The sequence below is a fragment of the Grammomys surdaster genome, unplaced genomic scaffold (assembly GCF_004785775.1).
Source record: "Grammomys surdaster isolate TR1022 unplaced genomic scaffold, NIH_TR_1.0 958, whole genome shotgun sequence".
Lineage (NCBI taxonomy): Eukaryota > Metazoa > Chordata > Mammalia > Rodentia > Muridae > Grammomys > Grammomys surdaster.
In genome coordinates, this window is record NW_021605377.1 from 947,927 (window position 1) to 1,020,015 (window position 72,089).

The following is a 72,089-nucleotide window of genomic DNA, read 5'->3' on the forward strand; positions in this document are numbered from 1 at the left end:
AATTCTGAGCAGTCAGCTCTAAACAGGTCATCTGTGTCACGCACAGCTAAGGGAAAACTATGGAAGAGAGGAGACAAGGAATCCAAGAGGCAAAGGATGAAGAGGGATACTGCCTCTTGAACTCTCAAAAGCTGTGATTACTTACTCAAGAGATGCATACATATGTATGCATATGTATGCATATCTGTGTATATGTGTGTAGGTGCATATACAGCACATATATACATGCATATATATATATATACATATATACATATATATTTATATGGCTCCATTCTATCAGCACCGTTTCTTTGGAGAACCCTTAACTGAGACACTACCACAGGGACCAAATTCAATGAGCCACAAAGATTGCCCTAAAAGTGATGGATAAGTGAAAGAACCCAAAAGCAGGAAGTGGAATGGAACACCAAGGAGACAAGGCAGGAGCACTGTCTCAGTCAGAAAGTTTCTGAATGACAGCTTGTGGCACCAGCAGAGATTACAGCTGCCCTGGGGTGGGAGTGAAAAGAGTACGTCAACGGTCAGATTACAGACGACACAGGTCATCTCAGTCACTGCATGCCTGCCCTATGTTCAAATGTAGTGAAGCAGAGGGCTTCCCCGGCCCCCCACCCACAGGACAACAAGGGGGTGTAATGCTCTAAACAGTATAAAGGCAAGACAAAAGCTAAATAGCACATTTTGTGAAATCAGGAACACCTCTCCACACAACACTGTGAAGCAGTTAAGAAACACATGCGATAGGGATCTCACTGGAGAAGCACGGTGATAAAGTTCCTGGAGGTGATGTTCATGGGAGACATGCAAGCCACCTATACATTCTGAATAAGAGCATTAAAGTCATTTCCACTAATATTTTGATTAGTGGAAAGGCATACAGTAGTGTGTGTGTGTGTGTGTACATGTGTGTGTGTTTGCGCGTATATGTGTGTATTTATGTGTATGTATGTATATATGTATGTGTATGTGTGTAGATGTGTGTTATGTTGTATATGTATGTATGTGTACGCATGTGTACCTGAGTGTGTATGTATATGTGTATGAGTGTGTGTGTGTGTGTGTATGTGTATGAGAGAGTGTGTGTGTGTACGTGTGTGTATGTTTTGTATCAGGTGTGTGTCTGGAGTATAGTAAATACTAAAACAAAGCCAGATTGGGTAAGGCAGGTCTGGGCCAGCATCCTAAGATGCTTATTAAAGAAGGAAGCTAACGAGGAAGCTCTACTGTAGACCCTGGGTTTCCCCCAGTGGATGAATCACCTGAGCTTCATTTCTGAGAGTATGTCTTCGAATGGCTGCATACATAATATCCATAGATTATATTTTTCTCTTGAAGGCTTCTGCAATTAATCTGTTTTCTATTCTATTGATTTTTTTTCCCTCCTAGAAGAACTGGCTTAGTTTTCAGTATTTCCATCTGTTAACTGTCACTCATCCCTTAAGTAGAACCCCCAAGCTCGATTCGGGTAATGTTCAGTGTATTTTCTGATTCATATTGAATTCTGGGCATTATTGGCGTATCTGTCTGTGATTGCTCATACTTTATCCTTATTTCTAAACTCTTATCAAGAGAGTATGTAGGGGGTCTCTGAGGACACCCTCCCCAATAAATAATAACCTTCCTCTCTCCCATAGTTCTGAGCAAGTGGAGAAACTAATTGACAAAGACAGGAATGAAAGTGGATATGGTGGCCAGGCCCGTGAGCAGCACTCACAGGTAGAGGAAGGAGAATGACGTCATCAAGGTCATCCTCAGCTACACATTGAGTTTGAGCCAGCCTGTGCTACCTGAGACCCTAGTTAGGTTTGTTTGTTTGTTTGTTGTTCTTATTTGTTTTTTGGGGTTTGTTTTGTTTTCTTTTTTTTTTTTTTTTTGGTTTTTCGAGACAGGGTTTCTCTGTATAGCCCGGGCTGTCCTGGAACTCACTCTGTAGACCAGGCTGGCCTCGAACTCAGAAATCCGCCTGCCTCTGCCTCCCGAGTGCTGGGATTAAAGGAGTGCGCCACCACCGCCCGGCTTGTTTTGTTTTCTAATGAAAATGACAACTATTATTCATAATGGAAGGGAGAGGAGGAAACGCAGAGTTTAGGGTACTAAGGGAACTGGCCTGCTGACAGAGTGGGTAGGTTTGAGCATCAGATTCCAGGCAGAAGTGAAACATGAACGTTCTCCCACTACTACCTTCTCTCCTCCACTCTGTCTACCTCAAAGCCTTTGCCTTGTCAGGCAGCCTTCCTTCATAAAGACTAAAAGGTGGAATTTTTCCTCAACTTCACCAACGAGGTAGGCTATTATCCTCATGGGATGGCGTGAGAAAGAGGGCAGAGTACTCTTTCTGAGAAGGAAGTATCAAGAGGTGGGGAGTAGGACCCCCCAGTGAGAGGCAGTAACACCGGAGAGGGCAGAGAAGAGGGCGGAGAGGGCGGAGGAGAGGGCGGAGACAATGAGAATCTTCCCTTGGTCCCGATTTCACAACGGATTCAAGCTGCAGGGCTCTCCACTAATAGCGTCCTGCTGGGCTTCATAGTTTCTCAGGCATGAAAGAGAGATAATGTCTGCTCTTCTTCCCAGGCCCTCTGGCTTCCTAGCTATCCTTTCCCTCACTCAGGCGATCCCGCCATGAGATGACTTGTCACTCACTTCCGTGATCTCACCAGGAGATGGCCATGCTGCTGCTGCCCAATGCAGTAAAGCGACCCTCGTGAGAGCTGAGCCACGCCCTTAGACCTCCAGAACTTCCAGCTAAACAAACTTCTTATCTTTATAACTACTCGGCCTTGGGTATACACACACACACACATGCACACAGACACACACACACACACACACACACACACATCTTGGTAAGCACCTTATAGTCTTCATCTCTACAACTACCTGGCTTGAGATACGTCATGATCCCCATTTTACAGAGGAAAAGACTAGTGTTTCACGATCTGTATAAAACTACACTTCACACAGTTCAATAAAGAAACATTCAATAAGTGATTCTTTAATTTAAAAACTAAAAATATTGTTCTATAAGCCACAATTTAAAAAAACAGTCATTCTACCTACGCATAGCTCTCCGTGGAGAGAGAAGTGCAGATCTTACAGAGGTGAGCTCGAGCCACAATCTTTTGTCACTTCTTTTCACTGTGTCCTATTTAACCAAACACGTTTGATAAAAATTTTCTGCTTTATCTTCTCTCAAATCTCAAAAAATCAAATAAAGTAATTTTTGGTTACCATGGAGGAACAAAAACACATGGAACCTTTGATTTCCAGCCCACCTACATCAAAATGGTAAGTTTTAAGTATACATATTCAAATTTATAGTCACAAAAAAAAAATAAGTCTTTAAGAGTTCTCCATTACAATGAGCAAAGCTGTGGCTACAGTCTTATAAACTCAGGAGGTGACTCAGCCCATGACAGAGACTCATCAAACTCAATAGGCAGGAACGTTTACACATAATGAAGCAGAAATAAGCAGCCCCCAAGAGAAAGAGAAAAAAATCAAAAAAAGCTAAAAAAATGAAACTACAAAAATGGCAATCAGATGTAAAAATCACAACCAGAAAAAAAAAAAATGCACACCGGAACAACATGCAAAGAAAAGGAACACTCAGTATAGAGTCTGCACCAGTCTAAGAATGCCTGGCTTGCTTGAATTTGTATAGGTGAAGGTATTCCCTCTTCACAAAGTTAAGGACAGTTTAAAAGAGGAAAAAGATTCTTTTTAAGAGCCACAAAATCCAACCAAACAAAACAAAGAGAACAAAGGATACGTCTTTGCACCGAAGCTGAGCAAGGTTATTATTGGAGTTTCCCTGACAATTACTAGAGGAAGTGGGAAAATAAATCCACGAGGAATAGAAGGATGCAATTATTGACTATAAAATAGCAATAATTACTAGCTCTAAAAATAGAAATAATAATTGTGATTTCTTATCTAAAGCTGCGGGGGGATAAAAGTGTAGATACTAAAGACTTGAAAGGTGATGGCGGGCGCAGTTATGGGGCAAAGGGGTTAGCCTCCTGTTTTGTCTGAAATTTGTATTTTGCACATGTTGAAATTTTGAATGTAACCAGGAAAACAAGTGAAATAGTAAATGAAAAAGAGATGGAGGAGTGGGGAGGCCATGACCATTCCTAGATATGGAGAAGATTTATTGCAGACAAAATGGAGAGAGCATAGTTAGAGACAGAGACATCTGGGAGACTCCAGGGTGAACATAGCCAGAATGGGTTGGACCATGTGAGGGGGAGGGACAGACAAGAGAGGAGAAAGGAGCTACCAGCCAAGTGGGATGGCCTGGGCCAAGATAATAAAGGGTAGAGTTAAAGGAGAGACCGGGTAACCAAAATGGCTGGATGATATGGGGAATTCCACCTGGGGAAAGGGCAGCCTAGCCCCTGGTCTGGAGAGTTCACGAAAGGGACAGGGTATGTCAGCCGGGAGGGTCTGCCAGTAGAGACTGAGGGGTGCTGGGAGAACCTGGCAGCCAGCATCTGACTTGATATGTTCATGGAGACTTCACTTCAGTCATCCCATTATTCCATGTTTAAGACCTAACAAATAGGATGTTTACAAGCTGGTAAAATGAAGAGAGAGGAAGAGAGAGAGACCATGAGACGGGGAAGATTTGAAGAGGAGCAAATGACAAATGATGAGACTAGAAACTCACTGTGAGACGGTAGCATCAAATGCATCACTCTTTCGAAAGGGTGTGAGAAATTAAGCTCATACATAGAGACTTCTGGACTGAACTGAACGAGTCGCCTGCTCTTCTTGTCATCTTCTGAATACTTGTATTTACACCCATAGATTAGCGGATGCCCACATCCTTTTTGCAGTGGACAGTCGTCACTACAGAGATGCTTAAGTGGTCGAAGTTCAAAGTACTGAGAAGTGACTGGAATATTCAGCTCTAAATACATCTATGTTGCCTTCTCCTGTGACCAGGGAACATCACTGAAGAAAGGGTAAGGAGGACGTAAGAGGCAGAGGAAGGGGAGGAGGCTTGCAGAATGGCTGTCCTTGGCACACGGCACAGCCATTACACTCTTGAGCTCACAGCATTCTGTCACGGTTGGGGAGGGACTCAGAAGACCCCACCCTTCCCTGAGGAGCAGTTAATGGTTGCTGGGGATGATTGCTGTGGTCTTGAGAGGCAGAGCCACTGTTTAGTTTCCCACATGGCTGTAAAATTACTTTCTTGACTGGTCACTCTTCTGCTTCAGGCTCAATATTCTACAGATTAATCAAACTCACAAAAACGAAGAGACAGAAGAGTTAGAAAGAGACTCATTTGGAAGAGGAAAAGACTCAACAAATAGGAAGGGGATGTGAGAGAGTAATAGGAGTGATATTATAAAATAAATAAATGATAGACACGAATGGAATCCCATAATGAAACATTATTATGTATAAAGTAAATGCTAATAAGTGATATTTGCATGTAACATATCAAAGTAGGATGTACTTGTTTCCTCTGGGAGAGTGTCTGTATGTCTGTGTATGTGTACATGTGCGTGTATGTACATGTCTGTATGTATGTGTCTGTGTGTTTGTGAGTCTGCATTTATGTGTCGTTGTGTGTGTGCATGTGTGTGTGTACATGTGTGTGTCTGTGTATGTGTTCATGCATGTACGTCTACGTGTGTATGTGTGCATGTCTGCATATGTGTATATCCTTGTACATGTGTATACATGTATGTGTGAGTGTACATGTGTGTATATAGGTGTATGTGTAACTTTAATTTTTCAAAGTCTCCTTTTAATGATGGTTCTTAAATACTTTATCCTCCCTTGTAGCCCACCACCCACCAGAAGTAGTGGAAAAGAAAGGGTACAGAGGAAGTGCACCTGTTTAGAAATGGTTGTCTGGAGCAAGTCCTATCTGAGTTGTCTGGAAATCAGCAGTTCAGTTCACAGGTCAGCAACAGCAGCTCAGTCCACTCACAGATATTTCATGGATACATCAGCAGTTCTGTTCGGTAGAGTCAAGACAGCAAACAGGAATCAGAAGCAGTGGCATGACCTAGGCCAGACGGGTAGGCCTCAGCCTAGGCACAAGTCAACAGGAGGGACCAGCAGGAAGGCCAGGAGACGTTCTCAGCTGTGACTTTCTCAGTGAAGCAAAAATCATCAAAGACTCAGGACCAACAAGCTTTGCACAGCTAGCTCTACCAGAAAGCCAAGCTCCACCTCTGCCACTGTCAGTCGAGTCCTATTTATATCCTCCAAACATCACATGTCCTCCATGGGTCTTGCCTCAGCACGTGCATCTGTCTCTGCCAATCAGCCTGAGTCCACAGAAGTGACAAGAAATTGCAGCACACCACCAGAAGTTTTTTGGTGCGTTTCTCTATGGAATCCCAACAAATGGATCTCAATAAGACATGTAAGGTGAACCAATACATTCATGTTGTTAGTGAAGAATCCTTCATCACGTGTCCTTTCACGTACTTGTTTCAGCAGAACATCCTTTCACCTGTATCTGCTTCAATGAAACATTCCTTCACGAGTCTGCCTAAGTCTTTCACCTGTGTCCACTTTAACAAAATGTTCCTTCCCGAGTCTGCATTAACAAAACATCCTTTCATTTATGTCTGCTTCAGGAAAACACTCCTTTACATGTTCACCCCAGCAAAACACCATCCAACACAACTGACTTTCCAACGAATTCTTAAGTTTCCACTTCATATGTGTGTGTCTGTGTGTGTACATGTATACATGTGTGTTTGTGTGCATGTATGTATCTGTGTGTATCTGTGTGCATGTCTATATTTGTGCATGTCTGTATATGTATGTGTGTGTCCATGTGTATATGTGTGTGTATCTGTGTGTTTGTGTGCATGTGGGTGTAGGTGTGCATGTCTATATGTATGTGTCTGTGTACATGTACATGTGTATATGTGTGCATGTGTGTTTGTGTGTATATGTGTGTGGGGGTAACTGTAATCCAATCTACATAATCTTGTTCAATGTCTTGGTGATAGAAGAAAGTCTTTTGGATTAGGTACCACAATTTTAACCTTTGCATACATTCTTTTACAGGCTGCCATTCAATTGCTTTCAACCCATTCATTAAAAGCCTTCCTCTAAAGAGCACAGACTAAGGCAGGTGGATTTCTGAGTTTGATGCCAGCCTGGTCTACAGAATGAGTTCCAGGACAGCCAGGACCCAGGACTACACAGAGAAATCTTGTCTCAAAAAACCAAAAAAAAAAAAAAGCAAGCACAGACTACCGACTATAACACAGAGTGACAGCTAGGCACAAAAGTGAAATTTGAGGCTGGAGAGATGGACAGAGGGTTAAAAGCATTGGCTGTTCTTCTAGAGTACCTGGGTTCAATTCCCAGCATGCACATGTGGCTCAAAAGCATCTATAACTCCAGTTGCAAGAGACCCAGTGCCCACTTCTAGCCTCTGTGGGCATATATACATGTGGTGCACAGACATACATGCAGGTAAACACCCATACACATAAAATAAAAATTTAAACTATCTCCAAGTTACCAGCTGTTTGAATACTGTATGTTAAATAGGTCAACATTCTGAGTGTATTCTTGATGTGGCCCTTGACATTCCAAGGAAGGAAAGTTTCACACATCATTGATCATTCACTTGGCAGTTTTAGCCAAGAGACCTTCATTCTTTTCCCAGGGCCTGTATAAATCAATTATAACACACTGTGCAATTATCATCCTGGCAACTGACTGCTTGTGGCAGATCTAAATTCCATTTTGCAAGAAAGCCAAAAGCAAAGAAAAAAAAGAAAGAAAAAAAGAAAGAAAGAGAGGAAGAAAAAAAGAAAATAACAAAGAAAAAAAGCCAACCTCTCCTTAGCCTCATTGGCTCAGAAGCCAGAAAGCAGCTGATTGAGATGGCCACAGTTTTGCTCTTGAATAGAACTAATTACAGAGTTGTCTGAGGTGGGGAGGGGCGCTCTGCAGTCAGTGTGTAAATAGGGACAATTAGAGCCCATTTTAAGCTGACATTACATCCAAAAAAAGGAAACAGAGCTTCAGATTTTAATTACTTTCATAAGAATTGTTATATTAAACAGAACCTGGCCTTTTTTTTTTCAATACAGTTCAATGAACATGACAATTCTCTGTCATTAGAATGTTCTAATTTTAACTCTTCCACAGATGGTTTGGTAAGAATGTGAGGTTGACTCTTCTCATTTTCCCTCACGGGTTTATTTTAATCTTATATCACAGTTTAAAATAATTTGCATAGTATTAAAATATGTATGCAACATGCTTTGCCCTTACTCCTTAGAGTTCTTTGTTTTAGCGTTTAAATTTTAATCAATTGGCCATTTATGAAGCCTTCAGTCTTACCTGCCAAACAAGGCACCTAACGCTTTGGAAGGCCATGGAGGATTGCTGGTTACTGCCTTGCCTGCTTTCTTATAGAACCAAAGACCACCAGCCCTGATGGCCTCACCCACAATGGGATGCCCTACCCCACTAATCACTAATTAAGGGAATGTCCTATAGGCTTACCTACAGCCCAACCTTATGTAAGCATTTTCTCAGTTGAGGCTCCCTCTTCTCAGATGACTTCAGCTTGTGTCAGGTTGACAGAAAACTTGCCAACACAGCAGGTCACCCACTTGGTAGTTCTGAAATTGATGTGTACTAAGTTGCCCAAGGTCAGACAGCCAGTGGTAGCTCTGGGGTTTAAAGCTGTTTTCAGAGCTCTAGTTCTGGGGTTTCCCCTGTGCAGCCAACAGGATTTAGACTTCAGTGGCATGCATGGCCCTTGTCAGGGCCTTGGCTAGAGAGAAACTGTACTTTTCCAAGTAGTTTAGAAGTCTGCTTTAGGGTCTTTGTTATGAGTGTGGGTGTGTACCTGCATTTCAACGCAGCTCTGGGTCAAGGAACCTTGCAGTCTGGACTTCACAATAGCTATCTAGGTGCAAAAAGTTGGGAGACACAGTGGTAGGAGCAGAGGGAGAAGCATTCAAAGAAACACATCAAATGAGGTAGCTGGTACTCCAGTTCATTTTTAGGTTCTGATGGAATCAAGGATTACCTTTTCTCCATGACCTGCTAAGTGTGTGAATAGGCAACTGCTTTGAGAAGAACTTTCTTTTTCCAACATAGTTTTATCTTTGGTTTCCTCACTCTGGATCTGTCCACATTTGCACTCTCTTAGTGATATAATAGTACTTCGACTTATGTAGCATACTGCAAATACATCTGGTTTTCAGTCACTTTCTTTCTTCAGAAAACAGCCACGTTTCTCAGCTGAGTGTTTTCCCTTCTCTAGCTAGATCGCCTACTATCTGGGTTTGTCTGAGACAGAGACTGTCTTAGTGTTCTATTGCTGTGATGAGACACCATGACCATGGCAACTCCTATAAGAGAAAGCATTACACTGGGGCTGGCTTACAGTTTCAGAGGGTTAGTCTGTTATCATGGTGGGGAGCATGGCAGTGTACAGGCAGACATGGTGCTGGAGAAGAAGCTGAGAGGTCTATACCTGGATCTGTAGGCAGCAGGAAGTGAAAGAGAGAGAGAGCCTGGGACAGGCTTGGACTTTTGAAACCTTAAAACTCACCCCTAGTGACACCTCCTCCAATAAGACCACACCTCTGAATCCTTGTCAAGTACTGCCACTCCCTGATGACTAAGCACTCAAATATACCAGCCTATAGGAGCCATTCTTATTCAAACCACCACAGAGACACATGATTTTCAGTGCTAGCCCAAAGAAAGTTCTAAGCAAGCTGAGATGGTTGGTCATATTACCAGACACAGTTTATATTTCCTACATACATGCATATGTGTGTGTATAAATGATGTGTTGTATTATTTTCTTTATATAAATGGTATCATGCTGTATTACCATTCTATTTTGGTATTATTATCATTATTTTGGTTTGTTTTGTTTGGTTTGGTTTGGTTTTGAGGCAGGTTCTCACTACGTATCTCTGACAGTCCTAGAACTTACTATGTAGACCAAACTGGCCTCAAACTCACAGAGATCTGCATGCCTCTGCCTCTGCTGAGACTAAAGGCATGCACCACTATGCCCAGCTTTTGATTTTTTTTTAAAAGCTGGGTATATTTGTGAGACTGAGTCTTGTGACTAATTACAGTTCAGCCAATCATTTTCACGGGTCCATAAAATTCTATTGTTTATTTCCAACCTGTCTTAGTGTTTCCCTTGCTGTGAAGGGACAACATGACCAAGGTAACTCTTATAAAGGACAATATTTAATTGGGGCTGGCTTACAGTTTCTGAGGTTCAGTTCATCATCACCAAGGCAGGAAGCATGGAAGCATCCAGGCAGACATGGCACTAGAGGAGTTGAGAGTTCTACATTTTGATCCAAAGGCAGCCAGATGGAAACTGCCTGGGTGGAGCTTAAGCATAGAACCTCAAAGCCCACCCCCACAGTGATGCATTTCCTCCAACAAAGCCACACCTACTCCAACAAGGCCACACCCACAGGAACAAGTACCACTAATAGTGCCATTTCTCATGGGCCAAGCATATTCAACCCACCGTACAACCAAAACTTATTTACCTTTTCTGCTCCTAATGAAATCTCTTTGTTTTTTGCTGGCAATCTATTTTAAACAGGACTGTAATTAGTATTAAGCACATGTATACATATGAGAGAGTTTGTGAAGACAGTTGCTGTTTTATGTCACCTTTACTGGACAGCTGAGAAACTACTCTCAAATATGCTTTATGAAATTTCCTTCTCGTTAAGCTTCATTTGGGGGTTACATTTGTTCTGTAGCCTTCAAAGTTAGTATCCTGAGAATTTCTTAAGTAATGAAATTAGAGGGATATGAATTTTCTGTTTTATTTCTAACAAGATTACTATTGGTCCTATTCCTTACTGATATTTTAATTACTTTTTAATTTATTCATTTGCTTGCATGCGTATTGCAGTTTGCACATGATCAGAGAACAACTTGTGGGTCCCAGGTTGTCAGGCTTGGTGGCAAACACCTTTATCTTCTAAGCCAACTCACTAGCCTGTCCTACGGATTCTTATGTACATGAATATGAAACTATTCATTCGATTTGATTCTGTCAGATGATGGTTTTACTGGGTGTGAATGTCTTGAGGATACAACCCAGGACTCTTTATGTTTTGAAGGCCCAGGACCTATCACAGATCCTGCCACAAGGTTTTCTTAGTACATTGACTCAGCACATGCTTGTTGGTTCTGATGGCCATCCTGATTGCAGGCATAGAGACTTCTAGAATCCCCCGTGAGGCTGAAACAGCGCTCTATGATGCCTGTTGGGGATTATCTTGATTAGGTTAATTGAAGTGGGAAGTTCTTTTGATGGTGGATGGTACTGGTCCCTGAGAGAAGATCCTGGCCTGTATGAAGAGGAGAAATTGAGGTGAGTAACAGCATTCAGTCACGCTCTGCTTCTTGGTTGTATATGCAGTGTGGCTGGTTGCCTCAGGCTGCTGCTGCACTTCACCGTGAGAGACTGTGACCTTGAACTTTGAACCAAAACAAAATACCTCTTTCCCTTGAGTGGCTTGTCTCAGGGATATTTTATCACAGCAACAGGAAAAGTGACTAAACCAGTAGCTAACTGATCAGATCCATCAAGTGTTCTGTTCTGTTCTTTCTTTCATCCTTCCTTCCTTCCTTCCTTCTTCCCTTCCTCCCTCCCTCCTTCCCTCCCTCTCCCTCTCCCTCACCCCTCACCCCTCTCTTTCCTTCTTCCTTCCTTCCTTCCTTCCTTCCTTCCTTCCTTCCTTCCTTCCTCCCTTTCTTTTTCCCTCAGCCCTCCCTAGTCTTTCTGGCTCTGTTGAGGGATTTTATGTAGAGAGGAGAGAGAAAAGAGGTCTGAGAAAAAAATCTTTTAGTGCAATACAACCAAAAATATGTTTAAAGTCTTACAAGATGACTTACATAAAGCAGACCAAGCAAAAAGAAGTTTGGTGTTTTTGTTTACCAGAACACACACGTGTAATCCAGTGTACAGAACATGCAATAACACAACATTTGGAGAGGAATTTTTCCTGAAGTTGGCTCCAGTGCAAAACAATCCCAGGAATGTCACTGCCCCTAGCAGTGACTGATTTGAGGAGAAGAATTGCAACTTGTCCCAGAGCAAAATAGATGACAAGCTTTGGCTCACGTGTGCCATAGTTACCAAAGTTTTGTCCCACAATGCAATGCCAAGTAGGGTTATATTTCTTGTCAAATTCCTTCTCTATTAGGCAGCAGTGTTCCTTTCTATGTTATGTTCCTTCCCGGCCTGAGTGGCACAGTAAAAGTCATTCTAATGCAGGGCCTCAGAAATGTCTCATTCTTGATCTCCACCTTCTGGTCAATAACGTGACAAGGAGTGTGGTCAACTCCCAAACAACTGCATCACTGAAAAGTCTCCCACCAGCATGGATACTGGCTTCCCAACAGCTGTATAGAAGACCCTCCCCAATAAGTTTTCTATTCGTGATCATTTTTCTTACTCAAATTTTGTAAGCATCCAAGTATAAGTATTCATTCATTCATTCATTCATTCACTCAGCAAATGTTGATCAAGTATGCACCATCTTCTAACTAATGTTATTAATGTATAAATATGACAGTGAACAAAAGAGATTAGGTCCCTTGCCCTTGGGAATCTCACATTTTGGTGTTATATACTAAGGTAGATGAAGATGCAGTAGACCAGGTTTAGGAACATGAAGCTATAGTTATCCCTGGAGGTCAGTGCACTTAAGATATCCACAGGTGAGGCTGGTAGGGTTGCTCAGTGGGTAAAGACAAATGTGATCAGCCTAACGACCTGAGTTCAAACCCTAGACTCCATATGGTTGAAGGAAAGAACTAACAGCTTCAGGTTGTCTGCATTAGCCTCTTGAGGAACCTTCCATGGACACTCAAGAGAGATGGCCATTCATTCCCAGTGAACATTTTTTAATCGCTAACCACACTTAATCTGTTGTCCATGCTACCAAAAGTCCATCGTCACTGTCAAAGAGCAAGCCCTTTGTTAGTACAACCTACATTTGACTCAGTGCTCCATGAGGCATCACCCAGTCTATTTCGTTCACCATAATGCAAGCTGAAGCACATAGTGACAAGAAACCTTCATTTAATTCATGGGTGATACCAAGCCCTTAATTAACATACAGTGAATGAACGAATGAGTGATTGAATATCAATTAAATTTTAAGTGTTGGGCTATAGAGGGGTTGAACTAGTTTTTCCAGCCACTTAACGATTGATATTTGCTAACTGCTGTTAATAATTCTAAAGTTAGCAATCCCCAGATACCTAGCTTGTATGACATAGTTCCCCTATATTGTTCCCATATATTATATATTACATAATATTATTATATAGTATGTATTATATATTAACATCTGATATAATTAATATATAATATGTATATTTCCTTATGTCAGATACTACATGGCTCACAAGAATTTAGCTAGTGTACTATTTTGGGTGGTTTTGTGAGTTTACTTGACACAAGCTAGAGTCATTATGGAGGAAGATGCCTCAGCTGAGAAAATGTGTCTATGAAATGCAGCTATTAAGGCAGTTTCTCAATTAGTCATCGTTGGGGGAGACTCCTGCCCATGGTGGGTGGTACCATCCCCTGGGCTTGTGGTTTCACAGGAAAGCAGGCTGAAAAAGCCTGAGAAGCAAGTCAGCAAGTTGCACCTGCCTCCAGGTTCCTGCCCTGCTTCAGTTCCTGTCCTGAATTCCTTCGATGGTGGACTGTGATCTGGAAGTGTAAGCCAGATAAACCCTTTCTTTCGTTCCCAACTTGGCTTTTGGTCAGGTGTTTTATCCCCAACAATAGAAAACCTAACTAAGACATGTACCTAGTTGGGGAAGATAGTGTGAAATTCCCACTGTTAAATTTTCAAAAGGGTTTTAATCACTAATCAGTCTTACCCCAAGGATGATACAAAGTCTCTTAATCTGCTCAGCACGCCTAGTTGTATATTATTATTATTATTATTATTATTATTATTATTATTTTCACATTTTTGTCCATAGTCTGCCAGTATCATTTGAAAGAGAAGTCAAGGCCACTTCATTTCTTTAGAAAGCCAACCAGAGCATATGACCTATATGACCTTGAGATTTTAACGGCTGACTGAAGTGAAGGATCATTTCATGTACTTCATGGATACCACAGCTTTTTTTTAACCAAAGATCATTACCTAGGGCACTCTCCCGCCACTTCAAAAGGAGAAAAGTATTTGCAAAGCCCAACAGACCACTCACTCGTGCTGAGCGCGGCAGAGTGACCAGCGCACTGCACTGTGGGATCTCACAGGAGATAGGAGGGAATGACCACGCCCCCTTCTGCAGTCCAGCACCAAAGTTAGCAAACACAAAACTCAGGGTGGGGGTGTGGGGGTGGGGGTGGAGTCCTGTTTTGTATTCTTAGTTCTTCTTCTTTAGAACGGTCTCACTTTGTATCTTAGAGCCCAAATATTTCCTTCCTGCTTCTGATATGTTATAGCTAAAGATAAATCACCTTGATATTTTCTCTTCCTTCCGCAACATCCTTGCCCCGCCCCCACCTTCTACACAAAGGCTAACTCTACTGCCAGGCCCTTTGGGTTTCCTCTTTGTGGAAGGCACATATCCACTGACACTCGGAAAAACTTGTGCTGGATGGATGGAAGACTCACACAGCTCCCCTGACGCCCCGCCCCCTCCCTCACCCGCCCCCTCCCCCAACCCTCTCCCTCCCGCCCGCCCCCCACCCACCCCCTCTCCCCGTGGGCTCAGAGCTGTGGAGATTCCAGGGTCAGCCAGTGGAGGTGCCAGTGAGCCATTAAAGGACAAGGAAAAGAACCAGAGTGTTTCTCTTTCACCCACAGCATCTGCAGCTCCTCCTTGGCTCCAGCTCCTGCCAGACTGGCCACAAAGACTGGCTGTGGTTTCAGCGTCCTCCAACAGACAGGCACCAAGCGAGTCCTGCGGATCTCAGTGGAGCCTGGCATCCAGATATGCCTGAGGCACTTGGCTGTGCTCTCATTGGTGTGAGCTAAGACATCCTCTTCTTAAACTCACCCCCTTCGTTTTGTTGTCAAGTAGAAAGGAAACTATTCAAAGTGATAGACAGGTCAGCTATAGTGTCAGGACTGACGATGGGCCACAGTTAAACTTAAGCCATTTTAACTTGCTTTCTTTCTGTATCTTTTGTAACACACGGGTCTTAATTAATTTGTTGTACCGGCTGAGAAGCAACTTCTCAGTTATCAAGCAAATTTTAGTATTCTTAAATCACTGTAATGAAACAGATAAATTACTACCTAGTATACAAAAGATGTGGAAATTCTGGAGGGTGGGGGAGGATGACTTTCACTGTGGCCTAGGGGATGTGGCCAAGGCCAAGGGGATGTGGCCTTCTTTCTTATTGGAATGAGAAAAGCAAGGATGATGATGATGATGATGTGTATGTGTGTGTGTGTGTGCACGTGTGTGTGTGTGTGCACGTGTGTGTGTGCACGTGTGTGTGCACGTATGTGTGTGCACGTGTGTGTGTGCACGTGTGTGCACGTGTGTGTGTGTGTGCACGTGTGCGCACACGTGCATATTATGCTTTGTAGTCTAGGACTCTCTGTGTAGTCTGAAACTCGTAATTCTCCTGATGACAAGATTTTGAGCAGTATAATGTCAGAATTCAAGTTGAAGGCAGATTTCAACAGGCATGGCCTTGTAAGACCATTTGGAAGAGTGCTGCAAGCTTACAGCACTGCGCAGCTGCGAGAGTTGACACTTGTCTAGAGTAGGTTGTGAAGGGTGTCTCCTAGAGTCATGTAATGTGCAGCCCTGAGTCACAGGAAAAAGTTGAGAACTGAAGGTCTCCTAGGAGGCCAGCGTCCTCCAAGAGATTGGGAAAGCCAAAAATGTGGGCATAACAGAAGAAGAGATGAATGTAACATACATTCTAAAATTATCTGAGAGTTTAACTGAGGGGAAAGAAAGAGATGTTAACAGAAATAAGGAAGTCGGGAGGAAATATGATTTTCCTGGGGATGTTAAATTTCTTATTTGATGAGAGATGTTTAGGCTGTGACAAAAAAAGCTCACTGGCTATGAACACATGAATTGAGGCTCAAAGAAATTGTGATGCAAACAAATATCTAGAAAAACATTCACAAAGAAACAGTACCATGGTTTCTAAGAAACTGGCAAGAGCTGCTGTAGTCGTCCCTTCTCCCCAGGGTCTGTTGTCCACAGGCCCACAGTGACAAAGGGGACGGAGTTGAAGCATAGAGTTTGGACAGCCCAGGAGTAGGATGGAAATAAAATACCGGCATCAGCTTCTGAGAAGTAGCTCAACATTATTGAGGCAAATTAAGGGCTATATAGCTTTGGGGAAGGGGTTAGGATTTCTAAGCTGGGTACGTTTTCTTGGCTACAGTTTAGGGTATGAATGCCTATGAATGAATGAAGAACGCCTCATTTGCATGGAAAGGTACTGCAGGAATTCCAGGTGCTTGCTGGACAGGTGCTTCTCTGGAAGGGAAGCTGAACCTGTATTCTCACCAAGGCTACCTGACATCAGCAGGTAGAGGATGCGGTGGTCAGGCTTCCCACATCAGGCAGAAAAGAGGAGGCCCTGCTAAGAAAAGGGAGTCCTTCATCTTTCGTCAAGCTCAAGAGAGCTGTCTGGACATGGAGGATTTTGACCTATAAATAGCAGAATCCAACAAGCTGCCGTTAAATAGAAATCAATCTTCATTTACCCAACACGGTTGGGCTATTTTATCTAGTAGAAAACAATCAAAGACTCAGAACAGGTTTATAAAAAACTTGAATAATTTAAAGGAGTCACTGAAAGTCATACTGGGATGGAATTTCAGAGATAAGAATGATCGAGTTGTATCAGATAAACTCTGGACACATCAAACTACATCTACAAGGTATCAACCCTCCAACACAAACAGTTAAGAAATCCGCTGTTTCACTCACACAGTTCCCAGTCATTGATGTGACCTATGGCAGTTTGTTTACATTATCATCCTGCAAAAGTAGGAATGGTAATTAGTGTTGGCATCAGAAGCGAGTATCCAAATCCAGTGATGAAAAGACCTGCTCGTCTGTTGCTATGGCATACGCCATACATTTCCAGCGTTTATCTGCCCACTCCTTCTCCTCTTCCTCCTCCTCCTCCTCCTTCTTCTGCTACTGCTGCTTCTGCTCCTCCTCCTCCACCTCCTCTTCCTTCTCCTCATTCTCCTCATTCTTCTTATTCTTCTTCTTTGTCCCTCTTCATCCTTGAGGACATCAAAGCTGTTACACCTGTGCAATAAGGTCTGGATTCAGTATCCATTAGACAATTGCTCAGAATTTTATGGGATCTTCATACATTCTGCCATTGGTCTGATAAATAGAAAGAGATCCCCTATGCCCAAGCTCCAACCCCTCTTTCTGTTCTTCTTGTTCCTTGATCCAACTTCTCCTAGCCCCCCTTCATCCTCTCCTCTTCCCGCCTTCTCCCCCAATATACTTTCCTCTCCGGTGGAGCTGTGCTGGCCTGGTGTGATTTGTCTGGATACGAGCCACCATTCTAACACAACAATTAGGAAGTATGTTAGTCAGTTTTCTATTGCTGTAACAAATGTCTCAGATAAATCAACTTTGTATCACAGCGTCTGAGATTTCAGTCCAGTCCATGGTTACTTGGCCATGTGGCTTTGGATCTGCAGTGTTGGTATGTTGTGGTAGGAGCATGTGGGTTGTCTTTGTGGCTCCGATGAAAAGGATGGGGACCCAAAAATCCCTCCAAAGTAGTACTACCAAAGACTAGACTTCTTCCCATTATGTTCCAGCTTCTACAGGTTCCACCATTTCCCAATAATACCATGGGCTTGAAACCAATTTTTTAAAGTGAGTCTTTGGGGAGCATCTCAAAACAAAACTACACTGCAAGGGAACAATTTCTTTCCCACTCAGAAAAGGGCTTTGAAAGATCCCAGTGTGGACTTTTTAGCCAGTGTTTTTCAAGGATCTTGGGATGAAACAACCTTGCTGACTTGGTCATTTTACTCATTTACTCATTCATGTACTTAAGGATTTCTAGGCACCAAAAACGCTGTTCTAGATTAGGAGATGTCTCAGGGATGCATTTGGGTCATACTGGTCATAAGCCCCTAAAAGGTCAATGTTGGAAACAAACGATTCCTTCACAAAAAAGAACTCTCTAGGTAACACAAACCAAATTCAAGCAAATTGTGGGCTTTCCCCAAGAGTATTAAACAAAACAGTGTTCCAAGAAAAAACTGTCTGGCATCAGCTTCTGCTGAGAAATGTGACAGCCAAACTAGTCTTCATTCTGACACAGTCAGGGTCTAGACCACGTGACTTATCTGTTCAGAGACTGATTTATCAAGATTTAAAAGCTGCCATGTCACCGGGTGGCCAGTGACCTCGGCAGCAGGGGTCTGTTGCTAGAGGCTCTGCTCCCAAAAACAGATTGGAAACAACAGATTGTCTCTTGAGACCAAACTTGAAAACAGTTATTGGGTAGATTTTACTGTTTGTTGGTTAGAGAAAATGCAAAGTCTCAAAAGCAGGAGCTTGAAAGGAGAATGTTCATGGCAGAGGACCAGGGAGGATGTGGCAAGTCGGCCCCAGGCAGAGAGATGAGTTGGAGGACTCTCCAATCCAAGCTTCTGTGAGGCTCACTGTCCAGATAGGTTTGGGGCTGATGCCAGATTCCTGCTCTCCTTTTGGCTGTGTGTGTCCATAAAAACAACTTACTTAGGAAAAGATAGATTAAATCTATGTTGTGAAATCCAAAGAGATGAACTAAAGATGCCAGGTCTTTCCAGGATGCCCATGGGCCCCCTGGCTAAAGGACCCCCAGGAAGTCAGCTCAGAAGGAGTTTTCTATGGTTCATACATATTAGTTTTTCAGGACATCTGTTAAGGCAGCAGAGATGACACAGGGAACACCCTTCCTCTAACTAATTAAAGTGGCGGGAAAGAAACCATCTTACTGTTCAGGAAACTGGTGGAGACCTCAAACCTGTCTTCATGGTGGATTTGGTAAATTTCATTCCATCATTAGTTAAAGGGCTTTTCTCGTGTCCTTGTTTTTGTTTTAAAACGCAACCAAAATATTTCTTAGACAGTGCCTCATGTATCCCTGAGTAGATTTGAAGCTAAGGCTGATGTTAAACTTCTGATCCTCCTGCCTCAGGCTTCTAGGTACTGGAATTAACAGGAGTAGAGCCACACTCAACTCTATAGTGTACTTGGTAGTGTTGAGGTGCAGTTTAGTATGAGTTGGTGTAGGTAGGAGAGGCCAACCCTTAGAAGAAATATAGTTAGAGAAGCATCCTTGCTGGGCTGCATGTCTACATGGCCACGTGGCTCAGGAGAGGCAAAATGCAGTCTGTAATGGGGTGGGGGGGGTGTCCTCAGTCAATGGTTTCCCTCAGTCAAAGAGAGGAAAATGTAAATACATATATATACCTTACTCAGGGTGAACCAGAGATTAAGAAGGAAGGAGTGTCCAGGAAGGGAAGCTCATTGGCTGAACACTCAGGTCTATCTAGATACCTCATTAGCATGGAGAACTCCAGGTTTTTGTTTTTGTTTTTTTGTTTTGTTTTGTTTTGTGTTTTGGCTATATGACTGATTGCCATGGTCCTCTCTGTGGGGTGCCATGGTTACATGTTCCAGAGTAGGTAGAGTTAGATGGGGATCTGGGTCCACGTCTACTGTTGTCAATTCTGAGTTTCACTGGGTTTGGGCTCACTCAGCCTTACCAGCTCTGTCTGGTATCACATTCCACTTGCCCCGCACATCCTTATAGCCAAGATACGTTTCTTGATTGTTAAACCAAAGGCTTACCCAAAGCTTGGGTTTGTTTCTGATTCAACCTCTTATTTAGGATTTGGTTCTTACTGTTCTGTTTTCTGAGTAGCAATTCTTCACATCAAATGTCTCTTGTTCTTCAGGCTCAAACACAAATACTAGAATACTAGTTGTTTGATTGGTTATTTTGTTCTTGCTTCTCTCTGTTCATTTGTCTCACCTTTAGATGGGCTCCTGATCCAAAGCACTGTGAGAAAATATAAACTGTTCTTGTAGAAGTATCTTATCCCATGAGTAAAATAATTACAAAAAAAAAGAGTGGATAACAGTTTAAAAGAACATTTTCCTTGTGTGTCTTTACCTAAGCCATCATAATAAATATGTGACCATCATAATAAATATGAATTGTGGATGGCTTATCACCAAATCCCTAGCACCTAGCTTAGCATTCAAGTAAGTGCTGAGTGTTAAGTAAGCATTCAGAAGAATTGTTTGCTGGATGAGCAACTAGATGGACTGGTGTCTACTACTTTAAAACCAATTGTATACACAGGTAACACAAGAAACATGCTGGACTCCATGCGATGTATCAAGTGGCTCTGTTGAAGGGTCCCGGACTTAGACACTCAGTGAACAGCTAGGATGGCTGTCTCTCCCCTTTGACTTCTTTCTGTTCCAACATTGTCTGAAAGAATTAAAACTGACCATGTCAACAGTTGCTTGGCCTCTGTTTCCAAATGTTCAGTGTGAGGATAGAAAGGGGTGGTAACAAGGCACCGGCTAAGTCAAGTAACGTGTTGTGAGTAGCCTCTTGCTACTTGAGATATCTGTAAAAACACTACAGCCTCTACTAAATGACCACACAACTGAAGAAATTCTTCACATCACAGCCTCTTATTCCCTCGTTTCTACTTCTCCTAAAAAAAAAAAAAAAGATAATATATGCTTTTCCAAACCCACCTTGGCATTTTCTCTGGAAAATTCTTGTACTGTTGGGGATCCACAAAAGGAAGCCTGCAGTTCATTTTACATACGCATTTTGCTTCCATCAGCGATATTTCCTTCCCTCCCTTCCACAACCCTGTGGGTGCCGTTTTAAATTCAGGAGACATGTTGATGAATGAGATGCTGGTCCCAGTACAGCTTTTCTTTTTTTCTGGGGGCTGGGGGTGGGGGTTGGATGATGGAAAATTCCACTGCTACATTCAACACAGTCAAATCTAAAGAGACCACTGTAAGTAGCCATCCAAGCTTGAGAGAACTAGAAGCCTTTGAGTGATATTCACACTGACACATGAAGGGGACTGCTGACCCAACCGGGTCAGGTAAGGTAGAGGAAAGGAGTAAAGTCAGGGACAGCTAGCTCATGGCCCTGGCCTCCTGCTGGGATAGCCTCAATACTCTTGGCCCTCACCTCCTGCTGAGATAGCCTCAATGCTCAGAACCCATCTCCTTTCCTAACCTGCCTTTAAGCCCCAGAGATTCCAGGATTTCAAAGGTGACATTCTCAGCAGAGATGATTTAATATAAATAAATTAAAAAAAGAAGACGAAAAAAGGAAGGAAAGAGAAAAACCCACAAGGACTCCTGGGGCGTCCTGAACGTCAGAAGTTGTTCATGTTGCTGCTTGAGGTAAATGGAAACCATTGCACAGTGCAGTTTAGGTTTTATCTCAAAGCTGGGGATGCTAAGTGTCACTTCCCACTCATCTTCCAATGCATCAACAACTCACGCACAACGTGTGGATCCGTGCTGCACACTGCTGCAGGCTGCTGCCGGCCGCGGCTCTCACGCTTTCAAGGCTGTAACTTATCCCTTCTGTAGGATCATTGGCTGTTTTATTTTGTAATAAAGGAGATTCTAGAAGATCCCTATATCACCTTTCACTAACAACCACTTCCACTACACTATCGGGAAATTCAATTGCTATAACTATTCTGTAGTACACTTACTTTATTTCTTTTTCTTATTCATTCACTTACCTGTGATAATTACAGGCTATTTTTATTCCGTTGTCGTGGGGACTTCATTCGATGGTTTATTGTTTTAATAAACATAATAAAGCACTTGATAGTTTAAATGAAATTTAAGAATAAGCTAATACCTAAATTTTAACATTTACAATACTTATGAAAGAATTATTAATTTAAAAAGCAATTATTAGCCAGGTGGTGGTGGTGCATGCCTTTAATCCCAGCACTCGGGAGATAGAGAGAGACAGACATCTGTGAGATTTGAGGCCAGCCTGGAATACAGAGCTAGTTCCAGGACAGCCAAGGCTACACAGAGAAACCTTGTCACAAAACAACAACAAAAAAGCAATTATATTGAGATTTTTCTAAGAAAGTACAAAAAGCAGAAATAATGAAAAGCAGATCTTCAAAAAAATCACACAGAAATACTATTTTCTAGCTCATATCAACATCAAGAGCAACTCAACAATTAACGGGAAGATATTAATAGTTTTACAAAAAGCTGACAAGTCAGTGACATGACTCACTAGGTAAAGGCACTTGTCTTCCCTGTGATGAAGACTCCTTCCTCTATAGCCCATATGGTAGAGAGAACTTCTGCAAATTGTCCTCTTGTTTCACGCACAGAAAATAAATGTGAAAAAGAAATTGTTCCTTAAATAAACTTCAACTAGTCGGTTGCAGTAGGGGTTTTACATACACTAAGCAACTCTCTTAGGTTTCTCATGTACTGACAGTGAGTTCTTGGTTATGAAGATGCTTAGAGGGTAAAAACGCTTGCTGTGCAAGCCTGGCCATTGGAGGTTCATCCCCGGAACCCACATAAAGCTAGAGAACAGACTCTGACCTGCACACATGCACTGTGGCATATGTACCCAAACGTGTGTGTGTGTGTGACATATATACATGCAAATAAATAATAATGTAAATTTTTAAAAATGAACAGCTGAACATATTTGTTGTGAAGACACAGTGGAGTAGAGTTACCTGAGGAGGAGGAAGAGGAAGAGGAAGAAGAGGAAGAGGAGGAATAGCAACATGCCGTGTTATATAACACTAAGGATGTTTGAAAAAGATACAGGAAATTATAACATAACTATCTAAAATTACATACATATAAAGAGAAGGGGGAGAGGAATTAACTGAGATTAAACAAGCTAGGGTGGCAATGCTCCCCCTCCCCCAATACAATCGACTAATAAAAGCTCCAAATGGCAAGCATGGAAACCCCCATTTTGAATTATTAGTTGAGAGAGTCCAAGAGATCTCCCAAAACAATATAGGCCATTGCCTTTGTTCCTGGTACATTTCAGAAAAAGAAGGTACCATCCTCTTGAAGACATCACACACTTAGGGCACAGGATCTGGAGGAACTGATCTGGAACCGAGAGGAGAGCTTCCTCCAGTGGTTTCCTATGCCAGGATAACCCTTAACTGTTTTCTGATGCTTATTCTCACCCCCAGAGATTGTGTAGCTCTCCTCCCTCACCAAAGAAGCCTCTTTTGGCAGCAGACAGGGACCATTACAGAAAGCCACAAATGGTCAAAGCACAGAGCTTGACTGAACATGGAATGCTTGCCCCAGGTGAATACATTTACAACACAACCCTTACATTGAAGGCTCGGGGAACATCACAGAAGAGGAGGCAGAAAGATTGTAAAAACCAGAGGGCCAGGACATGTTCTACAGGAGGAGGAAGACATGAACAGAGTCGGTGAATGGTTCTGGAAGAAATTCCAGGAAAGATCTGAGGTGAACGTGATCTGGACACACTGTATAAAATTCTCCATGAATAAAAAGTACTAAATGCCTACTGTGTACCAAACTTCGTTCTTGAGAACACAGAGGTAAACAACAGATGTAATTCTTGCCTTCCTGATGGTTCTAACAGTCTGATAAAGATAACACCTATTCTCATGGAATCCTGGGAAGGCCACCTGTTTTGTGACATACACCCAAGGATCTTGAATGCCACGTTCATCTTATTTTCTCTCCTATAGCAGCTTGGCACTAACACTGATGTTCGTTAGAGGTAAACAGTCATACACAACTTCTCCTATACCTTTGTAATGTGTATAGTAATTTAAAGTGACATAAGAAAATGGATAGGAAGTCATAAAAGGCAATTTTAATTGGTATGTACTGAGGTTTTATCTCCAGCCAGCACTTAAATTGTTCTCACCTAATGTAGAAGGATAGAAATACATTATCTTTGCATTATTCCTTAAAGATTGTGGGTTTTCTACATTAACAGGGTAGATACTGCAAAACCACTTAATAAAGTTTGTCTGTGCTTTCATATTTACTCAAAAAGGTTTTAAATGTTCCTAATGTGTATAAAATGTCATAAAATACATTTACATTTATATTACTTACATTTATAAAAAGTTCAGAGAACATAAAATTTCATTTGTGATTTTGGATTTTATTCTTAGAAACAGCACAGGAAATATATACTGCATTTTAATAATTGCTCTGGTCATAAAGGGACATTAAAAAAGGATTTCAAATACATTTATGTTGTATCAAAGTATGACCCTGAAACAGGACTATGGGACAAGGAAGTTCGAAATTCTATTATCAGTGACTTTCTATAAAGTGTTGGTGTGTCCTATAGAATTTGACTTTAATACCCAATTATTTCTATTATCTCAAAGATAATCAGCCACGAGCTGGTCTTTCTGAAACAATATTTAGAAACAATAAAAAATGCTTAAAATAACATAAGATGTAAAATGCTTCTTAACTTATCAGTTTCATATATGCAATTTCCAAATGGGTCAAATAATCAAAACAGTCAGAATACATCAAAAAAGGGCAGAGACATTTTATGTTGACATTTTAATACTTGAGGAAAATATAAGTTAAATTGGATACAAATACTGCTGGCAAACAACAACAACAACAATAATTTAAAAAAACAACAGAACATATACAAATCCAAACCGACACAGACTTGGTAGGAAACTTGGGTGTAAGAATACATCACAACCTTTATTAGCTCCTTTTAAGGAAGTAACAGATTTTAAATTAGACAAACATAAAAAAGATTGCAGAAGAAATTACTTTCTCCAAACTATTCCTTTATCCACTGAGAACTACAAGCTCAGGCTGGATGTGGTGGCTGAAACCTGCAAACCTAGTACTCAGAAGGCTGAGGCAGGAGGATTGCTATGAACTCAAGGCCAGCCTGGGCTACTTTAGAGAATACCAGGCAAGCTGTAGCTGCATAAGGAGACCCTGTGGAGATGACAGGTCAATGCTACTAATTCTCCAAGCATTTAGAAGGCACTCTCTTCAAACACTTCACGTGAAGCCCAGTGAAAAAGTGACCATTTCACTTTCCTGGTTGGTTTTATACAATTACACATTAGTAAATTATTACAAAGAAAAAGATCCTATTTTTAAGAAACCACACATTGCATCTTCCAGGTACATCAGCATTTTATTCTTAATATTTGGCTTATTGAATATGAAACACAAAAAGACCTTATGTAATTTACACTGTTAGTAAAAAGAAATGAGTACAACTGCAATATATTTTTTTTAAAAAAAAAATTGTGGCAGAGATTCACCAGCTCCTTTAGAAAATATCAGAATATATTGAAAGGTATTTATCTTTTTTCACTTGTGAGGGAAAGGTTTTTTAGGTTTATTTATTTATTGTGTGTATGGATGTTTTGCCTATACGTATGTATGCATACAATATGCATGCCTGGTGCCCGTGGAAGCCAGAAGCAGGCATCAGATATCCTGAAATGAGAGTTATGGATGCTTGTGAGCCACCCTGGGAGTGCTGGAAATAGAACTCAGGTCCTCTGCAAGAATATCAAGTGTTCCTGATTGCTGAGCCTTCTCTCTAGTCCCGTGGAACTAAATTACTTATTCACATTAAACCTATGTTTAGGGACGACAAGGGACACAGAACGAGAAATTCACCCTACATGACAATAGCTGGAGAAATTCTGCTGAAGAGCAGACCAAAAAAAAAACCAAAACTTTATTTTAAATAAATAATTCTAAAGTTAATTCTGGAATTTGTGCCAGGTGTCTGGAGTATCTTTATTCTTGATTACCCAGAACAAAACATAATGTTTATAAAACTGTACAATCTACTGAGGCTCTGTCTGCCTATAGCATAATTTATATTTTTCATTTAATTCCAGAAGTTACTGATCTAGAAATAGTTTTACGGTCCTCTATATGAGGGAATAGCCTCTATAAAGGGACAATTCTTCCTCTTTGAACGGCATGTTAGATACTCCTGATTACTAGAAATGTTCCTGGCATCTTTTGAGTACTACAGGTGCTTTCAAAGATGTAAATATTGCCATTCGGGATGCTCAGAACAGAAGGAAGTTTGGGAAGGTTTTGGTGGCTTTCTGTTGTAAGCTATCCTGAGTAGATCTTTTATTTTAAGCATACTTCTCGGGTAATGATCACTGGATTTTTACACAAGGTTCCCTTGCTGTAGGTCTGTCTAGAGAATGCCAGCAGCCAGCTGCGGTGCTCACTCACTTAATGATGGCAGGTCTGTGTAAACTATTTTGTTTGTGTTAGAAACCGTATTTGAAGGGCCTGGAGAGGAAGTCCAGGCACAATGCTTATCTATCAACCTGAGACACCCCAGAACAGGAGCCTCAGTATCACCAAGAAAACAAAGGAAGAGAAAGAGAAAAGGAAATTTAAAAGGAGAGTATTTGAGTTATAAAAAAAAAATCAAAGTGCCAATTTTTTTGAGACATATCTCCAGTATATAGCTGAAGATGACCTTGAATTTCTGATTGGAACTACAAGCATGTACCACTTAGACCTGTTTTTCTTCCCTAAAACCTGTGATTACTAGTAATACCATAGTTCCTTGAAACACCCTTAAAAGTTCCCAAAGTACATTAATAAACTTTAAATACTGACAAGCCTGTACATGAGTCATTTCCAAGTATCCCTGTGGGTGGAAGGAGTTTATGTCGTCATTACATTCTCTGGATATTCCTGAGGAGAATCTGCCTACGGAACAGAAGACACCACATACGCCGTCTGCTGGGCACTGGAAAACTGACCACAACATGGCTTTTCTAATGAAGATGAACATAATTTGGAGACTCTAATTAAAATCCATAGTGTGCTATCAAAAGAAATACAAGTCACCGGATGGGATGTGTGCCCTGCATCAACCTAAGGCTCACTTTATAACATCGTGATTTTTTTGTATGTGTCAATATATGTGGTGTGCATGCATTCATATATGTATGTGTGTGTGTGTATGTGTGTGTGTACATGTACACATGTGTGCAGGTATATATGGATGGGTCTGTACATGGAGACCAGATATTGACTTTGGGTATCTTCCTTCTTTACTAAGGTGTCGGGTCTCTCAAAAAAGCTGAATCTCATCCACTGGCTTGTCTAGCCAGCCAGCTTGTCCCAGGAGACCCTGTCTCTTCCTCCTGAGTGCTGGAACTACATCAGGCCCACCAAGATTTTTAGGTAGGTATGGGGACCCAAACTCCAATCCCCATGACTACACTAGACGAGATTTATCCATTGAGCCACACCCCCATCCCTTTTAATTTTAAGATCATTAAAACCTAATTCTGGTATCAAAACATATTATTTTAATGAAAAAATTTTATCTGTACACATAGGAAATGCCTATTTAGAATATTTTAATATGCTAAAAGCTATTAAATGTTTCCCTGTCACACTGCACAGACTTCATCTAAAAATATAAGATACAAAGTGTCTAGATTACTATATATACTTAAAAAACTTAATTCTTACTAAATTTCAGCTTATGATTCAATAAGTTAACTTACTTGGTTGAGTTTTTTTAATTCTTTTTATCAAAAATATTGGTTACAAAATGATACCAATATTAATAAAATCTCAGTTTAATAAAAAAAAAAACCAAACAGTCCCTTCTGATATGGAAAGGTTATAAAGATTTAAATAATAAGAATCCCACTTAATCCAGAATAATACCAAAGTAAGCAGCAGGAACCATTGGTACTTAGGATTGCTGGGCCAGGATTCCTGACCAATGAATTAACTTAGGTGCCTATTACAGACATTTCAAAACCTTGCTAGGTTTTACTATGTACCCCTGCCTCAGCCTTCGGAGTGGGACGATAGGCACACACTAATGCCAAGCAAACCATCGCCTTGTGACTGAGCACAGTAACTAGTGTTTAAGAGCATCAGAGTTGCTATTCGCACATAATCTCCATAGTTAACACCTATTCAAAAATATACTGACAATAGTTAAAACTCTAGTAGTGTTCTTGGACTTTTACATTTCCCTCAAACCACAGACATTAGCAAGACGGTACAGATCACAACTCAGACATTTGTCCATTAATACACGAAATGCTCAAGTCCTTTCCCTGACCCAGCTTTGCCCCATCTCGATCTCATGTCTGCAGCTCTCCAGACAAATAGGAAGATCTTTGACGATCCTTGTGGGTCGCCAGTCATTGATCACCCTGATTTGTTGAAATCATACAGGTGTATTTATTTTCTAGGCTTCTTACTTCCAGTCATAACAAAATAATGGTCATCCTCTTCCTTTTTCTTGGCAGTAGGCATTTTATCTCTACTGTCTGCTCCCTTACCAGATGAGGGTGGGTTCCTGGAGGAAGTTGGTGGCTTGCTGCTTTTGGGAGGCCCTTTAGCTGAGTACTGGCCCTTCATGGCAGTCTTTGCTGACTTTGAAACAGTTTCTGTCTTGGTAGCAGATTGGGGAACAGTTACAATAGACAGTGGGGTACGGCCAGGAGACTTTGAAGAGCCAGGTCCTGGATTCTGGCAGACACCTTTACTCTGAGGTGGTTTTTTGGCAACTGAAACTGTATTCTTACCTTTCGATTCCTGAGTAGCTTTTGCAGAGGACCCTGAACACACAGAAGCTGGATTATTTAAGTTCAATGTTGACTGAAGTCTTTGTGCCGAGACGGCCTCCGACTTCTGAGTTCTATCAAGTGGTTGAGACTGTGTCCCTAGACCTATGGCTCTGGTTTTAGAACTGGGTTTTGTCACCTTTGCAGGTGGCTGGAAAGGAGAAAGGTTAGGCCTTCCAGGCATAGTTCCTTTAGGTAGTTTTGGGCACTTGGATGACTCATCCCTGGAAGAAAGATGATTGTGCTTTGGTTCAATTTTTCCAGGAGATTTACTCGGTAAAAGTCTAGATTTAGATAGGTCTCTTGACTTCTGGGCTGGAATAGCCTTGGTCTGAGCAGACTTGGGGAAGGTGACACATTTTCTCGCCAACTCTGATGCACACTGCACAGTGCTTGGTTTTGCCCCTGGATTTAGAGAAGCCAGGGAAGACGATACACTGTTGGAAGGAGCATCCGCCTTTTTTGCCATGCCCTTCAAAGATGTGACCTTGGGATGCGGAAGTGCAGCTGGGGAATCTGGACGCTTCGGACGGGTGGACAGGGAAGCCAGATTACCTTTTACTGACGCTGCAGGCGGACGTGCACCTGGCGGGCGGGCCTGCTTCTCCTTGTTCTTCGGAACACTCGCTGGTGTGCCAGGTTTTAAATTTTGTTTCTGAAACATATTAACTGCTGACAAAGGGTTCATTTCTGGAGGCTGAGGTGTTCTGGCAGGCGAATCTGGCACACTTTCATTCGAAACTCCTTTTTGAAATGCTAAAATTTTTTGTTCTAGTGTAGCAAACTGCAGTATTCGACAGGGGTCATACTTCAGCAAAAATCCTTGCAGAGTATCCCAGCCTCCACCAACACGGACCATAACATGTTTTCCATGAAGCATCTGCCCCAAAAATGAAAATAAAAAAGTCAACAGTGGAACTGTGAGGTTTGTAGCTTCAATTTGTTCATAATCATGATTTGCATTTGCTATGACCTGGGAAACTCCAAGTACTAGCCAAGAGCCTTGTTTCAAATTCACAGTCTCCTTTTTTTGTACTAAGATAATAAATTTAGTATTAGATTATACAACTAATAATAAAAGCCCTTCACTTTGTAGTACAGATATTTATAAATAATTTGTATCCTAAAATCCACACAATCAATATAGAAAACTGAAATAACAATATTGTTCCATGGCCTGAGTACTGAAAGAAGAAAAGGAGACAAAAAAGAAGCCTCATGGTAGACAAAAAATGTAATTAGAAAGAACAACTAAAACCTGTATTTTAAATTTAGAAGTTATAGTCTATAAATTTCATCTTTAAAACGCTTATATAAGGCTGGAGAGACAGCTCAGCAGTTAAGAGCACTGATCGTGCTTCCAGAGGATCTGAGTTCAATTCCCAGCAACCACATGGCAGCTCACAAGCATCTGTAATAGGATCTGACGCCCTCTTCTGGTGTGTCTGAAGACAGCTACAGTGTACTCATACATAAAATATAAATAAATTTTAAAAAACAAACCACTTATATAAATAAGTTATTCTTGCAGAAAAGAATGGTTCTGAGAGATTAAGAAATTTGTGGCTAGCCTCAAATCTGCCAGGCTGCCCCTACACAGGTACTTTTGAGAGAATAACACAAACCCTGGCTCTGCCAACGTAGACCAGGCTGGATTTCAGGCCCCTGTCCACTCAGCTGGTAGATCTTCATATCTGCATGAGATCAGCTTTAGATTTTAGCTCTAAATCCCAGTTTGTGTGCCTCACGTTTATGGCACAGTTAAGTGCTGCTTACTCTTGGAGTAATCAAGGAACATGCTCTTTGGAGCGAGCCATGGCCTCAGAGAGTGCAGAGTCTACATAATGGGTAAGTGTTCAGCACTAATGTCACTTATATAGCACTCCTTCTGAGGTTCAGGAAACAGTTTGGAAGAGGGGGTGGAAAGGGTGTAAGAGTCAGGTGACAGGAAGAAAGGCTGAGAAATTCCACCTTCTGGGTGAGACGAAGCCATTGCAGTAATAATGTCCTAGCTGCTGTGGATAGCTGCACTGAGCCTGCATAGGACTGGGCCCATCAGTCAGGCATGGAAGAGGAGGGGCTTAGGGAACCCTACCTCTCCCTGCTGACTACCTGCTAAGAAAGGAAACCGGAAGACCCTACTGTCACTTATCCCAAGTCTCTCTTCCGGTTGGTTTGGCTAATTAACATTAACAGCCAACTAACCTGCTTCTATTTGCTATTGATTGCTTCAGGAAGAGGGGAAATTGCTGTCAATTGGATACTCATTGATTAGCCCTGCCAGGCTCCAATGAATCGTTTCAATCCAATACCTACACTTGGTCCTAGTTAAACTAGTGAAGCCATAAAACAAACCTGTGAGCCATAAAGACAGAAAGGGACTGGTAGGGAAGATGACATTGAGTTCATCGGGATGAGAGGCGATAACAAGAGAAAGGAGAATGATCAGAACACATTAGCCACATGTGTGAAGCTTAAAGAACGCTAAGTAGAAGACAGAAAGTGAATCGGGGTTTCTCTAGGCGTTGGATCCAGGGTGGGAACGTGAGGCTTCCATGTGAACTGGAGGAGATACGGATAGTGGAACTGAGTTTAAGCACTTTTATACCGTGTTCTGAATCGAGAGAAAACAGCCCTTGAATGATATCAAAAGTAGAAAAATGCCAGGCAGGTGACATTTTAATGTTTTATCAACAAAAGGGAGAAGTAAGCGATGGCAGAGGGGACAAAGGACGGCCATAACATGAGTACTCTCACCACACTGCTGTGTGACCTAAGACAAAGACCTTCTGCTTCCTCCTGAAAGCAGTCTCATCATGGATGGAAATACTTCTGTTTATTTTCTGACAACTAACACTGATCGTAGTGGACATACTTTTTTGTTCATTTCTTCTTAGGGAGCTGATGGAAAATTATTTCATTTAAGAAAATCTGAAAAATGCAGTAAATTCCCAGAAGCACATGCAAGTATTCTTAATTCTATTCCATGTTTAAACAGTCTCAGCTGTCTTCTAGTTAGTTACTTGAGTGTTAAACGCATCTACTCAACCTCACTTAAAATTCCTGGAATCAAGCATACCGTAGTTTTCCTGCAGTGAAATTCTTCCATTAATAGCCCCTCTATTCTAATTTGTTTTACAGGGTAGAGGGGGAATCAAAGGAGGTTGGTAAATAATGAACCCAATTCCAAGACAAATCTGCATGAGTCCAGGCTGTAACCAGCAGACTTACCCTTATAAAGAGTATTTTTTCACCCAGCCGGTACCGCCCTTCAGATAAGTATTCAATGGAAAACCGATGTGAACAGCTACAAGGAGGGTCCTCGGCAATGTGTTTAACCTACGGTTAAAAATAAGTGTCAACACTCAGTGCTTACTAGGGAAAATTTCTATTAAAACTTAAAACGCGATGCTGTTTGGTAGGAAAAAACAAACACTATGCCAGCCAGGGCGGCATAGTGAAAGCCCATCTCAAAGCAACAAAAAAGGCCATGACTATTTTCACAATTACGCATCATACTAAATATATCATAATATATTCATTTAATTGAACTTAATCCTAATGTTTTAAACATCCTCTTCAGATACATCTAATTTTGCTGTGCACTAAGAGATATTTATGATTGCCTTAATTATCTACCAAGATAAATTAACAATTATGGATTCAGATTCTATTTCCATATGATGTTCACTTAAAAAGAAAATGTGCTTGTAAACAACTAGGGTTGTTCCCTGTAAGTCACTCGATAAAGTCCCTCTGGCTCACAGCCTGGGTGTGCTTGCGCAATGTGCATCCACGTCCACGACCAGCACACACGAAACAAGACCCCAAAACCAGGTAAAGCTGACAACTACTAGAACATACTTATACATTAGGCAACCAAGGTAACTTGACAGAGGCATTTATTTTAGCCATTGCAACCTGTAAAACTTTCTTAAGTTTATAAAATTTCACATTCAATTTGCATATTCAATAGGCTCCAATACAATGAGCCAAATAGCAACTGTCCTATATGCTAAATATTAATCCAGGATATCTGCATATCATGTGCATGTATAGGTGGCCATTGAACGTACATATTGAAAAAGTATGTTTGGTTGTAGGTCTCACAGTGAGAATTCAGGTCGGGATCCCTTCTTTTCCCTGACTAGAATATCCAGATCAGAGCTTACATTTATTTGGTAATAATACGAAGCTGTTAGCACTAGCAGCCATTGCTAGCAGAGTCTATACAGGTAATGAGCTGTGGATAGCAATTTTTTTCTAGATCTACTTATTGCATAATTAACAGCACTGAAGGAAATAGCTAAAGAAAACAATCTACAATGAAACTGCCTTACTTTCATCTCATGCCCACTTTTTCCACATACACATATTTTTCATAAAATCGGTATTTTTCTCCCTGCTGCATAACTGTCATAGAGATCATATAAAAATGATCCGTCTGTGACAATACTGAATCCTAATATATCAAGCTTTTGCCTTATTGGAGGGTTTTTATATTACTTAATTTTCCCCATTATAAATAATAGTATAATAAGCAGTTTTATTTTTTGCTGAATTCCGTTATAATAAAAATGAAAAGAGAGAGTGTTTGCTGCTCTTAATACCTATTTTCACAATTATACATTAGTTTTCATTAACAATAGTAATTCCTAAGTAGAATTTCACCACGACTTATAAAGCTTTCAGTTTTCCAACTTTTAAAGCTTTTGCTACGGGAACAAAACGGAATTTTGTTGCTATCTTCATCTTATTTCCTTAGTTACTAAATGTCAACATTATACTTTCTTCTTGTATGAACACAGTCCCCGCACATCTGCCCACTGAAAGTGTTTTTCCTATTAAATATACTGTCTTCACATAAATTATATCAAAATTTTTCATTTAACAAAATGTATTTCAGTTTCCTTTGTTAATTATCATTCTTTAAGGCTTCATGAAGACTTAAATAATTTGTATTTACTATGCTATTTCTGCTTCCCATTCTGATATTTAAAATCATCAAATGTATCAATAAGATAATATAAGTAAATACTTTTGATCTAATAAAAGCTTTTTCAACTGATATTCTTAATCTGTCTTACAAGGTAATCTGAATATTTACTGTATTTTATTTTGTGTGTATATATGTGTGTCTATCAGTGTGATACATGTGTTTTGTATGTTAGTCTGTATAATTCGAGTGTAGATGCATGCATAAACTCATGTATGTGTGGGCAAGAAGTCTATATCAAGCATGTCTTCTCTTCTGCCTCTTCTTCCCCCTCCTCTTCCTCCTCCCTTTTCTTTTTCTGAGCTCATCAATTGGCTAGATTGCTGGGCCAGCGAGCTCCAGCAAGCTGAGTGTCTCTGCCCGCTGCCTCCCACCCCCAGGGCATTAAGGTGACACACACATGCCTCCACAGCTAGATTTCACTTGGGTGCTGCAGAGCTGACCTCAGTCTCTCACACTTGTGCAGCCGGCCCTCTACCAACTGCTCGCCAGGCCCCAGGCTGAGTGATTTCTCAAATAAATTATATTAAACAAGAAAAGAAACATTATTATTTATAACTAACAATATTCTTATTGTCAAATGATTTCAGCAGAAAATGTTTGATATTCCGCCCACCTCCATCACTTATGCTCCAGTCACTGGAGAAGATTTAGAACCTAAAGGAACGATGCTGTTAGCTTCTCCAGAAGGAGCAGGTACTGTTGAGAAAACCATCACAACACAGCCTGTCATGTAACAACTCTGCATGCTGTCTGTTAGGGACAATGTTCAGAAAAACCCATCAGTTGGTCCTTGCAGCTTTTCTGCCTCCTCCGCCGCCCTAGCATCTGGGTACCATCCACTTAACCTTGGATCTGTTTCTCCCTCATGATCCTTGAATAAGTCCTGTCAATTCTACTTCCTAAACATGGCTTATAATATTCATCTGCTCCATTGCGCACCACTGTGTCCAAATTCAAGCTCTCATCATCCCACACTTGGGCTATTGCTATAAAACAAATGCAATATATGACCGAGAAAGCAATCCTTGAGTATTTACAACCCAGATTATAATGCCACCATATTTACAAAGGGAAAAAAACAATTTTTTTTTCTTGTGGCCTTTTCCTGTTCTTCTTTGAGTATACATCTATTCTTCACACACACACACACACACACACACACACACACACACACAGAACCCCGAGAGTGGAGGTTAGTAACTTGGATATATTCTAAACAGAAACCATTTTCTTTTATACACGGTATTTCCAGTAGCAATTTAAAAATACACAAAATTATGAAACGTCACCTGGCATAGTCCAAAAGGCACTGCGGCTACTTACAGCTTCATGCAGTTCTTCTTGCTGACAGCAGGATTTGGGGATGCTGATGGACTCTTCAAGCCCCGAGGCATTAAGCAAGGTCTCTTCCAACTCAATTTCTTTCTCAAGTTTTACTAATACTGGTGGCTCAACTCCATATCTGAAAGCAAGCCAGGAAATCTGATCATTCAGTGTGTACCCAACTACACCTCTGCAGATCAAGACAGGTAAGGTCTTATTTCTGGAGTGAAGTCTGTATAACTCTTTTCTACAAATTGTTGCACTGAGACAACTGGACATCCTTTATTAACATTTCAGATTGCCCAAAACTCAATCCCAATCGCTATATCAGAACATATATCTGGTATTATATAATATTTTCAGTATTTTTTCCTGGCATTCTGAAAGGCAGCTTTAAAACAAGCTGGTGGGCAGACAGGGCTGATGCAGGCATGTGGGACACACGGGCTCAGCCTTTTTTCCAAATGGGACCTGATCTACTTTGAACTGCATGTTTTTACCCTGTTCTTAGTCTGGAAATGTTAAGTAGCATTTCCACAACTTCATGTGAAATGAAGGCGAGGTGGAAGAAGATGACAAGCATTGACACAACCGCTCATGTAGATCCAAATAAGACACAGAAAGATAAAACAGAAAATTGGGCTACTCCATTTTAAGCAAGAACCATGTTCTTTGGGTAAAGAAACTATGATAAAATTTAAGTGGTTTAAGGTATTTATGGTTTTGAAATTCTGAAATGTTGAGAAATACGCACCTTGACACAATCCGACCAATCTCAAGAAGACAAAGGTACACCTGTCTGGGGTCTTTATGTAAAACTGGGGGGAAAAAAAGAGTATATGTTTTAAGACTCAGATGTAAGACAGGAAATACATTCTGACAGAGGATAGAGTATAAGAAAGACACATGAAGACAACAGGCTTACTGGCTCAGAGGAGACACAGAAAGCACATTTTTACTGTCTCTATGTAACAGTTTCTTCTGTGCTAAAAAAAATTAAACTAGAAACAAAAGAGGAATGGACAGTGATCCAGGACATTTACTTGTACAGCATTTCACTTTTTAAAACCTATGGATTAATAGCATTGCGTTATGGTAAGGGTGGGGAGATGGCTCAGTCGTATAGGTCAAACAAAAGATCCTGAGTTCTGATATCCAGCATCAACAGCCAGGTGTGAGGCCACATCTGTAACCAGATAAACACAGAAGATCTCGAGGCTCAGTGGCTGCCCAACCTAGACAAACCGATGAGCAAGAAAACCCTGGCTCAAAAATAAGGTGGAGAACACAGAAGACGCTTGACCTCTGCCCTCCTCTGCACACAGTATAGTACAGATCTCTTGGCAGGAGATACTGTTCGAAGAGACATGTCTCCTCGACTTGACTCTATATAGTTCTCAAACTTTACCAAACAGGAAGTAGCAATTTCTAACTTACTCTCTGAAGCAACATTATCTTCAAAACAAAGACAGAAGCCAGAGAAAGATATCACAAGAACCAAAAGCCAGTATCAAAGTCTCACAGATATGAGCGTAACCATCTTCACCACACTGGCGACACAATCCAGTGTCCAGCATGCAGTGGACAAGTACAATTTATGGCAAAAATGTGAATAGTTGAATACATGAAAATCAATCAATGTAATTAACAGAAACAGTGGTCTTACATCACATAAAAAGGGGATAACATACAGATTAAAGAATTTCAAAGACTCTAACACCATTTCAATGCATGAAAAGGGGTGGGACTTTCTCAATCTGATAAAGGGCAAGCATGAAAAGCATTCAAATATCATTTACATTTAAGGTAAATGGTGGAAAACCTTCCTCCTGAAGCCAGGCTAAAGATAAGAGCACCACTCCCGTCAGTTCTGCTCAGCATTGCAGTTTGTGGCCTCAAAACAACACAAGATAAACAGGTAAAAACCTGTATCGCCTTTGTTAAACATGAAACTTAGCTACAACAAAGTACAAAAAATAAAGAGACAAACTTAAAAACTTTAAATTTGAGACTGGAGAGATGGCTCAGGAGTTACGAGCTCTGACGTTTTCAGGGGACCCAGGTTCATTTCCCAGCACTCACATGACAGCTGGGAACTGTCTGAATTCCAGTCTAAAGGCATCAGACCCTTCTCTGGCTCCCCAGGTACCAGCCACATACATGAAACACAGACACACATGCAGACCAAACACTCATATATATTACATATAACTACAAATGTAATATATGCAGCAAATATAATTTATAATAAAACAAAATTTAAAAAATTTAAGAACTCTAGACATCCAAGGATACTAGTAAAAAGTGAAAGATGAAAAAAATATTTGCAAATTATATTTGTTGGGTAAAACATTTAGAATACTCACAAAACCATTGCAGGCCCATAAAAAAAATAAGTGATGCGACTTTAACAGGTGAGCAGAGGAGGGGGAGGAGGAGGAAGAGGAGGAGGAAGAGGAGGAGGAGGAGGAGGGGAGGAAGACAAGAAGGAAGAGGAGGAAGAGGAAGAGGAGGAGGAGGAGGAGGGGAGGAAGAAGAGCAGAAGGAGAAAGAGGAGGAAGAGGAAGAAGAGGAAGAGAAGAAAGAAGAGAAAGAGGAGGAGAAAGAAGAGGACGAGAAGGAGGAGGGGGGAGGGGGAGGAGGAGGAAGAGGAGGAGGAGGAAGAGAGGAGGAGGAGGAGGAGGAAGAAGAGCAGAAGGAGAAAGACAAGAAGGAAGAGGAAGAGGAGGAAGACAAGAAAGAAGAGGAGAAAGAGGAAGAGGAGGAGGAAGAGGAAGAGGAGGAGGAGGAGGAAGAGGAGGAGGAGGAGGAGGAGGAAGAGGAGGAGGGAGCAGAAGCCTGACACTCTTCATAGCCCTCGTGCTAGCTTCCCCAGGACAGTGCCTATGACTATCTACCTTTTCCTCAGAGTTAGAAACCTTAAGGAACTTTGGAACCCTATGCACATGTGCAATGTGTTCCGAGCACATGCACTGACTGCACCAGAAGGTCCCTGAGGTGTGAACAGCATCGATTAGATACACAAAAACAATCTGTTTCCTCTGAAACAGATCCTGCTTGATACATGGCTCAGGTGATACAGGTGTGTACCAACATGCCTGGCTATAACATATTACTGTTTAAAGCAACAGAAAGGCCTCCATTTGAATTAACATCTACAGAAATAAAGGAATTTATCACGAGATATTTCAAACCTGTTTCTATAAATATCCCAAGTACTTTAAAATAGTGTACTTCTTTCATAAAATTACTTTGAGCGCCATGCAGATGTTAAAAAAAAAGAAAGAAAATTCTCACTTCGATGCCTACAAATGAGTTACCGGTGTTGGCAGTATTTTTCTTAGTCCCACACTGCCCTTCAGCAGTGCTCGAGGAGGAAGACGCCTTCTACATTTAAAAGCTAAATGGCAATCTTAGACCATTTCAAAGAGTAAGCTACAAAGGGGAGAGCTCAAAGCATCCCCCTTCCTTTGATCTCTAGTAGCTGGATGCCACTTAATCAGTGTCATTGTGGGCAACAATCCACACACCTGGGCTCCCGCACAGTAGCCTCCAGGGCAAACACTGTGTCCTGTTCAACACTGGGCCAGGGGAGGCAGAAGCAGCCCAGCAGGCTGCAGCCCAGCCGGGAGCAGGCCACACTAGCAAATTCAACTAAGAATCTGTTTGCTTTTAAGCAGCACCATAAATCAAGAGCTGCAAACAGCTTCCGTGATAAAACCTCTGTCTAGAAATAGTGTCCTCTTTGAGCTAAAGCTCTCTTACCACAGCATTATACATTCTGCGCATGTGTCTGTACATGCATATGTTTGTGTACACGTACACACCTATAAATGCTCTGAAACATGTGTGTGCGCATATGTGTATGCATGTGTGTGTGTGTGTGTGTGTAAACCAGCCAGCCAGATGCTCCATTAGTACCACACAGACGCTTCTGCTGACTTAAGAAAATGAGAAAAATTCATCAACAATTTTTCAGTGGAGCATGCTTTTTGTGGTTTGCTTGCTTGCTTTTTTGAGCCAGGGTTTCCCTGGGTAGCCCTGGCTGTACTGGGTGTTGTGTTTTATAAAAACATAAGGAGAAAAGAAATACGTTTGGTGCATGTGCAGTCAAGTATGGGGGAACAGGGTTCCTCCATGGGCCCATGCTGAGGCATCCCTTCCCCCTGAGGGACCAGCCACACCACCAGTATACTATAAAACAGAGTTTATTCAGGGCATGGGGAGGGGAGTTGGGAGGGTAGGAGAGGCAGAGAGAGAGAGTAGAGGAGTAGAGGCCGGCCATGAGCATACAGAGAGAGAAGGGGGAGGGGAGTGAGGGGAGAGAGAGAGAAGGGGCAAAAGGACAGAGCAAGAAGGCAAGAGAGTAAGAGAGAGAGGAAGAGCAAGCAGCCCCTTTTATAGTGAGTCAGGCACACCTAGCTGTTGCCGGGTAACTGTGGGGCGGAGCCTAGACAAAAATGCTAACACTGGTACTCTCTGTAGAGCAGGCTGACCTCGAACCTCTGCCTCCTGAGTGCTGGAATTAAAGGCATGTGCCATCACCGCCCACCTTGGAGCATGATTTCTTTAACGAAATGTCAAAAACATCATTTTTTTGAGATAATAAAGGTGGCAGCTATTATTTACAATGAAGTCTGAATGCTAAAAGCACATTTCACCTGTTCTTTCTGTAATGGTCTGGGTAAAGAAGAATTGCTAGAATTACTTTAGACCTGCTAGAACCAATCTTCAGGAAAATAGTAGGGAGAATCTTCTGGCAGCCAACTCAAGAGAATTCTAGATATATAAAGCCCATGAAAATAAGGGAAAGGCCTACTACATTGATTAATATCTGATTCTCCCACTGTTTCACATATAAGTGAAGTCTGAATTGCGTAAGTAACTGGGACATGGCACTGTGAATCACTGCTTAACGATTTAGAAATGAGGGACAGAGACAGAAGCCTCCTAACAAACACTGACAGCTCTGACAGCAACAGCTCTTACCTAAACCTTCAGACTCAAAGAGGTAAGTTTCGTCCACCCCAATGTCCCGGCACCAGTGAAGAAAGTTTGCTGTGTTGTCTCTGGCGAAGAATGAGCCTGAGGCAGCATCTTTCTTACAGGGTACTTTTCTCATTGGAAAATTCTAGAAAAGACATGAGGATAAACAAACAAAAACCAACCAAACAAATATTTTCATTAGATGCTCATCTCAGTATGATAAAGTAAATGCTAAATGTATTAACTGTACCGAAAGACTGCATAGTTTAGAGGGAAAATAATTATCTTCAAAAATGCCTTTCTTCTTTTACTTAAGTGTTTTCCAGAAAAAGATTCCTATGAAAATGATCTACTCACAGTTTGCAGTAGATTCAAGCATCTCTGATCTTCTTTTTAAAGCAGCACAAGAACCTCAACATTTAAAATGGCGGCCTGGTAATTACAGAGCATCTACAGAGTGTCTCTCCACACAGTTCGACATGCACACAAGACTAGGCTACACTACAGTTTAACAAATCCTCAGTGTTGCTTTCTTCTTCAGACAGACTCATGAAGCAAGAGACTATAACATTCAGTAGTTGCCCATCCTTAACTCAGGTTCTTTGGTGACCACAGGCTCAGAAAACCCTAGACTTTTATTTTTGTGGGTTTAACAATTTGGCTCAGGAGTATTGTAACATTCTTGCCGGGCCTAGGGCCCGGAAGAGGGGATTTCTTTTGCTTTTGAACTTGGCAGTTCCTAACAGTGATGTTTTTCATGCATCAAGTACAGTGACTCTCTCTCACCTCTGCCAGAGTCTCTCCCCAGAGACTACGGCTATTACCCAGTCTAGGCATCTCCTTCTGGGTGCTGTTATTTTCCAGAATTGAACTAGCCTTCATGCATGATTAAATACAGAATATATTATCATTTCCAAAAATATACAAATAAATATAGCAAAATACAAAGATGATTAGTATTAACTGAAATCCTCTCACTGGCACTCTTGATAGAACGTCTCTGTGCAAAGTTATGCAAGTGTACCTAGAAAATGCCATACAGACACAATTCTGCAAACTGATTTGTGTGTGTATGCATGAGTGTGCATGCACGTTGAAGGAATGTACACTGGATAGGTTGTGGGCATATTTACAACTTAAAAAGAACACATTTAAATAATCATTTCTAATAAATATATTATTTTCCAATGTGATTAGATTCCACAATTAGTTTTTACTTCTCTATTTATAAGCAGGTTATTTTTAACTTTTATATTATTTTTTTCTGTGATTTTCTTAGAACAAATTCCTAGAAGTAGAGCATTTCATACACCAAAGGATGTACTTTCAGTATTACCTATATGGATACCTACGTGTATGCATGCTTCTATATAGATATCTCACGTATTGCCCTCCAAGAACAATGTTACCACTTTATATTTCACTAATACTATGTCCAGGCTCCAAACTCTCAAAAACACTGAACATTTGATAAAAAGAAAGATTAAAAACCTAATCTACTTCAAATCATCACTTTAAGTTTATCTTTAAAAATGCTATATATTTCATCAATATTTACAACTTTCCCACCAAGGCAGCAGACGAAGACTATAGAGATGATGATGGTGATGATGATGGTGGTGATGATGATGATGATAAAAATAACAAAAGAGGTAACGTGTGTGCCATTGTCTTAGGGTTTCCATTGCTGTGATGACACTCCATGACCAAAAGCAAGTGAAGGAGGAAAGGGTTTATTTGGCTTACACAGCAGTATCAACTGTTCATCACTGAAGGAAGTCAGGACAGGAGGGCAGGAACCAGGAAGCAGGAACTGATGCAGAGGCCATAAAGGAGTGGTGTTCACGAGCTTGCTCAGCCTGCTTTTTTATAGAACCCAGGACCACCAGCCCAGGGATGGCACCACCCACCATGGGCTGGGCCCTGCCCATCAATCACTAATTAATAAAATGCCTTTCAGCTGGATCTCATGGAAGCATTTTAAAATAGAAGTTTCCTCCTTCCAGATAACTCTAGCTTGTGTCAACTGGACATAGAACTAGCCAGCACAGCCAAGAACAACCACAAACCCTTTTCTCGCATAACCATATAGAAGGCTGTGGATGGTTCTAGCTGCTGGAGATCACTTATAGCATATCAGGTTATCCTAGATACTGTCTATAGACGTAGTATCAGTGAACATTCACAAATAAACGCCACAAGGTAAATATTTATGTTGTTGTTGTTTCTTGTGGATAGCCCTGATGGTATTTGTATTCTGATGCTAATTCTGCTTCCTCAGGAGGGGCTGCCCTGAGGAGGAGTGGATGCTGTCTGTACTCAGGTGATTTCCTGTGAACCTTCTCCCCATTCTAACTGGTCAAATAAAGGCTAGAGCCTGTGATTGGGCAGTGAAAGAGGAAGGTGGGGCTGGAGGTTTTAGAGAGTGGAGGAAGAGTAGGGAACGAGAGAGGAAGGAGGACGGAGGAAGAGGAGGTGGAAGGAGGATGAAGCAGGACCACGTGGCCTGGAGAAGCCACAGGTAGCGAGGGACCTCAGAGCTGGGGAATAGAGTAGTGTAGAGGTACCCAGTTACAGTATTTATAAGCTGCCCAATCTAGGCGTGCAGCTTATAAATACTGTAACTGGGTTGTGGGTTATTTGCACGGGCTTATTGAGGTTGGAGATTTACTGCAACACCCACATGTGCGCATGCTCATGGAGATTTGTTTTTTAAGACAGGGTCTCTCTATGAACCTGGAACTTGCTGACTTACTAGGTGGATGAGTGGTCCAGTGAGCCTTCAGGAATCTGCCTGGCTTTGTCTCTTAGTACTAGAATCACAGGCACAAGCCACCATAGCCACCCTTTCCATGGGTGCTGAGGCTCTGGACTCAGGCCCTCACGTTACATGACGAGTACTCTTTATGTTCTATGTTTACTTGTTACATGATAACCGAGTGATCTTCCAAGCCGATCTTCCAAGCCTCAAGGTTAATGTTTCTACCTTTAGTTTACAAATATTATCTTTCAAATGCTCAAAAAATGAAATCCACTTTTAAAGCCAGCCATAGGCTGGAAATAACCAAGCACAAGGGACAGTGAGGAGCAGAGACGAAGAGCCAACCCCCCTGCTGTCAAAAGCTCACTTACCCCTGGCTCGTCAGGGTGGCAGGCTTTCACCATGTTCTGAAGAACACTGATGAGCTGGCACAGCCGCACTCCATTATCAAGTTCTTCCAATAATCTTTCTGCCTTAATGTCAATACCTAAAAGCACATCAGAAAGCTAAGACACATCTAGAGACAGCAAATTAAAAACAGTGGTTAAAACTTTAACACAACCGGATAACGGCTGGAAGACTAAACACATAGCAGATGGGATGCTAAGTTACCACTCTTAAGAGGTAATGAGTTAAAACAAGTAATGTTGGGTTAAATCAAAGGCAAAAGAAAAAGTCTGTGCTACACAAAGTTCGGGGCGAACATATGTACACTTGTGTTAGATAAATTCACTGCAAGTTAATATCACTTGTATAAGAAAAAAAATGTTCTTTATAGATAAAGTGGGTTTTGTTGTAATTTATAGATTAAACACAGTAGCGGAATAACTGGAGATATCGACTTTTGCCTCTAAAATAGCTTCTGTAAAAAGCATTTTACATTATAAATTTTAAAAGCCTTCTCATTATCAAGCTGATACCAGACAAAACCAGAGAAACTGCTTATTGTGTGTTTATCTTAGAAGGGCCTCAGTCCATCTTCAGGCCTTTCCTTCTCATGAAAATCTCAGAATGCTACAGTAAAGTCTAGAGCTAAGTGAGTTGAGGGGCTCAGGAGAAAGCTTACTCAGTACAGTCTGTGACCCCCAGTTTGGGTCCCCAGAAACACACATAAAAGTAAGGTGTGTTGGTATGCCTGTGGTTTAGTCAGGCAGAGCTCAAGAGCTTGTAGTCAGCTGGATCGGCATGCCCATGGTCACATAAACACATACTCATACACATGTATACAAGCACCCCCATACCTGTACCTACACACAGGCACACATATACATGCACATGTACACATACACATGTACACACACATGCACACATACTCGTGTATACATACATATGCACATATACACATACCCATGCATATATACACACACACCCAAGCATACGTACACATGCACAAATACACATGTACATATACCCAAGCATACACATATACACATGGACACATACCCAAGTATACATACACATGCATATGTACATATGCACACATACACGTGCACACATACACAAAACAAAAAGTGGTATTTTTCCCTCAATGGGAAGAAAGTTCAGAGCGCTCATCACAATCTTGAGTAGAGTAAAAAATACGATGCCAGGCATTCCCCAAGTGGCATTTTCTTTTTGGTTTCCTTTGCTTCTGTCCCTCCATGTTTCAGAAACTGTATTTATTTTTATATAACTAAAGGATATCTTCCACTTATAACCTTATGGCTCACTCAAGATTGGGATAAATCAGTTAAAAAAAAAAACAAATAAAGCAATATTAGTAATACACAATTTTTAAAAATCTAATATTAACCATAAAACATTGATTATTCAAAATGACCAGCTACATCATTCAAATCTCAGGTTCCCTACAATTGAAAAGCTGAGGCTCGGGGCGAGAGCACCCTTTGATTGTATGGACTATGAAAACAAGTACCTGACTCTGTCGCTCACCTGAGTATCCCTGTCAACTGAACAGTCAGTCGCTCAGTAAACGAACATAAAACAACAGTGTCTTTGTAAGCCTTACCCAGTAAGCCAGACAACCAAATAGAGAGATCTTCTTGCATAGGCAACAGAGTGGCTTCATGTCTCACAGATATCCACTCGTCATACTGACACACATCTGCCAGTCCAGGGCCATGTCTGGGAGTCAGAGGACACCTGGGACTTAGAGGTAGATCTTCTCCAAACCACACCTAGACAAAACACCAACCAGCTGAGAGAAAGCAATTTTTGCTTAATATCACCATAACCCACACATGACTATGTTTTAACTAAGTAGCCGTAGGCCATCCAGAATAAGCAAAACTGTGCCATCTCATAGAAAATACATAAATCAGAAGAAAACTGGATGATTTGAAATGTTTTTAGTATTTTATACAATGGTTGATGTCAATGAACACCAAATTAATGAATGGATCCTACTGTAGAGATAAGAGAATAAAAATTCAACAAATAGTATTTTTCCTTCACTTATTAGCTTAGGAGTATACTAGTAACTACACCAAAATCCCCGTACCTTAGCTGTAAATAGATTAATGACCCCTGCCTTACATAATACATGTCTGCACCATCTAGCCCTGGCCCTAACAGAGAGCAGAGATTAAGCAGATGGATGAGTGAATGCATTCGTGAATGGCTTCTGCAAACTACAAATCAGAATTGTGAGGTTTTAGATATTTATTCTATTATTTTTAATTGTGTGTGTGGGGGGGTCTGGGTGTGTTGTGCACATTAGTAAGGTGCCCAAGGAGGCCAGGAGAGTGTGTCACATCCTTTGGAGCTGCAGGTAGCTGTGAGCCTTTTGATATGGGTTCTAGGACCAAACTCGAGTCCTCTACAGGAGCACGTGCTCTTAACCACTGAGCCATTACTCCAGCCTCTAGACAGCTAGCTTTAATTTTTTTCCAAATACTTTGATTAAAGCAATTAGAATGGCAAACCAACTATAGTCTATAAGCAAATCTCATTTGTTATCTGTATTTTTATGTCCTACAACTGAAACACTTTTAAATGGTTATATATATATATATATATATATATATATATATATATATATATATCCCAGTGCCTATCTAACAGTCTTGATTTTGCCTACTGCCCTGTAAAGCCAAAAATAATTGCTAATATTTTAAAATAAAAAATAAGAATAAGATTAGATAAGCATACTATCAAACCAGCACTTGGAAATATTTGAAATGCGCAGATTTGCTTTCAGATTGTTTGTAGAAAACTATGTGCTAATTATGAAAGAAATAACCATGAAGTCACTTTTTAAGAAAAGAGTACAAATGGCTCTTGTCTTCAAGGCTATTCCAAGTGAGGGGTGCAGAAGTTCTTCAAGGGAGGTGACTTGGAATGTAAAGAGCAGTGACATATAAGGGTGACCCTCTGCGAGGTGTCTGGCAGAGCAGGGCAGCTCATTAGAGAGTGTCAGAGCCTAGCCAGCTGCGCATCTCCACCAGGGAGAAGGCAGACACTGAGAGCGTGGTCCCACATATAGGGAGTAACTGAATAGGGGGAGGTTTTCTCACTGCTAGGGAAAGGAACAAACACTCAATGGGAGGCATAAATGAACCTTAGGATATTTTAACAGAAAGCGAAACAGCACTTAACAGACAATGAACATATCAAGTCACAGGAGCGCCCGCTAAAAGCAAAAACCAACCAACCAAATAACCAAACAACCCCCCCCCCCAAGAACAAGAAAGCATTAAGTCTGATTCCTGTTGACCAACAACTACTGAGCAAGAGGTCTGCCTTCCAGTGTGGTTCATACACCCAGTATCACTCCAGTGAAGAAAACAGATGGTCCCTCTCCTATCAGGTAACAAGTGCAAATAGCTTCTAGACTATGGGTGGGATTTTTTGTCTTGCTTCTATTTGTGAAGACAAACTATAAGGGAGGAGGGGGGAGGGGGGACCATTTCCAGTCTCCTCTGGTGAGATATCAACAGATGTTAAAGAAAGAATTACTAAAGAAACAAACTCCTGAAGTGTGCAATAGGCAATGTGCATCCTAGTAGGTAGGTTCCCTGCATCTCACTATCTTGCTATCTCGTTGCTTCACGACCACCCTGCAAAACGTGAATTATTATTCTCACCGTACAGGTGATGAGGCGGAGGAAGCGGAGGCATGGAGGTAAGATATCTCACCAGCCTCTCACTGAGAGTGGATAAAAGTGGGGTCAGAACTAAGATGCGATCGACCCTTAAGCTCTGGCTTCCTGATGTACTTACTGACATCTGACTGTATCTTTCTAGATAGAAAGGTTTAGTGTGCCTTTTGCCTTTAAATTAATATTTAACTATTCTATTAATATCTAAGGAAAGAAAACAAAAGAATAGAAAGGCAAGAAACACAGCAAACATAAACTTCAGATTACAGTGATTTCCGTGACATAGTTGACTTTGCCCAATCATAAATAGGAAAAAAAAGCCCTATTCTTTAATTTAATTTTTAATAAATTTTTTAATTTTAACATCCAGTCAGGTACAGGCTCATTTATAAGGCATACGCACAATTCTCTAAACTAAGCCTTGTATCTTGTATTTGTTTTTTTCCTAACTGTTCCTTCAACTGTACACATGCACCATTATTGTAAGGAGGGAATACTATGAAACATTCTACTTACTTTCCCCAGCCTGACCCACTACTCCCAACATTCTTTTGATTCTTTCAAAAATCTAGCACAAGTAAAACTCAGAATCAAAATCTTCTCGGAACTAGAAAGTCAAAATGCAGTATGCCTACTGTTAAAATGTAGTGTTTTTAAAAAAATTACTCATGCCATAAAATGGATTAAGTCAATAATATCAATCCATGCTATATATTTATCTTTCACAGAGAGAGAACTTACTTGGATTGCAGGCTGCATGGTCGTCTACACTGAGATGAAGCTTCTAGTCTGGAGAAGGAAGGTGGCGTTAGCTCCCAGATGGATGGCTGAGTTCTTGCTCCCTCGAACCCCAGATTCTAAGACTGAGGCACGTGATTTCCTGCCTCTTTGACAGAACACCTAAGACCCTCACATCTAGTCAGAATAAGTAACAGTGAGAACTTAGCGGTGACGCCTTACTTCTGCCTGCATAAGGGCACCTGTTACAGGACCAAGAAAGACCTGAAACACTTGGGTGCACCATCCCTGGTGCTTCACAGAATTCATGGCAAAACATGCTTCACAGAATAGTCTCCCTGAGCCTTTTCCTGTATACAATAGTGTAAAAGGGGTGTAAATATAACCCCCCCCAACCGATACTGAAACTCAGGCGTCTTCCGTCTCCTTGTGCTCATCTCATCTGTATGAGTCACATGGACTTTATGAATCACGTGGTTAGCCATAAGCTTTTTCTGCTAGATAAGAAGACAGTAAAGTTAACTGTGCATTTCAACTGGGACTTCAAAATACTCACTACCTTCCCGTGATAATCTGCCAAAAAGCAAAGGAAGCGGCAGCGCTGGCTCCAGAACTCTGCTCTTGGAATCTACAACAGAAACACAAAGTTTAATAAATGAAATCCAACCCATATAATTCTTTAATGTGTTTGCAAGGAGAAAATTAGTGACAGGCTTAAAGGTTACATGGACTATATAAAACCATACGTTTGTTGCTTGTTTATAGCAGGTATAACATAAAACTCTTGATAAGGCTAAAGGGTTACCTATTTCCAAAGTTATGTCCTCCCGAGTGCTGTCGCACACCTCTCATGCACAGTGCCAACTAGACACTGCGCGCTCCAAGGAACAAACCGAGCCCCTGAGCTAAAGCTAACTGGAGAGCTTAGCATTGTGTCACACACTCTCTCTGCAGAAGGCCAAAGACCACAGAATGCCCTTTCTGATTGCATTCCTCCTCTCCACCACAGCAAAAGGCCAAAGCACAAGTGAGAATTGCTAACGAGCTTGTTCTGCTTCCCACCAGTTAATGCAGTGGGGGATACATTTTCCTTTAGCATAAATAACCCTTTTGTCCCCAACAAAGGTTCACAGTATGAAGCTTCCGAGACCATTTCTTCAAAAAAAAAAAGAAAAGAAAAGAAAAGAAAAAAAGAAAAAAACTCAGCAAAGAACTTCCATTAAAATGAAGTTCCACATAATCAGACAAGGGCTCTAACAGTTGGAGCTGCCGACTACCAACAAAAGAAAGCTACAATTATAAGGCGTGCGCACGCCCAGAACAGTGGCACATTCACAAAGGAGCCGGCTCAGGAATGTTCAGCAGCTGCGCTTTTTTTTTTACGGAAAAATTCAACAGAATCAGTTTTATGAAGGAAAATGAAGGATTTGGGTACAAGGGTCAGTCACTTGAACTTTAGCAAAAGTCACTTGCTTTCAGATTCTTCTGGTATGACCATCAGCACTGCTGAAACGACAGAAACATGGCTCACCCGCAGAACGCTTGTCCAGCATGCACAAGGCCTTGGGGCTCAACCCATGGTACCGCAATAAATAAATAAACTAATTTGCAATAAACGAGTACTCGGGTACGTCGTAACAGATCCTCAGCTATGAAAAGCTACTGTGTACACTGTATATTTGGGGAGAAAGTTTTAGAAACATCCAGACTGAATCAGTTAATCAGTTACTTAATGAGCTGTCCTGGATATAGTCAGCTTTTAAAATATACTCTAGCCGTTCGCATTGTCTTGTAAGCCAATGGTAGGTGTGTGGTCAGTCCTGGTCCTGGTCTGTGGCACAATCTCAACTTTCCTCTCAGTCATTCACCCCTGTCTTCCTCATGAGTCTCTGAGTCTCAGCCCCAGTCTGGACCAGCAGCATGCCATTCCTGGGGGAAAGAGGACACTTCATTCCTGGGGGTGTACCTAATTTGGCTTTTTTCTTTCTCTCTGTCTTGCTGGAGAAGCTGCCTTCAATTCTTTACCAACTTTAATAGGATGTTTGATTATTGGGTCTCCCCTCCCCTTTAGATTAAATAAAAACAAAACAAGAATTCTCATGTGACCCCAAGTCCAAACTGCACTTGAAATCCTGATGGAAATCTTTCACAAGCAAACATAATGCATAAGTTAAGAACATTATACCCGACTTTGAGAGGCTCCAGGGGAAATGAGAGAAATGGGATATGCCCTCCATATGCAGCTTAACCAGGTCTGAGCCCAATCCACTCCTCACAAAAAAACAATAATGAGGTCCTTGTGGTTATTCTCCTGAAGGTTCTCCTTGAAATCTGACCTCAGATCACAAAAGAGAAAGCCATTTTATGGAACATTCCTGCTCAGGGCTGCAGGCTCTGAACCACAGTTTATTCCCCCACATGATAAAATGTGATGTGAAGGACTTAAAGTCCCATGGCACAATCCTGATATAAACCTGAGGGGAAAGTACCAAAATGGCAAACAAATAAAGTAAGTGTCTGCAAGGAAAAGGATTGTCACCGCACAGCACTGAGCCTCCAGACGATGCCTGTACACATAAGCTGCAAGGACAGGGCCACGTGCCGAGCTGAATAGCAGTAGGAACAGAGGCATTTTATACTACTCTGTATGCCTGCAGTGCACGTCAAAGATGCTTCACTATGTTGATGTCGTTCTCTAAAATAATAGTTCAAGAATCTAGTATTCCTGATAGATACAGAAATGTAAAATTCTTAGCTTTAAAATTCTGAGTTAAATACTTCATAGCTGCTTAGTAGAGAACACAAAAATTCTGTATCGCTACCAAATATTTTTTCATATATTTTTAAAGTACAAACTAACATACTCACCATCAAAACAGCACTATGGTCGTACAAAGCACTGGATTCATCTGGGTTCCATTCCTGCTCCAGCGTAAGCCAGCTATATGGGCATGGTGGTGCTAACTTCCTGGAACCTAAAAGTGTATCAGAAAAACAGGGTCTCACCATCACCCTCAGATGCCTGATGCAAAAATAAAATGAGGTGGTATATAAAGTACTTGGCGTAGAAGACCTTGACTAGGAAATCGATGATGAGACACAGTTATAGTGCATTTGACAAAACTTACGAAATTAAAAAGACTGATATGATCCCATTAAATATAACTTAGAAGACTTCTTTCACTAACAAATGTATGATTATAAATGAAAATAAAAATTTTAATACAGCAACGTCAAAATTTGAAGCCAGATATGCAACTTAGGGTTCTCTTTGCTAGACCAAGTCTTCACAAATTTGTGATTTGTGTATGTGACGTACACGTGTGCACAGACCCCTACACACCCATGCAGAGGCTACAGCAGATTATCAAGGACGCGTCCGTCTCCACTCCACCATGCTGGAGTTGTGGACATGTACAAGCAAGCCCTGCTTTTTCACAGCTGCTGAAAAGTAGAATTTAAGTCCTTACCTAAAGTGTTCTTACTCTCTGAGCCATGTTCTTAACCCATGAGTTTATATTTTAAGCATAAATTCTTTGTCCCATTTAGCTTTATTTCTTATTTCAGGATATATCCTGTTTGATGTGATAATACGCGCATTCATGTGTTCAATAAACATTTATCCAGATCCTTTATTGAACTAGTCATCATAACTAAGATCAATATGGTGACCATCTTACTGTCCTTACAGAGCTAATAACAAACACCACGAAAGACTGACATAGGAACCAGATGAATCACTGTATGACCATGCCAGGGCTTTGAAGCCAAAAGCAAAATCTCTCAAGAGAAAAATAACAGGGGCCTCCTTTAGACTTAACTTGAATGAAATTATTTTTCTGTAAGAAATAAACCTGAAGAATGGCAAGTGTTTAGCCAAGAAAGGAAGACGGGCTCTGTACACAGAGAGCGGTTTTGACAAAGGCTCCATGTGAAGAAAGTATTACGTATTCCAAGAAGCACAATGGCTGAAGGATGGAGAACGTGTGGCTTAGAATAATGTTGGAGAGTGGCCCCATCATCCAGACAGTGTTGAAAAAATTAGATTTCACTCTAAATATAGTGGGGAACCACTGAACAGTTTTAATGAGGGAGTGGTGGTATGATCTCATTCCTACTGTTAAAAAGCTCTCTGAAGACAAAGAAATACATAAGTAAGCCAGAAGTGAGTTTAGCAAAGAAAAGCAGAAAACAAGAAGTTAATGGCGAGAGATGTAAGAAAAAGAGCCCAGGAAAAGGATGAGAGGACAGGGGAGAGGCAGGGACAGAGAGGGCCACTGTGAGCGTCTACAGGACAGGGAGATAATCTGAAGGGTAAAGAGACAGTCGCCTGCTGTGGACAATCCGAAGAACCCCATACCCCACACCTGGGATGAAAATGAAAACAGACTTTTACAACATTTCTGTATGTTTCAAAGATACCAAAATTCCGGAATTCTCACTCTGCTTATTTTATGTCAAAGCGCTCTTTAGATTTCCAACTCCTTCCGGCTTTGTTGACTACAGCACACTTCTCTCTCTGACTGGCTCCACTCCTTGTTACCCGCTCTCCTTGGCAGGAATCCCACAGTTCTGGCAACTTTAACACCTTGGGGTCTCCCACACAATCCAGGCTTCACCTTTAAAGTCTCAGGCAATGGTCTCTCTAGGCCTCTATGCCGGGATACCTCTGACACACGCCTGATCTCGCAGCTTTCCTTAGTCATTGAGGAAGATTCCACAGTCCCTTCCGTGGATCCCGGACTCTAAAGCCAGAAGTGCGTGTGTGGATACTGACGCTGGTGATTTCTGCTGTTTGCTGGGGCTCAAACTTGGCCCTCACCTTCAATGATGTTTGCATTCAGGGTTCTGCTGTTGATGGCTTCCTTCACTACTTACGTTCTCCTTTAATCCCTCTTTACAACTGGAAGCTTAGCCCAGTGGGTCTTGGGCAGAGGTTACCATTTGCTTTGTCCCATTGAGCCTCAGGCTTTTCTTTAAACACGTCATCTCTTTGAACAGTGGACTTAACTCCGTTACACTTCCTCGTGGTCCTTTTCTCCTTAAACTGTACATTTTGTAGTTTTCCTTGCCTGCCTTGTTCCTTTTCATTGTACATCTGTGTAAGAGTGATCACTAATAACCACACAACACAGCCAATACTAGGCTGCCTTGGAATCTTCTCTGCCAGTTCCACTAATCAAGAACTTTTTAATTTAGCCACAGGCAGATTTGGCGGGGGGGGGGGGGAAGAAACCAGCCATAGTCTTTCCCAAAATATCACAAAAACGATCTAATATTACTAATATTCTTCCCTCCCTGAAACCTCTTCAGCTAGGCTGCCATAGCCTACACTATCCTCAGCACCACTGTCTCCCATGCTCCTGCTGGATGGCCCAGGAAACCCCATTTAAATAAAGTGTTCATATACTTTTCTAGTCCAGAGTCTTCCATGTTCCTACAACACACAGCATGACCGACTTGTCACATTAATACCCTGCTCCCTGGCACTAACTCTGTCTTGGTCACTATTCCATTGCTGTGAAGAGACACCACAACCAAGGCAACTCTTAGAAGAAAGTATTCAATTGGGGGCTGGCTTACAATTCCAGAGGTTAGTCCATTATCATCATGGAGGGGAACATGGCGGCATGCAGGCAGACATGGTGCGGGAGAAGTCGTTGAGAGCTACGTCCTGATCCACAGGCTGAGAGACTCTGGGCCTGGTATGCACTTTTGACAGTTTAAAGTACTGTAAGTGACATGAGCTGATAGATAAGTCAGAGGACTCACTAAGAAAAGCAAAAGACTAAGGCCAAGAGTAGTCAGAGGTCAGGAATGCAGGACAGAATAGCTGCACAGAGGGGCAAGGACGGTGACCACGGTGACACTTGAAGACACATATGATCGCTCTGCTGGAGACGTACGTCCATGTTTACTGTACCATCATCTATATCAGACAGAAGAACGGCACCAGAGACGACCCTTCGTAATTCCCGGAATATACAAATATCTGCCTTGACATGAAAAAAAGGGATACTTGCAGACAGAAAAAAGACCTTGGGAGGAGAGCTTACCCAGGTGGAACTAATTTAATCACAAGAATCCTTAGGAGATGGTTGAGGACCAGAGTGGGAGGCTCCCTTCTCAAAGAAGAAGAAGGTGGACTGGGGGAGGACCTGTGTGAGTGGGGACTGGGAGGAGAGGGAGGGGTGATATCGGGATCTAAAGTGAATAAATAAATTTAAGAGAGAGAGGGGGAGGAAAGGAGAGACACAGGTAGGGAGAGAAGGAGGGAGGGAAGGTGTTGAGGAAAGGCCAGTCATTGGAGGCAAGGAGAGGTCACGATGGGAAGACGTCAGAGGGTCAGATCTGAGACGCTGGGAGCCACGGGATGCAGGGGTTTCCTGGACACTGGAAAAGGTACCTTGGACTTCTTCCCAGGAGAGGAGTAGCACAGCCTTGCCAATACCTTCTTTCATAAGCAACATTAAAACTCTGTTTATCCTCAAACTATAAGACAATGATTCATGCTGCTTTGAATCCTTCTAACAGTTGGAAAACTGAGACAGGAAGATTAAGACTTCAAGGTCTGGCTACATAACAAGATCGTGCCTCAAAAACTAAAAAAAAATAATAATAATATACAGCAATATTAAATTGGTAGCTAAATGTGTACTATTAAAGGTTAAAAGAAATAATGACACAAATCCATGGTATTTTTACCTACAAAACCCACAGCTTCAATGGAAGAGACAGTTCAGAAAAGTAAACATTTTTAGGTGAGAGGGGACGGTAACCAAGCACTTGGCTAGGCTGCACAGGGTCCTGCACTCAGTCCCCAGCACTGCAAGAAAGCAGGAGCAGGATTTTCACACTAAAACATCACATACCTCTTACAAGATGCAGAGACCGTCACTTTGCTGGAGAATTTGAAAACTTCTCTTGCAGATACTGAATTTGAACAACTCAATCTCATCTTAGAATTTTCAGTTTAGTTTTGAAATACAAAAATTTTTAAAAAAATTTTTTTTAATTGTGTGTATTTTGAGGAAGGTATACACATGCGAATTCAGGTACCCAGGAAAGCCAGAGGAGAATGCCTGATCCCTTAGAGCTAGAGTTAATTATAGGTGGCTTTGAGCTACTCTACGACAGGGATACTGGGAACTGAAGTTGGGTCCTCTGCCAAAGCAATATATGATCTTAACCACTGAGCCAACTTCTACCCCCCAAAAAAAAAACTTTGAAAAGATATTTAAAATCAGTTCAACTCCATCACTTCAATAAAAGGCTGCAAGGGAAATATACAGTATACTAACATCAGGGAAAATGAGAGAAATTTTATTTAATTATCCATTAACAGAAACTTCTCAGATAGCTTATGGGCCATTCACACTGTATGCTAGGAGTGTGGGGAAAGTGGGTAGAGTGAAAACTTTTCTCTAGACATGGTTGTACATACCTATAACCCCAGCACTCAGAAGGCTAAGAGGCAGGAGGTTGTCACAAGTTTGAGGCCATCCTGGTTTACAAAGCAACAGTTACCTTCTTTAGTTACTGTGATGACCAAGGCAGCTTAGACAAGCAAGAGTTTACTGGGGCTTAAAGTTTCAGAGAGTGAGTCTGTAGCCATCCATGGCAGCAGGCAGGCACGTGGAGCGCTGGAGCAGTAGCTGAGAACTTTACATCCTTATGTGAGAGCCAGAGCTTTCTAAGAGTCTTGATGCACAAGCACGAGACAAAGAAAGCTAACTGGGAATAGCCTGGGCTTCGGAAACCTCAAGGTTCGTACACACAAACACACACACACACACACACCAGAGACACACCTCCAACAAGGCCACACCTCCTAAACCTTCCCAGTTCTACCAACTCTGGGCCAAGTATTCAAACATAAGAGCCTGAGGGTGGGACCTTTCCCATGCAAACCACCACACAACACAGGTCAAGAGAAAGGAAGGAAAGGGGGAAAGAAGAGGAGAGAGAAAGGAAGGGAGGGAAGGAGAAAGAGAGGAAGAAAGGAACGAACGAATGAACAAAGGAAAAGAATTTTTAACAGAACCAAACATTTTTTTAAGAACCAACTTTAATTTTGGCCAGGAATATAAATCAGTCCTAGGGCTGGGGTAGAGTGCTTACCTAATATACATCAAGAGGTGGATTTCTGGTTCGAGGCCAGCCTGGTCTACAGTGAATTCCAGGACAGCGAAGGCTATACAGAGAAACCCTGTCTGGAAAAAAACAAACCAAACAAACAAACACAACAAAAAACAGTGCCATCTACACACACACACACACACACACACACACACACACAAACTCCACCAAAGCTAATATGATACCTTCTTACAACCAATGTATACTGCATGACAGTAAGCAGACATCTGTCAGATAGTACTTCAGCAATATCTAGCCCATGACCGACTGATGACAAACTCCCAAGATGCTATCAGCAAAAAGATCACATTACATTTCATGTCTGTGCTATACTTTAGTATAGCCAGGTTTTGGGAAGGTTTATGATCCACATATAAAATACTTAGTAACTTTCTGTTAGCCAAAACTTCTGGTGTGCCACGATGTAATTCAGTGAGAAAACTCCCCGGGTTCTTAGAAGAAACACTCAGGAAATGTAATTTTAACCACTCCCTTGCAAACATTATTTCTGAGGCATTTCTCTCTAATAATGAGATTCTAATTAAATGTAAACTCAGCTTAAGACTTAGATTAGCTTCCCATTCTCTCAATACAATATTATTAGGTATGTAAAAGTGTACCTAATCCAAATATGAACAACTACTGAAAGACAGTAAAATATGTTGTGCACATTAATTTTAATTTTTTTTACTTTTCTAAACAGTAAGGTGAAAAATATGATTGAGGTAAGGAACTCTGCTCGGCATCTCCAATGTCAAAGCAGCAGACAGCTAGCAGGCAATGTCAGTTGGCCATAGTGAGGTGTTTTTGTTTTTGTTTTTTTCCGAGACAGGGTTCTCTGTACAGCCCTGGCTGTCCTGGAACTCACTCTGTAGACCAGGCTAGCCTCGAACTCAGAAATCTGCCTGCCTCTGCCTCCCAAGCGCTGGGATTAAAGGCGTGCGCCACCACTGCCCGGTTCACAGTGAGTTTTTAAAACTGATGAGTCAGATACAGCAACACGTCAGAATCTACACCAGAGTATTCTTACTAGTTTCCTCCTGAAGGGAGTTAAAGATGTGGGGAAAGTCCAATTTTTAATCATTCTGTGTAAACACAAGAGAAGTGAGCCCACAGCAGTTCAGCGCTACTTATCTAAGGGTGGTCATTAACGATCTCACATGGGCTAAGCAAAACCCAAACTCTGACTGGACCCGCAGAAAAACACATTCCTTCGTTTTAAATAAAGACTACAGAGCACTCTAATGTGTTCGACTCAGCTCCTAGGTTTAAAGGAGTGGGTGAAACGGTGAAGGGCTGGGGGGAGCGTATGCATGGGGATGCAAGCTCTCGAAATGGTTCCCGCGCCTCCCAGGGCATTCTGCAAGCCTCCCCCAATTCAGTTCTCCAAACCCAGGGGGGTGCGGGTGGGAGAGCGTTGCACAAGAGTTCCACTAATGTTCCCTAATTCCGTTAAGTCTGGGAGATCTGAGCCCTGCAGAGGACAAATAGGGAAGAGCCTGCAGTGCCTATCACGGGGTAAAATAGCAGCGTGACCGTGAGTAGTAGTCTGTCCTGGGCCAATGATTCCATCCCTTCTTTCCGAGGATGATGATGAAGAATCAAGTGACCCTCTCTGGCTGGGCGCTGGGCAGGAGGGTACCCCGGCCACCACGCACTAGCTTGTGTCTCAGCGCAGGACAGGTCGCGGCTCTACCTCGCGGCCCTCCCGCTCACGAGCTCACACTTGTAGCCCCTCTTACCCACCAGAGCGGGCAGGTGTAGGAAGGCGAGCCGAACGTCACCGAGACAGCCCCAAGAGCCAATCAGAGCACGCGGCTCCCACAGTCAACCAATCGCAGAGTTTCAGGGACTCCTGCACCTCTATAGCCCACCTGAACTCCACCCGGACTCTAAAAACTGGGGAGGTGGGGGGAGGGAGTGTCCGTGCAGCAGCGTAGCAAAGATGCCGCAGGACACCTGGGAAGGCGACAGAAAGTTCGGGAGGAAAAGAGAAATCCAACAGGGAAGTCACTCACCACCCCAGGAGCGGGGTCACTTCTTCCTGCGGGGCGACTCGGGCTCAATCTGTGCGTGCCAGCAAGCCAGCGACCAACCGCCGCCACCGCCGCAGTTCGCCGCCGAGCACTGCCGCCTGTTTCGAAGGAGCCAATCAGAACCGGGGGCGTGGTCTGGACGCCCCGCCTCCAGAGGCTTTCTACCGCACGCTGGAGTCCTATGGACCTCTCCCGGCCCAGTCTGCTCTGTCAGTGGCAGCGACAACCCCTCCTGTTTGTCCCTTGTGAAGCCCGCCTCTCAGGTTTGCTTCAGAGCGCCCTGGAATGTTGCTCTTCCCAGAAGTCTGAGCTCCTTCCAACCCTGGAATCTGCTCACGTCCGGAGGGGCACTGAGGTTTCCAGAAATACAAACCAACCCAGCAGGGACCCGTCCAAAGCAGAAGTCTTTCAGACAGAGCCCACCCCCACCCCTTTACTATGAAAGAGAGAGAGAAACCCTGCAGTCACCTCTGGAAGCCAAAAGAGGATGTTGGCGCTTCCTTCAGGAAACATGGGAGAAAGGGGATTTGGATGTCAAAGCAACAATGTAACCATGTGATTGTTACACTGTAGTGATAGATCTGAGTTAACTTCAAAAGTGGCTTTTTGATGTGGGCTGATCATTACTGGCTAAAAGCCTGAAGGTTCTGTGTTCTGGACCAAGTTCCTAGATTCTTGCGGTTTCTGTTCCTTTTAAGTTGTGACACCTCAGAGGTGCATGCTTCTCCATCACTAAAGTGTGGGCACTGAACTGAAACCTGGTCTCTCACAAAAACAATACAACACTCTGTTGCTTTCACAAGAAACAAAACACTCAGTCTTCAAAGGGTTGAGGGGCATGGAATTGGAAGTCTGTGGAACAGGGTGATGGTCAGAAGTTTGGAAGTGGCTAGATCTTGAAGAAACCAGAGGAAGACATTGCTATGAAAGATTGGTTCCTAGGCAGGAGGAACAACAAATGCAGGACCTGGGGATGCACATGGAACATTCTGGAAGTAATTGTTTTGAATAACCAAAGTTTGGGCCTAGAGAGACGGAGAAGAAGCAGTCTGAAAGTATGTGGTAAGAAGGTAGGACTGGTAGATACTGAGGAATGTACATGCCATCTCAGAGGCCCGTGAGATGATTAAGATACAAAGATAGAATAAGTAAAATCATTTGTGGGTTTTTGGGGTTTTTTTGGGGGGGAGCGGGGGAGGATGTTCACTTTCAAAGATTTTGAAGAAAGGAACAGAAGAGTTTGTCATAAAAAATAAAATATCCAATAAAAAAGGAAGAAAAAAAAACAAAAAAAAATACAAACAAAAAACCCCTAAAATGACAACTCCCTAAAGTAGCTCAGTAGATGAGAGTGAAGGAAGTATCTGGAAGAACTAAGAGGGTGTAAGAGGGTGATTTATCTGGCCTTGGTTATTATGTGGTGGCACTGGTCTTAGGAATACAGGAAAAACAAGCCGTTGTAGAGGACCAGAGTGCATTTTCGCTGGGTGTATTCAGTTCAAAGTGTGAGACAGTGAGCATGGAGGTAGAGATGTCCCGATAACAGCTGAACTGGCTGGAGCTACTTCAATCCATCTAAGCAGAAGATAAGGATTAGAGAGGCTCTGCCTCAGCCTCTATCCTAAGCTCCAGGAATCCTCCTGGGATTCTAAGTGGAGAAGGCCATCATTAAAAATTGACAAACGTGATGAATGGACTTGATGCTATCAGACTGTAGTTGTTCCTGGTTTTTTGTTTCCTAATTGCAGTCCATCTGAGAACTCTTTGCTGACTACTGCAGCAGCAGAAGTTCAGAGTCTGTTAAAAATCATCCTGTGTTTCCCAATATTTCTATTTAAAATCATGGGCCTGTTTATATGCCTCCTCATTTAGCCAGATTTTGATGCTTTAAATTAGGTTATCAAAATATATGCACTTCTTCTACAAAACTTTAAGAATAACTGTATCTAAGTCCCTAGCACCGAAAAAAATTTAAATTAACGAATAGTTAAATTGTGATATTCAAATCTTGATGAGTCACTGCTTACCAATGGTTCTTTTACTTTTTTCTTACGTGTGTGCCATGTGCCTAAATATTTGAACACCATTTATTTAAAACTGAAACTGAGCTCCATGGAAATGTAAACAGTCTCTCCCTCCACTCACGGCTCTTAACATATTTTTTTTTTAAGTCACTTACTGTAACCTTGTAGCAGCTACTTTAAGGCCTGCTTTGTTCTCATTCCCCTGTCTATTTGGTGACATAGGACAGTGTAGTTTCAAATGTTCCAAGTCAGTCCCCTCAGTCTGTATCCCGCAGTGGTTAACTGTAGATTTAGATGAGGAACCCCTCTAGGCCCTTCCATTTAACCCGTTTCTCTCCCACTTCCCTTAAAGTTTGCCTTCCCTTGTTTCATTCACAGCTTCACATCTATATTAGTTCCTAATTATTGCTCCATTCCCTAAGCACACTGACCAGCTCACCTACCTTGATCTTAACACTGCAATTAGTAATTGAGGGTTCCATCAACTAAGCTATAATCTACTTCCATGTGTAGGCTATCTAATTGGTGGTTAGGTTAATAGCCACGTTTTAGAGGTTGTCTCTTTAATTGAAATTGGCATAGTTGTAACATGGGGGGGGTTGCAGAGAACCCACCAGTTCCCTTCCATCAGACGACAGTGTATTCATTCTGACTTCCCAGTTTCGAAAGCATGTCTCACTGCAGGAAGCAACGTGTTTGGAAGCCTAAGTTTTTAAATTGCTTGACATCAGGAAGTTATTTGTCTGGCTAAAAAGCTTTTTCAAAAACAGAGAATCCTCCAAAAATCCATTCTTCCTTGAAGTAAGGTATGATCTCTCTACAGACCTGCAAGGATGCTTCGGTTTCTTAAAATACACTGTGGTTGGTTTTCACTTTGCTTTGAATTGATTTTCAGACCTTTTGTTTTTATTTCAGCATTTTGGAACTTATTTGAATACTCAGACATTATTGAGTGTGAGCCATGGATTGTGTACTGTGTGAGGTACTAAGTGAAATGCCCGGGTGATAGACATCTTGATTTGTTCACAATTAAATTACACCTTCAGCAGGTGGTCAGCTGAGATCCAAATACACTAAAAATAATACTGACCTTGGTGCTACTGTAAGAATGCTACCTACTTATGTTAATAAATGTGTTATATAAGTAATTTACCAGTATGATTGTATAACAATAGTTGTGGCTGATATCTATGTGTTAAGTATTGTACACTCCAATTCACCTCCACTGGGCCCTCAAAATATGACTTTATTTGAAAGTAAGCTTTTGCCCCAAGTCTGATTAGAATTTATTATTATAACAGACAGAAACACACACGCGCGCGTGCACACACACACACACACACACACTGGGGTAGGGAATGAACAGAGGTTAGTGTTATGCATTCTCAAACCAAGGAATGCCAAGAGCTGCTATAAACCCAGGAGAGTCAAGAGAAGGTGTTCGTGGAGTCTTTGGAGAAAGCTTGGCTCTGCTGGAACCTTGATTTTAGATTTCTGGCCCTCAGAACTGTGAAAGAGTGAATGTCTGTTTAAAGCTGGCAAACTTCTAATAATGCTGGAACTCTAGGAGCCGATACCATCTATATCTGAAGAGAGATATAAAAATCTAACCACACAGCAAGAACAGCAGCGTGAAGATGCACCCTCCAGTCCCCTGCTTCATTCATAAGTGTCACAAAGGTTAACAGGTGCTTATGGGAACCGTGCTTTCTCGAATTGGCTTATCATCCACGGGTCACCCAATTTCCATCACGCTTACTTAGTGTAATAGAAAAAAAAAAACTTCAAACTCATGTCAGAGAAACTCAAAAAAGGACATGTTTAATCTTAGGATAAAATTCTCTACCTTCATGCAAAGTGTAACCTGAGATTTCAAATAACATCACCAAATTGGTGATTTGAATGAAAATTCCCCCCGTAGGTTCATATATCTGCATACTTAGTCCCCAGATGGTGAACTATTTGGAAGGATTAGGAAGCGTGGCCTTGCTAGAGTAGATGTATCCTTGTTGGAGAAGGTGTGTTGGGTGCATTGCTTTGAGGCCAGCTTTCTCTCTCTCTCTCTCTCTCTCTCTCTCTCTCTCTCTTTGCCCAAGGATCAGGATGCAGCTCTCAGCTAATTCTCCAGCATTATTCCTACCCATGAACCCCCATGCTCCCCACCATGATGCTAATAGATTCACCCTCTGGAACTGTAAGCCACAGATTAAATGATTTCTTTTGTAAGAGTTGTTCCGATCATGGTGTCTCTTCACGTCAATACAACAGCAATCAAGACAACCAGAATCTGGTCCCTGTTGACTCAGATTCCCTTTGGTTACAAGATGTTTTCCACAACTTCTACATTTCTGTAGGCTCAACTTACACTCAAATATAAAAAACTAAATAAATACGTGAATATCTGTATAGTTGTGCGTAGGCTTAAATTTTTCAAAATCTACTTTTAATAAGGGTTCTTAAATGCTTTAACCTCCCTTCTAGCCCACTACCCAGCAGAGATAGTGGAAAAGAAAGGTTATTAGGATACAGGGGAAGTAGACCTGTTTAGAAATAGTTGTTTGGGGGTGAGTCCAGTATTCATTTGTCAGGATATCAGCAGTTCAGTCCAGTAGCAAACACCAAATATGAATCAGCATCTACAGTCCAGTCCTCTTGGCAGACACCACACACAAACCAGCAAGGGCAGTTCAATCCAGATGAAGCTGCAAGGCTTGCCAACTGGTTTGGGTCTGCAGAAGTGGCAAGAAGCCGCAAGAATCTCACAAGAAGTTCATTGGTGAGTGTCTCTCTAAAATGTCACCACAATCGGAGCTCAGCAACACACAATGTAAGGCAAACCAATACATGCACGTCCTTAATGAAGATTAGCGAGGTAGAGCAAAGCAAACCAATGCTCTCTCCCACTGTCTGTGGGATCATATTTATAATTCCTTCATCACGCACCCTATCATTCATCTGCTACAACAAAACATTCTTTCACCTGTATCTGCTTTAGCAAAACATTCCTTCATCTGTGTCTGCTTCAGGACATCATTTGACATAACTGAATTTCCAAAGAAATCAGAAGTTTCCACTTCAGTTGTGCTTAGGTTAGAAATCATAAATCACTCTAGGCATTTTGAAAGGAGGCAGTTTAGCATGGATTTGTTTTTTTTTTTTTAATAGGGAATGGAATTGTGACCCAGAGATGAAAACCAGCAGGGAGTTCTGGACTTGGAAGTTAAAAGCCAGAACAATCAGCATTAGGGCTGCCCTGTAGAGCCAGGAGCCCTGCAGGAGATGCTATCTTCACAGAGTGAAGTAGAAACATTCCATCATTTCTTATTTCCAGTCTCCTTTTCTTGATAGAATCTGGTCAAAGCCAGCTGACCTAGGAGCATATACAATGTAGCTTGTTGGGAATTGGCTCTCCTTCCCAGGATAAGTACGGAAGCGAATGAGCTGGACAGATCTGAACACGAACAAAATACAGTAGCTGGGGGTTTTGTAATTGTTGTTTTCTTTCTGTGAACCGCCAACTTCATTAGCTTCTGGAAAAAGAGAAACGTCAATGTATCTTAGATATTTTCACGTCAGCAGCTGGGATGTTGAGTGTATGTTGCTTCAGGCTGTGGGATTGGGTCAAGGTGCACTCTTTCTGTCTCCTATTCTGGCTCATACTGATCTCCAGGGCAAGCTGTCCTTGTGGCAGATACCGGATATTGGGTGTGCAGAGCAGCCAACAGAGACACACTGGTCTCCAGAGGCCTAGGCTCTGAACTGACATATTGTCACTTCTGCCTATATTCCAAAGCCCAAAGCCAGCCACACAGTGAAGGGACACTAGCCCATTGGGGTATGTGGCTCTGGCAAGCCTTGCCCTTCTCCCCAACCCCTCTGCCTTTCTATAGAAAACCATTAGATTACATTCCTAAAGCTAGCCACCAAGGTCTATTCCCTTATTTGGCCACTTCCTTCTCCTGAGGCTGACTACCAAGGTCCAACTATCAAAGTATTGTCATCCATAAATTCAAAAACCCCCTTTGACTCACTTAATTAACATGCCTAATTAAAATTAAACATCTCATCTAACACTGGGTTTACCCTTTTACCCCTATAAACTGCCATTTGCCTATAGGCCACCCCTAACTCCTCTCTATCCAGAGGCAGTCCTTTGGCCCCCAGTCCTTTGTCCCCCAAGACAAATACCCCTTCTCCCGCTCCCTTGTTCCCTTCTTCTCTCCCTTGCCTTCTATCTCTTGTCTTTGTCCCTTATCCCTACCCCCTATCCCTCTGGGGCAAATCAATCTCCTTTGTGCTGAGAACAAGGTTCCCTACACACAGACAAGCCCCAAAGTCAGTGGGCGAAGATGAATGTTCTTCCCAGTCTTTTATAAGGTGTTACTTCATAGATTCATAGATAAAAGAATTTACAAACAGACTAAGAGGGAAAGCCAAGAATAATTTTATTGGTGTTTGTAATTAAGAAAACAAACAGCAGCTGTTTGGAGGGAGCTGGCTAAGAGGAAGAAAGTCGTGCTTTCTGAGTAGAGGCCAAGAACACAGACAGGTGTAGCCCTGGAAATCTGCCAGCAGCTGCAAAGGGTGAGGGAGGCTGGTGTTTGGAAGTAGAGCGATCTTTGGCATCTAGGTAAGCAGGTTTGGGATTTGGGCCAGCCTCACAAAAAAAGGCTAGTGAACCGGTGGAACTCAGTCAAAGTCACATTTTTTAATTAGAATTCAGAAATCAGGTTGGCTTATCAGTGAAAAGCTATAGCCACTTCGAAGACAGAAGGAAGGGCTTCTGGGACATAAGCACCGGTTCTTCTCAGCTTCCTAGCTTGTCTTTAGATGCACCATGGTTCTTGATGTTTCCGGAATGGACAGTTTTCCTGTCCAGGTGATTGATGGCCCATTTGGATCATTTTTAAAAAAAAAAATTTATTTTTGTTGTATATAGTTGAGAAAGGGGGGGGGAGAATATGCATACACATGAGTATTAGTGCCCACAGATGCAAGAGGCCCTGGATTCCCTGGAGATAGAGTTACAGGTAACTCTGCCCAATATGGGTGCTGGGTAGTATGGACTCTTACTATTTAGCCATTGATCCAGCCCTCTTGGATTAACTGTCTGCTTGCTTGCTTGCTTGCTTGCCTGCCTGCCTGCTTGCTTGCTTGCTTGCCTGCTTGCTCTTTGGCAGACAAGTTCTCTCTATGGAGCCCTGCCTGGCCTGAAGTCAGTATGCAGACCATGCTGGTCTTGAACTCACAAGGATCAACCTACCTGCCCCCTACTCTGACAGAGTGCTGGGACTACCAGCCCAGCATGCACCACATCCAGTCTCTTTCTTTTTTAAGCAGAGTGAACATAGATTTATCAAGGCAATGTTAGACAAACCTTTCAAGAATGAGAGGGGCTGAGAATGAGGAAATACCTAGAGTTGTTCCCCCCACTTTAAAAATTCATTAGTGAGGGCTGGAGAGATGGCTCGGCAGTTAAAAGTGCTGACTACTCTTCCAGAGGTTCTAAGTTTAATTCCTAGCAACCACATGGTGGCTCACAACCATCTGTAATGGGATCTGATGCTCTCTTCTGATGTGTCCGAAGACAGCTGCAGTGTACTCATATAAATAAAATAAATAAGTTTTTGTTTTTTAAAAAATCCATTAGTGAAGTACTTCCACTCAGAATGCTCAACACTGGACATGTGGACATTATCCACTTCTAACATCACGTGATTGTAGCTCAATTCTGATGCTAAGTATCTTTTGGCAGTTCTGGGGAGCATACTGAGCTCACTGAGTAACAAGTTAGGCATATCCTCTACCTCTGAACTACATCCTAGCTCCTGTCCTGTGATGATTAACTTGATTTAGTGCAAGTGAACATGCTAAGGCCCCAGTCCCAGAGGCCTCCTCCCTCTCTTCGAATGACAACCATAAGGCCTAAGTCAATGCTCAGACTGACCGATCAGCTCTAAACTGCAGGTTTCTGAGACCCCCTTCTTCAGGTTTAGCAATTCTTTAGAATAGCTCAGAGACCCCAAAGAAAGCTACTCTATCACTTTATTAGCTCTTCCCATGCCCTTAAACTGCTGAGGCGAAGTTCTTGACAGAAGCCACTTAAAGAAGGAGAGGGCTTCTTTGGCTCACAGTTTATATGGTATAGCCCACAGCACCTAGGAAAGCCTGGCAGTGGAGAGGCTCAGTCCACGGCTGCAGGCGCTTGCAGTATGGTTTGTTCACACCCTGGCAGATCAGGAAGCAGAGCACTAGCCCAGATCCGGACAGTAACCTGCCTCCACCAGTGAAGGCCCATCTTCCAAAGATCTCAAGACCTCCCAGAGTCACCCCACCACTTGGGGGAGATCCCAAGAGTCCAAAACCCGAGCCTGTGGGAGACACCTCATGTTCAGACATAACATTCACTCCAAAACAGCCAAATCAAAGAAGAGATGGGCAGGACAAGGTGGGAGAGCATGGGGAACAAGGAGTATCCATGTTCCTTTTCCCGGCATGCTACCCTCCAAAGCACCCCAGTATGGCCACCAACCCAGTTTTCCAAATCTCATAATTGGGAGCAGAGGTATGGAGACTGTACCTCAAAGACGTGATTTATTTAATCATTGGCTTTTGGTGTTGAAATCAGATCCCCATTCTCCACCCACTAGAAGCTTGGGTTGAGACAGAGAATTCTAGTCCTTTAACCACATGGTTGGTCCATCCCAAAGCTATCTAGGGACCCACCAAAAGTCATTTTCATAACATAGCTTAGATGTGGTTAAAGGAAGCTTGCTATGAATATAAAAAGATGTTCCTCTTCCCTCACCACTGAATGATACAGGGTTGGTTCAACATATGAAATCAATAAGAATAATAAATCATATAAAGAGAATTAAAGACAAATATGACACGACCATCTCAGTAGCTGCAAAAAAAGGCCTTTGACAAAATGCTTTCATGGTAAAAGTCCGAGATGGGACAGGACTGGGGCGAATATACATCAATATAAGAGAATCGCTACATGACAAATTATTCTAAACAGAGAACAAATTCAAAGCAATCCCATTACAACCAGGAACGATTCAGGGCTGTCTGCCCACTGTCCCTGAGTTTTGAAGCTGTGCCTGCCACCGAGAGCAGCGTCCCAAATTGTATCTCTTACAGCATCACAGTGACTTTCCCACATGGTAAGCATAGTGTTTGCTACCACGAGCTTTTTGACCACTTCAGTACATCCAGACCAACAGGGTGACGTCTGCCGTGCCCACGGGTTCCCACTTCCCACCACTTCCCCCCTGTGTTGCCTGCAATCCCAAGACACCAAACCACACTCTGTTCCCTGCCCCACCTCCCAACCGAATCTTCCGTTTGAAGCATCAAAAGTTTACTTCCGTCTTCATTCTATCTTCCCCCTGGTGGGCCTGAACCACAACTAAGTCCTTCTAAACAATTGTCTCTGCTACTTGTGGTTTCCATTGGTGTATTCAGCGGGTCCACCAAGTTCGGGTCTTTTGGAATTTGTTCAGTCCCCACCCTCCTTTGTCTCTGTCCCCTCTTTCACCTTGAGCTCCCTTAGCCCATAAACTAGGGAGCTATTCTTTGAATCCCAAGGGAATTTCACCTCCACCAAGGGATTTCTCAGGTTTCTGTGTTAGTCCACTGTACACGTTTGCAACCCCGGCCCAGCCGTCACCAGATTTTAACCATGTCTGTACACTGCATGAAGGGAGTTGAGCAGAACTTTGCATTAAAGAGGACTTTTTTTGTGGTATCAAATAGAATCCAAGCAGCGCTATTTGGATTCTAGCGTTGCTTTGTATTTCTCTATAGACTCTTTGCTTATGAAGCAAGCTCCATTTGGGCTTACTTCAGGAGAAACGGAGATTTCAGCTCATTACTTACAAAAGGTGTTTCATTGTATTAGGCAAAGGAGAACAGGGAGAAGACTGACACAGTTGAATAATGAAGGAAGGAAATGAACCAATTCCTGCTTTGGGGAAGTATCTAACAGCTGTGCACCCAGCTGCAGGAGAGAAAACAATGGGGGCGGGGCTGGGGCTGTGTATCCTGAAGCCACAATGTACATTTCTAAGAGTTATTTGCATATTCTGTTCATAAATGCCATTTCAAGACCCCAACTGCCTTGAGGGTGGGGTTGCTTCAGGGAATATTTTATGCAGAAAATCATTAACTTCCAGAACGATGAGAAAGTTATCCCAAATGAATGAACATCAACCATGGCTTCTGCAGGAAGGGAAACATTACTTTTCTACTGTAAGAGTTTACTTTCTGGAAATTACCTGCCCTCCAACTCAATAAGATTTCCACCATCACTTAAAGAGATGTTCATTTTTTTTTCCAAATGAGAAGTCTCTTGCTATTACGTTTAGTTTATTGTCTTGGTTGAAAGCAGCTCTTCAATAAAATATGTATAATATTGTTGAATGGAGAATAAAACGAGGTTGTCCCTAGCTCAGTAGACAGAATTGAAGTAACAATTGATTTAATTAGGCAAAAAGGGCATGTCAGTGGGGTTTTCTGAAGCCTTGTAAAATACAATGTAGGGAAGGCGATTCTATCAAGCTTGTATTTACAATTGTGGGAGGTGTATAATTGCTATATAAATATTCATTGAGATTCTTGAGTGAAACCAGGTACAAATGAAACAAGGGAAGTCCAACATCAGGTTTCTGTTCCGAGGAGGACAAGGAGACAGCCCCTCCCGGTGTCCATCACTGCACATCCCAGATCTCGCAGAGGAGTGGGGTGAACTTGTGGTCATTCACCCTCCAAGACATCAGCATCTCAGCGTGGTGATGGTTGAATGTCCGGAGTTCCGTCAAGCGACCCAGGAGGCAGGCAAAATGCTGCGGGTTCTCAGGCTGGTAGATCTTGCACAGTTTTTGTAGCACATCAAGTAGAGGTTCCTGAAGCTTCTCCACTGCCTCTCTATCCTTTATGTATTGTCTGTCTATGTGAGGGTTTGAAATAAAATAGCAAGATTTTTATAAGTGAAAAAAAACAATAATCGGGAGTAATTATGGCAATTGCTAGTCTTTTTAAAGTGTGTGTGTGTATGTGTAGAGTGCACTTAGATGCACAAAATTTTCAATGTAATAAAATTACTTGCATCTACATACACACATATCTATGCATATACATACAAAGATATATACACATATGTTTATAATGGACTTATATGTAGACCAAGATAGGGAACACCAAATGCTCCCAGAAGTCCCCCTAAACTCTCTTCCCAATCAAAGTCACAGAACAGGTATAAGCATCCTTTCTCAGGGAACATTCTCATACTTCCTGGGTCATAGGGGATCTGTGTGTGTAACTCTAGGTGGCTCTGCCAAATTTTTTCTTCCTTCCCCTCAATCATAATTATTAATGTCCAAAGAATACCAACTAGCAGCTACCTATTTATCACATATAAAAAAATCATCTAAGGCTAGCACAGTCTGTTTTACAAATTACACAGTAGTACTTGCCCCCAAATTATTAAAGTCAACTTTGAAAATAGATTTTTATACAGAGAGATATTTGGGGCTACAATGTTTAAAACAGTAATAAAATTAGAAGCACATAATTATACAAACAGTGACTATTAAGAATGTCTTTGAAGAGCTATACAGTGGACCATTCTAACTTTTAACAAGAGCCTTGTAAAGAGTTTCCTAAAGGATACACCAATCTATGCTAGGTTACAATTTATAACATGCCTTTGATGTTTGTGCACAAGTATCCGTGTCTCCAATGCTACAATGTACACAGTATCTTTGATGTTCGTGCACAAGTGTCTCTCCTAAGAGCCCTTCCTGACAACTAATAAACGTGCCATTCTCTCTCCCACCTCCTGCCCATCCAGCCTCATCATTGTAAGTTTTTTGAGATGAATTCCCACTGTGCAACCCAGGTTGAGCTCAAATTTGTATGCTTCCTTTATCAGCCAAGTGCAGACATTACAGGCACTGGTCACTGGGCCTGTCTATTATTATTGCATAGTTTGTAGACATTTTGTTATCTTCCTCATTTTTCTAGAACAATAGCCTCGTAGGAGCGCTATTCAATTTACTCCTAAAGCTTACAGCCATATTCGATGTGTAGGAGATGTTCAATGGGCAGTTATAGAAACCACAAGGGTATTTTTTTATATTAACTGAAAGTATATTAAGATAATAGTAATGTTGTATTTGAGTTTTACTTTCTTTTTGTGTCTCTGTGTTTTCCGTGTTTTCTTTAATCCGCATCCTCATGACTATGCTGAGAAAGACGCAAACAGTATAAAAATACAAATATGATAGTATGATTACCTGGAGAGAGGATGACAATTGCTGTGAGCAGAGCGTACTCCTCCTGAGTCATTTTCAGCTCCGCAACACTTTTATAGAAACTGAACATCGGGGTTATGTACTCATCAGAGATGCCTGTGTGGGAAAGTTGAAAAAGGCACAGTTACTGTAACAGGTTTTTAGTTCTAGGTATCATTATTGTGGGGAGTGTTGTGTATGTGCATGTATGCGTGTACATGCATGTGCACGTGTGTGTGAACATGTGGGTACATGTAGAGGTCAGGCTACAACTCTGTGGCACTGGTCCCCTCCTTCACATGGATCCTAAAGATCGAAGATCTAATGATGTAATGATCAAAGCCAGAAACATGTGACCATTCACATTTGTTTCCATGCACACACAATCATTTAATTATAATAAATTATACATCTCAGCCACAGGCAGTGTGTGGTAAGAAGACCGGTAAGCAAAATCTTCCAAGGATAGCCTCCTGTAGGATGCGTTTGTCTTTGTTTGGCCACCAGTGTGCAACAACAAATGATAATGTTCCTGGGTTAGAAGAATTCCCGTAATTGCACCATTTTCTGGGTGGGGAGCCTGTTACTTTAAACAATATCAATAGATACACTCAAGATAAAGAGTAACTTTAACAAAGAACCTTAAAGCATGGTTGTGCTTCCATTCAGAAGCAGAAGCATCCTCACTGAGTAAGCTGGCCAGAGTTCTTATGAATGGGTTTGGATCTACCTGAAGTACCCATTGCCTACCGTTCACTTAGCAGTATGGGGTCACTGTTTTCAAACTCAGTACGTCAAATATGAAAGATTTCAGGTAGGGAGCAACCCCCCGACTTTCCCCTAGCCCATGTCTAAATGTCTCTGTTTTCAGTGCTAGACATCTTTGGCATCCAGTTGTCCAGGTTGACATTCTGGTGTGTGGTCCTGTGGGCCTCATGGCTTCTCTTCACTCCAGGGTGGCTTACCTAACTACAGCTCTTGGCACTGAGTTAGTTTCACCCAATCATCTCGCCTTCTGTGGCGTATAGCAACTGCCTCCTCATTCATCTTCCTGTCTTGTTTAACTTTCTTTAACACAGTCTCTATCCAGATAACGGAATGGCCCCCCATAAACTTCAACAAATCACATCCTTTTTCCTCACTTGTTACACACCTTCAGGACCTTTTGATGACTTTTACCATATGCATGTTTTTCTTTTAAATGGGGACCTCTGCCTCTTTCACCATCCAAGACTGTAGCTCACTGAGTCAATTTACCGGGTCCTCAGCACGCACTATGCTATGTGATAGGTACTTCTCAGTCACTCCTTTCAAGCCCACCATGTCAAATACCAAAGACACCAGGGATAAACCAAACCCTCCCCATTTCCTACAAATCCTCTCATTTCCTGCTGTTTTTTCATTAAATTTTCTAAAACCCCTCCAGACCAGCAGTCTCAGTCTTCCTAAGGCTTTGAACTTTTAGTACAGTTCCTTGTGTTTTGGTGACCCCACCACCACCATAAAATTTTTTTGTTTCTACTTCAGAAGTGTAATTTTTGTGACTGTTATGAATTGTAATGTAAATAGCTCTATGCAGGCTATCTGATACATGATAGGCAGGTTGAGAACTACTGTTACTAGCTAAATACAGAAAAGTCAGTAAGTTGCCCAAAGAGACAGAGCTAGTGAGAGGCAGCACCATGACTCCAGCCAAAGTTGGCAGGCTTTGGCTCAGTTTCCCCTACTTTTCCATCATACAATTTCCCTCTAGCCAGGTTCAACTTCAGTTTCCCTCAACAATTCTGTTTTCCTGGTGTCTGTACACCCACCACGGCTGTCTCTACTTGGAATCCCCTTACTCCCCTTGAACTTTATTCTTGTTTGTAATTTAAGAAAAATTGTGTCTTTTTTTCCTACTTGCTCAAATATTAATTTGGAGCTTGTACTACACATGGTCTCATTCCAGAGAAGAACTGGTTAGGGAATCAAGGAGTCAGGAGGGACGTGGATATGACTTGCTGATGCCTGGAGAA

At 41.9% G+C, this 72,089-nt stretch overlaps 2 protein-coding genes across 5 annotated transcripts in view; both read right to left on the minus strand.

The window, feature by feature from the left end:
* Positions 1 to 27,741: 27,741 nt before the first annotated feature.
* On the minus strand, positions 27,742 to 57,770 carry Gas2l3 (growth arrest specific 2 like 3). Its single transcript, XM_028783102.1, has 11 exons — positions 57,735 to 57,770; positions 50,446 to 50,552; positions 48,137 to 48,205; positions 47,581 to 47,628; positions 44,748 to 44,916; positions 43,111 to 43,226; positions 39,982 to 40,123; positions 35,747 to 35,810; positions 34,993 to 35,131; positions 31,902 to 32,009; positions 27,742 to 29,550 (listed from the first exon to the last, which is right to left on the minus strand). Exons 4-11 carry the CDS (start codon positions 47,596 to 47,598, stop codon positions 28,285 to 28,287), a joined length of 2,022 nt encoding a protein of 673 aa, XP_028638935.1. The 5' UTR covers positions 47,599 to 47,628; positions 48,137 to 48,205; positions 50,446 to 50,552; positions 57,735 to 57,770; the 3' UTR covers positions 27,742 to 28,284.
* Positions 57,771 to 68,132: 10,362 nt separating this feature from the next.
* Positions 68,133 to 72,089, minus strand: part of Nr1h4 (nuclear receptor subfamily 1 group H member 4) — a 75,665-nt gene continuing 71,708 nt past the window's right edge. For all 4 annotated transcript variants that reach the window (XM_028783047.1, XM_028783048.1, XM_028783046.1 and 1 more), the window contains 2 exons: positions 70,078 to 70,191; positions 68,133 to 68,729 (listed from right to left, as the gene is read on the minus strand). In XM_028783047.1, the coding sequence (XP_028638880.1) occupies positions 68,491 to 68,729; positions 70,078 to 70,191 (353 nt within the window). In that variant the 3' untranslated portion in view covers positions 68,133 to 68,490. The remainder of the gene's footprint in view (positions 68,730 to 70,077; positions 70,192 to 72,089) is intronic.

What these genes read in the sequence shown, in the direction of transcription:
- Gas2l3 (XM_028783102.1), bottom strand. An exon ending in AAGAAGAACTGCATGAAGCT is followed by an intron (nt 32,010 to 34,992) that starts GTAAGTAGCCGC and finishes TTTTAACCGTAG; the next exon opens with GTTAAACACATTGCCGAGGA. An exon ending in AAAAAATACTCTTTATAAGG is followed by an intron (nt 29,551 to 31,901) that starts GTAAGTCTGCTG and finishes TTTTTGGGGCAG; the next exon opens with ATGCTTCATGGAAAACATGT.